Consider the following 72,089-nt stretch of genomic DNA (forward strand, 5'->3'; position numbering starts at 1 on the left):
GTTATTTTCATATTTGAGTCAATAAATAGTAACATGTTTGGAGCTTGAAAATCCAACTCAATGGATGGTATTTTTGCAAAAATGAACAAAGGATGCAAGCCCAAGTATTATATCTCTAGTCAAGACAATGGATTCAAATCCAATATTTGATTCCACTTTGTCGTGGCTTTCTACGTGCTCAATATATGTATATAATGTGCTCAATATATGGACTAGATCATAAAAGATGAAAGACTCTACACTTGGCTTCAAGTATTCAGTTGGTCCAAACGAAGAAATAGCAATGATCTCACTATCTCACATGCGCCCAACTGTTTACATATTTCACCACTCCTCACAACAAGTGTCTATCACGTCTCCCATCTCCTCAGTTTTTCAAGCCACTTTTTCCATTATACTATGCACCAAAATTCCATCTTTATGAACAATATTTTCTCTATAAATAGAGAACAAAATCAGTGTAAAAATGATTAGATTTTATTAGTAGTTATTATACCAAAATTTTGTCTTTTTTTTTTTCCTTCTTCTTTATTTTACTTTATTAATTTTGGTGTAAAGACAATGTATTTTCTAGGCTAATTTTTTTTGGCAAGAATCAAGTGTAAGTTCATGCAATTTTTATTTTTCTAATATATTGATTCTCTTTGTTCTTTATTTCCATATTTATTATATTAAATTTATCTTCTTCTAATTTGCACTTTAAATTCAATAGTACCTTTTATATAAGTTCAGTCATACTTTTCTTACGTAAGTTAGGCTATTAATTATTGGACATTTTACAATTTTGTATACATTATTTTAATTAATTACAAAATATGTGCAAAAAAACTTATTATCATTTTCTCATACATTTTTATATATAACTAAAAACTTTTTTTCAATTTTTTTATAATTTATATATGGTAATAATTATTGATTATTATATATATGGTAATATTGGCTATATTTATTTTTATGTTTACAATTATAATAAATATACCAATAATAGAAAATATTTTATATATGTGTTTATTTTATTTTCTATTAACTAAACATACTAATTTAATAAACAAAATAATAATATTCACATAGGTTTATTGTATCACTCTATGTGTGTTATATTTATTTTCTAGTAATTTTTTAAAAAATAAATAATATATATATAAAAATTGTTTATCTTTTATCTTTTTCTTTGTTTATTGTGTCATGTTTATTTTTTCTAATTAAATAATTTTTGGACTTTATAAAGTTATGTTTGTTTATTTATTTTTTGATGTAAGAATTATATTTCAATAGAAAATTTGTTCACTAACTCATTAAAAAATAATCAATATATAGAAACAATAGAAAAAAAATATATACTTATTTTAGTATAGTATAATTTGGCTATGTCTATTTTTATGTTTACAATTATAATAAACATACTAATAATATAAAATACTTTGTATATTTGTTTGTTTTGTTTTCTATCTATTAAACATACTAATTTAATAAACAAAATAATCATATTCATATATGTTTATTATATCACTCTATGTGTCATGTTTATTTTTAGTAATTTTAAGTATTGATTTATATTTATATACATTAGTGTTTATAATTTTGATATTGTATTTTATTAAAAAAATTCTTATTAAATTATAATCATTCATACTAAAATAGATAATAAACATTTATCTTTTAATAAAAAAAAATTAATTTGTTTATTTTTATAAAACTGTTTAATTAATTTTACGAAATTGTTTATTTTGAGTTTTAATAAACATATTTTATTATTTAATGATTAAAATGTATAGTTTCATGTAATAAGTTTTCAAAATGTATAAGTTTTTAAAATAATTTTTTTTTGCACATTTTTTGTAATTATGTTGTTTTTGTTGTACATTTATGAAAAAAGCCCATTAATTATTAGGGTGTTTATTATATTATATGATTTTTACTGCATTTTGCCGGTGGTATTTTATCAATTTAAATTATATAATATCATAGTATTTTTAGAAGTAGCATTAATTTAATTAGAGAACATATTTTTCCAGTGAGCGTAATTATACACATTTTCCAACTATAATTAATTGTGTAGAATTGTAGTTAAGTTTAAAGAATCAATTTTATTAAGAAAAAATAATTGCATGTACAAAACTTGTGTCTTCCATAATCATTTTATGATCACTTTTCATTTTAATTACTTGTTCAATTTTCAAAAATTATTTTCTCATTATTCTCATCATATTCAAGGTTCTTATTTTATTCTCGTAAAATTACTAACAATCCTTTTAAGTGTATTTTTCCTCCATGTGGATACGATATATAGCCTGTTTATTACCGCGACCAGTGTGTAACTAATTAGGTGACATCAACCATGTGTTGGATATATTTTACCAGGATCTAGATTTACTAACAAGTATGTTTCATTAACATCCTAATATGAATTCTAAAACAATGAAATAAACACATATAAAGTTTAGGAAACCTTACATTGGGTGCAACGGAATATAATGACTCCTTCCGTTCAGGTCTCTAGCCCTTGATTCCTTTCTGTAGTAGAGCATCACCAAGATCTGAACCTGGATCTCTTTCTCTCCTTCCTTTGATGCTGAATCTCCTTCTTGTTGGTTCATTTTCCACAGTCTTACACACTATGATTGAGATACCACTTGATGTGTGTGGGCACTCACTCATTCACTCAAGGATTTCGAAATTTAGAGAAGAAAAGAAGAGAGAAGGTGGCGGCTAGAAATTTTTCTCTGAAGGAATGAGATGTATCATCTTTTTCTGAAGCCATCACTACCTATTTATAGGTAACCACCTAGGTTTAAGTTAGAATTATTTGGCATTAAAATAATGAAAAAATAAATGACAAAAGCCTACAATAGTGGACGGCCTGGGCTTTGGATAATGGGCCTCACTTATGCAATTTTGCTTTTTATCATTTCTGCATCTCATTTTCTCAAAAACGCCGATTTTCAAATTCAACCATTTAAATGTCAATTCTAATTATTTAATAACTAAAATTAATTATTAAATATATTGTCATTTAATATGTTTATTAATTAGACATATAAAGTCTCTTAATTAATAAATAAACCTAGAATCTCTTTTCTTTACAATTTTGCCCTTGCTTAGTGAAAATTCATAAACTAGACATAGTCTAACTTTAGAATTATAATTGATTAATCAAAATCAATTAACTGAGTCTTACAAGCAGTGTGGTCTCAACTAGTATGGGGACCATGAGTCTATATATCCGAGCTTCCAATAAGCAGATCAAGAATTTATATCTTAAATTCACTGACTTATTAATTCTTCGTTGAATCCACGCATAGAACTTAGAATTGCACTCTCAGTATATAGAATGCTCTATATGTTCCACGATATAGATACGTCATTAGTTATCCATTATTATAATCCTAATTTGATCAATGACCCTCTAATAGATGATCTACATTTAATAGGCACTAAGTTACCGTTACACCTTCAATGTATTTTATCCTTAAAACACTTAGCTCCGTATAAATGATATTTCAGCGAAGTGAAATGATATTTTAAAGGGTTGTATTTTCATTTGATACTTATTTTAATCTATTTGTTTTAATATATATTTATTTAATTAAAATTACTAATTTAGATAACTCTAAATATAAATTTTAATTTGATATTTCTAAAGTTATACCCTAGGAAGATCTAAAAAATAAAAATTTATTTTCCATCCTTAGTATTAATTTTTCAATAAATATTATGAAAATTACTTAATTTAAGTTGGTCCAAAATTAATTAAATAATTAATTTTCAACTCAAATTTAATTTTCTATAAATATATATAATTGAATTCGAAATCCAATGTATTTAGAAACAATACATTTTCGTAATTCACTCTAAAATGAAATAAAATAAAACTGCAAAAATTATTCTAATTTATGTTGGTCTAAAATTAAATAAATTAATTTTCAACATAAATATAATATTCCTATTTAATTAAATATCTTAAGAAAAATATCAAATATTTAAGTCTCTTAAATAAAATCAACTTTAATATTAATTTTCTAATTTAATTAAATATATATAGAAAAATACCAAAAAGTATACCTATAAAATATATATCTAGATAATTCATAAACTAATTACTTATTTTCTAATTAAAATATAATATATTTTAATTTATTTATTTTAATTAATCATTAATGAAAATTACTTGATTTAAGTTGATCTAAACTTGATTAACAAATTAATTTTCAACTTTAATCTAATTTTCAAAATATCCACATTTAAAATGTATTTCGAAATTTATGTGAGAAATGATTATTAAAATAAAATAAAATATATTTTGAAAATTATTCTAAGTTAAGTTAATCTGAAATTGAAAAAATTTCCAGCTTAAATATAATTTTCTATTTAATTAAATTCATTAAAATAGAAACAATTAAGTATCTAGAATAAAATCAACTTAATTATTAATTCTAATTTAATATCTAAAGAAAATAATTTAATTTAAGTTGGTCCAAAATTAATTAAAAATTAATTTTCAACTTAAATATATTTTCTAATTAATTAAATTTCTTGAAATAGAAATGAATGATTAAGTATCTTGAATAAACTTAACTTAATTATTTATTCTATTTAAGTTTTAAGAAAAATATCCTAATTTAACTTGGTCTAAAATTAATTAATAAAAATTAATTTTCAACTCAAATATATTTTTCTACTTAATTAAATACTAGAAAATATAAATTAGTTACAAGAAATCACTATCTAGAATATTTCATTAAACTAAGTGTATTTTTCTAAATTAATTTTAAAATAATCTAATGAAAATTTAATTTCATTTATTTCAAAATTAATTATGTTGCTAATTCAATTTTAATTAGGTTAGACTAGTATAATTAGCCTAATACAATTATTTAAATAAAGCAAATGGGCCTTCACAATTGGGATTGTTCATGTGAGGGAGGGCTGAGTTCAGTATGTGGTACCTACTACTAATGGCCTCCTAACTCTCACACAAGGACCAAAGGAGAGGAATTTAACCTTAATTAAATAATTGTTATTCATTGAATAAGCTCAATACTAATTGGGCTTAAATAAAACTATCAAAAGTGATATTTCATTTTAGAACCTAGTCCATTTATCTATCTAGAAATAAACGGGCTTCCTATATGCATGTAAGTCTAAAAGCAAACATATAGGCTCACATAGGTCAAATTGATTTGGATGTGCCCTATCATGTTTCTAGGTTTACACAGATGAAATAAATACAAAATTTCCTTGCTACAAATTATTTATAAGATATATTGACAATTGGACTATGATTAAAATCAGATCATTAGATCTGTCAACAAGTTAATCATAGCAATTTAGATCAAATAAAAAATAAGTTTGTTAAATTTTTTTTTTTGAATTTTTTTTTTTTTTGAATAAACAATTAAATAAAACAAACACAATATCCATGTAACAAATTGTGAAGTAAGATATTTATATAATTAAATTATTATTTTAATTAACCAACTATTAAATTTAGGTTTGTTGAAAATAACCTTAAATATCTTTTCAAAAAGATAAAGTCAAACTAATTTTAAAATATCTAGGTTTATTTAAATTATTTTATCAAATTTAAATTAAATACCTAATAAGATAAATAATTTGAAAATAATCAAATAGATATTTTCAATATCATTTTCTAATCTTATAATTTAATAAAATTAAAATAACAAAATAAACCAATTATAAAATAGATATGGTTAGGCAATTATTATTTTAGGAGTAAAATAATAAACAAAGAATAATTATCCAAATTATATGTCAAAATATCTCAAATTAAGCCTTTTTTTTTTTTAAATTTTTACAAAAATATCTAGGTTATTTAAATATTTAAAATATTATTTATAAATGTCTCATAAGAAAAATGATTTCCAACTTATGATTTATAAACAATTAAACATTTCACAAAATAACCTATTTTTGAATTAGAAAATATTATGGTTAGAATATCTAGGTTAATTTTAAATTTATTAATTATTTAATTTATCATATAAATTAATTTTAATATTATATTTTAAATTAAAAGGGATAATGCTATCTTTTAATTTAAAACATATCTAATATTAAAATATCTAATATTATAATTAAATTATATATTAATATTAAGAAAATTAATAAATTTTAAAATCTGACCATAATCCAAAAATAAAATAATCAATTTTTAAATTTAAACCTCAAAATATTAAAAATTAATAATAATCTATTAAAAAAATATATTAATTTGCAAAATTGAAATTTAAGTTTAAATATAATAAAAAATAATATTTTATTTTTATTTTTAAGGTTTGAAATTGGAAAAATTCAAAATTTGTGGAAAAAATCTGCAAAAATTGCATTTTGGGGTGAAAACACGCTTGCTGTCGAGAAACAGGTTGGCAAGCAGCCTGTTTCGCGTGCGCAGGGTGATACTTGCAGGGTTAGCTGCTGAGAAAGCTCAGCGAATGCAGGGTCTGGACATGCACATGGGCGAGCTGTGCGTGTCTGAATGTGCAGCATCAACGAGTTTCAGACAAAAATTATCCCCTTTCCGCTCGCGTATTTAGTGTCTTGTCCGAGATGCTGGTGTGGGTAAGCACCCAATCTCGATACCATTGAACCCCGAAATTCAAACCTTCATAACTTTTTCATTTTTTTTATCGGAATCGAGTTCCGTAAAAACCAAAATTACTTATTTTTTCACAAGAAATCCAAACAAAATACTTTCAGAATGAAAATAAAATTATTTTCATGGAAAATTTTTGTAATTCACATAACATCATGAAACAACACATAAACCAACATGAACACATCAAAATCAACACAATTAATAATATTCATCGTTTAAAATCCATATTAAATGAAAATAAATCATTACCATGACTCTGAGACTAGTTGTTGGGAATATTTTACCATGATAGATTTACTAACAAGTATGTTGATTAACATCCTAAATATGAATATCTCTAAAATAATGAAATTAAACACATAAGAGTTTAAAAAACCTTACATTGGTTGCAGCAGAATATAATGACTCCTTCCGCTCAGATCTCTAACGCTTGTTCCTTTTTGTCGTAGAGTATCAAGATCTGAGCCTGGATCTCCTTCTCTCCTTCGGGTTTGGTTACCGCCGTCTTACTCACTATGATTGAGTACTTGACTTGCTATGTATGGGCATGACACTCTATCACTCAAGGTTCGAATATGGTGAAGAACAATGAAGGAGGGTTTGAATCACTATAGAAGGTGTCTCTCATCTACTAGTTTTTCGAGAGAGAAAACTAGATTTTTGGCATGTTGAAAATCAAGTGGATGAGTGAGAGCATCATATTCCTTTTATAGTGTTTCAACTAGGGCTTTGGACTGAGTTATATGGATTAAAAGAGAATAAAATATTGGAAAAAAATACACTTAAGGCCGACCACTTAAAAGGACCACTTTCTAGTTACAATTTTGCTACTTTATTTCAACCACTTATTCTTTTTTCAATAATACCATATTTTCTAATTCAATCTTGTAAATGCCAAAATTATTTATTTAATAATTATAATTAATTACTAAATGAAATTGCCATTTATATTATTTATTAATTAGACCATACAAAGTCTTTTAATTAATAAATTGATATCAAAATCTATTTTCTTCACAATTAAGCCCTTGCTTAGTGAAAATTCATAAAATAAGACATAATCTAATTTTAGAATTATAATTGATTACTTAAAATCAATTAACTGAGACTGCAAGCAGTATTATCTCAACTAGTGAGGGGACCATGTGCCTATATAACCGAGCTTTCAATAAGTAAATCTAGAATTCACCAAGTAAATTCTCTAACTTATTAATTCCGCCTTGCGCCACTATAGATTTGGAATTGAAAAGCACTCTCAATTATATAAAATGCTCTATATGTGCCATGATATAGATACACTATGATTATTTATTGTTACAATCCTAATAGTCAAAGATCCTCTATAGATGATCTACACTGAATAGGGACAAATTTACCGTTCTACCCTTTGATGTATTTTATCCTTAAAACACTTAGCTACCTATAAATGATACTTTAGTAAACTAATATAATTACTGAAATGAGGCCTCAGTCATTTATCTCTATTCAGCCAAGCTCGAAGGAAATCATTGTTTCACTTCTAAATACTTATAGAAATTATAGATTCCATATCTATGATGAGCGCTCCCACTCAATTGAACTACCATGTTCCCAAGATGTAAATATCTGCAAGAACCATAGGTTAGTATCCACAAACAACTTAAAGAACATAAATAATACAACTAAGTTGAACCTAACTATATTAGGATTAAGATCCATAAACGTAAGATCAACCATTGATATTGACTTAGTTAGATATAACGGTAAGTTTATGATATCTTATCTAAAATCAATATTGGCCCCTTCTAATGTATACTCCATACATCAGATACTGGTAAACTTCGCTAAAACCTTGGAAAGGACATAACACTTATCCAAGGTGTATCCAAAAGTGTATGATTTTTCTTTCAAAAAATTTACCCATTTGAACCCAGAGAAGTCATCAACACACACCATGACATATCTTTTTCTAGCTATACTTTCAGTTTGCATAGGCCCCATTAAGTCTACATGAATGAGTTCAAGCACTCGAGATGTCAAAAGTGCATTAATAGGAGGATGGTAGGATCAAGTTTGTTTCCCTTGTTGACAGGGTCCACAAAGTCTATCTCTTCTCATTGTTAACTCAAGAATCTTATGAACAGTCTTCAACTTGACAATTCGTTTTAGATCCCTGAAGTTTAGATGTCCCAATCTATAGTGCCACAGGTCAAGTTTATCCAAAAAAAAGTGCGATGGCGTCTCATCTGACTGCCGAGAGCATAACAGTGATCAGCATCATATAACTCCTTGTTGAGATCTTGAAATTCCTTAACCCTCTTGGCCATATAACTCCATTGAGCAAACATCTCTTCATAGGCTCTATTTTTCTCGGCCCCATCCGAATCTGAATCAGAGACAGATTCCTCAGGTTCTAATACTCCTGAAGAACATTCTTTAGCCATGAATGCAATCATGGACTTATCATCTTGGGAGCCATCACTTGCCTCTTCCTCATCACTATCACTCCATGTCACTACAAGGGCCTTCTTCTTTTTTAAGGTGCTAGCACACTCAGCCTGTATATGACCAAAACCTTCACATTCACGACATTGAATACCTCTGTCCTTTTTCTCACTTGATTGAGGAGCTTTGTTGAAATTGGGCTGATTTTTGCTGTTAGCAATTTCTTTTCCAACAAATGAATTTTTCTTAAAGCTCTTCTTCAGGAATCTGGCACAGTTTTTTGCAAGTAAGGCAAAGTTTTCATCCACTGAGCACTCGGGTGATTTACTCAGTTTGTTGGTTTCCTCTTTATGAACAAATGCGACTCCCATTTCACTCTTGTCTTTTTTGGTATCCTTCTGTTTCTTGCCCTTAGACCATCTTTGTAATGTCATTTCATAGTTGTGAAGAGAACCAATGAGTCCATCAAGATCAAGGGCTTCAATGTCATGACTTTCCTCAATCGAGGTAACTTTGGACATGAATTTTTTCAGTAGAACTCCAAGAACCTTTCTCACAAGTTTCTTATTTGAGTACACCTTCCCCAGAGCATCAGACTCATTTGAGATATCGCACATCTTAGCATGAAATTCTGTAACTGACTCATCCTCTTCCATTGATAGATTTTCAAAGGATTTAGCTAGGGCTCTCAATCTGGCTTTCTTGACTGCCTTTGTACCTTCATTCATGATCCTTAGCTTCTCCCAAGCCTCCTTGGTGATTTCATAGTTTGAGATAACTTTTAACTGATTAGTCGAAACTGCATTAAAGAGAGCATGAAGAGCCTTTGAGTTAAAGTTTGCTCTTTCCATTTCGTCAATGCTCCAATCACTAGTTTTCTTTAGTTTTTCTTCCTCTTCATCAGTAACAGAAGGAAGGGACCATCCCTCAATGACAACCATCCATACTCTTTCATCATCCCTCAACGACAACCATCCCTCATCTTGGTTTTCCAGTACAAGTAATTGGTTCCTTTAAGCATGGGAGGGCGTGAGGTGGAACCTCCTTCCCGAAACATCTCCATTTCATGTTAACCTGCAATCACACAAACAAAAAGACCACAGGTGTAATACCTTGACACGCAACTCGAGGTCAGTTAGTTTTCTAGAAATATAAGAACAGAAAAGAACAATCTATGAGCACATAAAGAGACACAAATCAAGAAAACTGTAGAAACTAAAAAGAAATACACAACACACCAAGATCTCAATCTCAATCGTGAGAAAGATTAGCTCTGATACCAAATGAAAAACCTAACAGTGTCAATTTCTTCTTAGTTGATTTTAAAGACCCAATTCTTATCTTAGATTGCAGGAAATAAATCAAAAGACACACATATTTACAAGCTTCACTCGACCTTGGAAACTCATTCCAGGCGACTATTTCTTGGGTTCCCTTGAACCAGGGTAATAACCTTCACTATGAATTAATTGAAGTACAATATCCAGTCTTGATTATAATTTTTCAAAATTAATCTAACATCAACTCATACAAGGGTTACCCTACTGATTTGATCACTATCAAATCCCAAAACAGTCTAAGACTCCTTAGACTTCAAAAGTCAAGATCCCTTTGCTTCCTCGTAGCTAAAATCCCTTCAGCAACGTGATCTGAACTCCCTTCAGACAAAAATAGATCACTGATTCTCCTTTGGCCCTTAAAGATCCAATCAACAATGACCTGTAAATTAACCAAGAAAAACAAAGAAAAGATTTTCCCTAGCAGAGCAAAAATATCCAATCAAAGAAGAAGAGTTAGTTAGAAAATTGGTAGTCCCTGATTATATACTAACAACTCAATAACAACGAACTTAACAACTCAGTACAGAAAGAATGATAGTTTTCCAATGTTTTGCTAAACCCACTAAGCTGACCTGTCAAGATGAAATAATAAAAACCAATATTATGCTAAAACGACAAGATGAAACTAGCCAATATATAGATGACCAGAACAACACAATTTGCCACACATAACAACTGAATCTTATAGAAAACAACCTGGAAAAGGCTTTGACATAGCAACGATGATCACACTACTACAATTACGTAGTACTGCACCAAAGGCAAATGTTTGTGTCACTGTGTTAGCAGTAGCATCGGTATTTAATTCCAGTCTACTCGATGGAGGATTCATCCATTGAGGAGTCAATGGGACATCTCTTGTTGTGGAAGATGGTTGAACAGAAACATCATTAGATGTATTTCTAGTAGAATGATACTATTCTAAATAAGACATCGCAAAATATAATAGGATATCAAAAGGCTTTGGCTTTAACTTGGATCCATGTCGTTCTTTGTTCTGCTCATTCCAAATGCCCCAAAGAATACATGCAAACTGCTCAAGTTGGAGAGAAGTCTAATCAGTAGAAACATGCAATAATAATTCTTTGAGACTCATTTGGTTTGACAAAAATTCATTAAGGAAGAATGAAGATGCCCTCCAAACACGTTTGGACCTTTTGCAATGAAAAAGAGCATGGAGAATGGCATTGATTTTAATAAAAAAATATATGCAATGGTCTTAAGTTCCAAATTTAGTAAAAATAACTTAAAAATATTACAACATTTTGTTTGGTCTTTTTTTTGCAACATTTCTAATTTTTTAATTTTTTATGGTATATGATTTGTCATATTTTTAAAACACTTAATTTAAAAGTTTAAATTTAAATTTATAAATTTTGAGTACCCTACATCTTTAAATTTGCATTTCTTATTATCTTTTATTATTTTTTCACTTTTTTTATTATTTTAATTATTTATTAATTTATTTTAATTCATTCACCTTATTTTTCTATTAATTTTCCATCATTTTTATTTTATTACTTTTTATTTTTTTTCAATCTACTTTTATTTCTCTCATTTTTTTACTTCATTTTTTCAATCTTTGCGTTTTTTTATTTTTTTTCTTTATCTTTTTCTACTTATTATTTATCATTCTATTATATATATAGTTTGCTTGCTTTATTATTTTTGTTTTCTTTTTCCCCCATTTTTTATATATATTTTTTCGTTTTTTTTTTTTATAATTTTAATTCTTTTCTGTTTGTTCTTTTTTTCCTTCTTTTTTGGTTTCAAGTAATTTTTTTTTCCTTTATCTTCCAAATATATATATAAAGTTACATAATTAAATTTAAAATATCGAGAATGAGAGGGTAGAGAGAGAGAGCCAAGCTTGTTGAGAGAGTTTAGTTAATCGCTTGAAATGACCACATTAGCTATCCACCACCAAAATATAAAATTTCAAACTTTCACCTACTGACAGTTCAATATTTTAACATCCATTCAGGCAATATCTCATATATATATAAAAATAAAATCATGAGTGTTAATCTCGCTTCTAGCTAAAGATATTGAGTCTTAATTAAAGCGATTAGATTAAATAAATAATAGGATGCAAAGAACAATAAGTAAAAAAAAAGACCAAAATTTCTAGAGGTTTGGCCCCGTGATAGTGGTAATAGCCTACTCCTCTTTTTATTATATTGACTTGTAAGACAAAGAATAAAATATTTCTCCTTAAAAGCTCTTACAAAAGATCTCTGATTAATTCTCTCTTAGTCACTATTTCTCTCTGATTCAATCCGTCTCCCTCAATAGTGAGATGAAACCACTAATCTATAGAGGTTAATTATATAGGTATAGTTTCTCTTAATATATAAGAAATAAAATAGGAAATTAATATGTTTCTATAATTACATTAAAGGAATTGGAAAAATCCAGGTTGATTACCTTTATTCTCTAGAGGTACTAATCAATCCCATAGAAGAAGGGATTACTCCGTGTTATGCAAGTTTGAAGATACTATCGATCACTACTGAAATTTACAACTCACATCCCCTAGCCGGTGCATGCAAGTTGATCACATAATCAAGTTGGTCAAATGTCCATTGATGACTCTGTTCGGACATCCTGCTATGTATGTACAACCTAGAGCTTCATATCAATCCTTCTGGGGTGCTAGGAGTAAATCTATCTGTCCAGGTTAAGGAATGTAAGTTTTAACCCAGCAATGAGTGCTTCATACTCTACTTCGTGGTTGTAGGCTTTAGATCCAAATTTAATTGCTCCATGAAAAGGTTGCCCCCAGGTGTGATGAGAGCAATTCCCACACCGGATAACTGATCAGTGGCTGATCCGTCAACAAGCAACTTCTAGATAAGTTTGTCTTTTTCAATTTCTTCTAGTGGGGATGCTTTTTTTTTTGGTCTTTAGTCTGGCTCAGGATTGTCTTTTGAACTGTCTGATTCTTTGCCCGTGCATTCAGCCACAAAATCAACCTAACCTTGCCCTTTTATTATTGTACGGGGCTGGTAAGTTATTTCGTACTGACCAAACTCTATAGCCCATTTGAGTAGCCATCAAAAAGCATCGGGCTTTTGAAAAATTTAGCATAAAGGTTGGTCGGTCTACACATAAACAGGATGAGCTTGGAAATAGGGTCTTAACTTTCTTGTGGCTAAGATCAGATAGTAATTTAGTTTTTCAATTAGGAGGTACCGGCCCTCTACCTTAACTAGTCTTTTGCTGCTGTAGTAAACTAGATATTGAACATTGTTCTCTTCTCTTATCAGCACGAAACTTACAACGTATTCAGTGACTGCTAGGTATATCCCTAATTCTTCTTTGTCCAAAGGTTTTGAGAGTACGGGGGTTCTGGAAATTGCTTTTTTAATTTTTGACAAGCATTCTTACATTCCTCTGCCCGTTCAAACTTCTTGTTACCTCGAAGGATGTTGAAGAAGGGAACACACTTCTCTGTTAATTTTGAAATGAATTTGCTGAGTGCAGCTATCCGAGAAGTTAGGCTTTGTAATTCCTTCAATTTTGTTAGCGACTTCATATCCAGGAGGGCTTGAATCTTCTCTAGATTAGCTTCTATTCCACGTGCATTAATAATAAATCTAAGAAACTTACCCAAGCTGACCCTGAAGGAACACTTTAATTGATTAAGTTTCATGTTGTATTTTCTGAGGATTTTGAAGCAATCCCTATGTGCCCCCCAGCCTTCCTAGATTTGACGAGCATGACATCCTCACACACTTCTATGTTTCATCCAATCTAGTCTTTGAACATCTTGTTGACTAACCTTTGGTAGGTAGCTCTAGCATTCTTGAGACCAAATGGTATGACTTTATAGTAGTATAGACCAATGTCTATTTGGAAGCTTGTGTGTTCTTGGTCAGGTTGATGTATTCTTATCTGATTGTACTATGAATACGTATCCATACAACTTAAGATTTCATGCCTGGCTGTTGCATCCACAAGTTGATCTATTCTTGGAAGTGAAAAATAGTCTTTTAGACACACTTTATTAAGGTCGGTGAAGTCAATACATACTCACCATTTGTTGTTTGGCTTGGGCACCATTACGGGGTTAGCCACCCAAGCTGGGTAGAAAGCTTCAATAATAAATTTGTTTATGCGGAGCCTTTCTACCTATTCTTTTAGTGCTTGTGCACATTTTCTAGATGAAACGAAAGTCTGGATCAATATTTAGGGCATGAGACATGACAGTTGGATCAATCCCGACCATATCCTGATGTGACCAGGCAAAAATTTCTAGGTTTGCTCTTAGGAATTTTATTAAGGCTAATTTTATTTCAAGCAACAAACCTTTACGAATTTAGAGTTTCCTGGTTGGCACGGTTGGATCAGTCTCCACTTCTTCTAGTTCATCCATTGGCCTAAAATTTGTGTTTGTTTCCCTAAATTGGGGATCCATATCTTCGTCCCTGCCTTCGGTGAATTCCTATTGGGCAATGCATTTTCCCTTCTCTGAACTCTAGCTGTAAGTATCTTCTTTCTTGGCCTTAGATAGAGCAAGGTTATAACATTCATCTACAGTCCTCTGGTTTCTTTTTAGACAGCCTATTCCACTCCTTGTTAGAAACTTAATGCACATGTGAAAGACTGATGTGACCACTCTTAAGTCATATAGGGTTGGTCGGCCCAACATGACGTTAAAAGCTGAAGGGACATCAATCACTAAGAACTGTGCCATTACTATTGTGCTCGTAGGAGATTGTCCTACTGTGAGTGGTAGGGAAATCTGTTCAAGTGGTGCAACGTTTTGGCCAGAGAATTCGTAGACTAAATGAGTGCAAGGAATCAAACTTTAAGTTGAAGCCCCATTTTCTCATATATTTTTTTGAATAGAATATTTGAGGGAGCTTCATTATCCACCATTGTCCCAACCACCATTTTATTTGCAATTCGCACTTCAACAACCAATGGGTCGTTATGCAAAAAAATGACGTGGCTAGAATCTACTTCACTGAACGCTATGATTGGTTCTTCAACACACGGTTGTCTAGGCTTTCTTTTCTCTACGGCCAGGACTGCATCCTTTTGTTCATATTGCAAGGCTCGAGCATACTTTTCTCTAGCTTTTCCCAAATCTCCAGCGATGTGGGGGCCTTCAATGATTACTTGAAGACATTTATCCACTAGTGGGGGCATCAACTGGTTCTAGTTAGTACCTACTTGAGCGACCCTTTGTTCTTGGTCGACCTTGACATATTTTTGCAAGTACAGTTTGTTTTTTCTGATGAGAAATTTAATTTCCCGCTTTAAGTTGTTGCATTCATTTGTGTCATGGCCGTAGTCTGTATGAAAACAACAGAACTTGGTGGTGTCCCGTTTGCTCATATCCTTTTTCATGGGATAGGGTTTCTTATATGGAACCATAAACTGGGTAGTTGATAGATTGTCTCTATGTCTTCTGTTAGGATTGTGAATGCAGTGAATTTTGAGGCATTATCACGAGGATGTTTTTCGGAGTTGCCATTGAACTTGCCTTTCTTCCCATTACCCTGTCTGTTGCCATCGTGTGACCTTTATCCACCATGATTAGAACTACTAAGATTTTGTGAATTCTAGTCTAGTTGGAAAGATGTATTGACTGCAGTGATGTGTTGTTGAGTTTTCTTTTGTCCAACTGTATCTACACATCGTACTTCTTCTTCGAGCTTGATAAATATATTTGCTCGATCCAAGAATTCTGCCATTGATCCCACAATTAGTCTTTTTATATCATTCCATAACACTCCTAGAGATCTCCAAACTCTTCATTTTTGGGAGTGATGGAAATAAGAAATGAAAAGTTGCGAATTTGATTTCTCTAACTTTATAGATCATTGTATTTATGAAAAACTAGATGCACAGTCGAAACAGGATCAGCAAGTGATAAGCAGAACCCAGCGCATCAGGCCATTTGTTGACTTAGGCACTGGGCCCTTTCATCTAAGCTCTTAGGATTCTATTTTTGATACTTCCCAAACTTGAGGATGGGGTCTCCTCCCCTGTTTATGACCATGCTTAATTCAATGGTCACATTAGATTTGGCATTTGAGCAATTAAAGGAAGCATCTCAGGATGATTGTCAACTTAGGCGCTAGGCCCTACTTCTAGGGACTCGAGTTTGTGATTTTCTCTCCAAGTTTACTTGAATCTTCATTATTTCTAATGACATAAAAAAGCTCGAAATACTTTTTGTTGAATTGGATCAGAAACAACCCATGTTGATAAAATGTCAACTTGGGCAGTGGACCCAATTTTGCCCCTTCGAAAATTTCGTTTGGTTCTTCAAAAGAGTTGAATCTCAATATTTTATAAAGATGGAGAATATTCTCAAAAGAATTCTTGAAAAACTCCATTTTAAATGGCCTAGGTTGATAAAATGTCAGCTTGGGCGCAAGGCCAGCCCCAAGTGTCAACCTGGGTGTTGGGCCCTATTATTTGTGCCCAGGAATTGTTGTTTTTCCTCTAAAAGGACCTATTTCCCTGTTTTTGATGAAGATGAATTTGATGCAAAAGTTAGATCTCCAATTGGAGACTTAGAAGGTGCCTAGATTGATAGATTGTCAACCTGCGCAATGGGTGCTCGAGGCCTCGGTGCCCCAAGTGCTCAAAAATAAACTTGCTCTGATTCTAATTTTGATGCCTCAAATATGTTCATGGAATGTATAATTGATGTCCCAATGTAAGTTTTGAACAATTTTTACTAAGTTGGTCCTAAAAACTGAAACTGTAATGACCGCTTTAGTAATTGGGATTTTTTGATGAAATAGTAATTGGGATTAGTAAACGCAATTAGCACTAATTTCTGACATTTTTATAATTATTTATGAATTTAATTATCTGCGGACCCCATTGTTAGAAATGGGCATTGGAATTATAATTTCTCAATTCCGAAGATTTTATTAAACTCTAAGAGTATTATTTGACTTATATGTGAAATATGTTATTTTTGTAATTTTTGCTCGGCGACAACGGAAAATGTGATAGATGGGTAGTTTGATCACATGGGTAAGTTTAGAATCTTATTTCTTAGTGGGAAATATTTTGGAGAAAATAAAATACCGGGATTTCGCGGGGTTATGGTTTTTGACCATTTTACCCCTAGCCTTAAAAATGCTTAAGTTGTAGGTTAAAGGGCATTTTGGTCTTTTATTTAAATGGAGAGTTAGGTGGCTGCCTAGACATGTGACACCTAGCAATTAAAATATTCAGCAAGGTTAATTCATTTAACCTTAGTTTTATTTTAGAAAAAAAAAATATAAGGAAATTGAGGAAAAAATCAAAAGAAACCCTTGCTCCTTCTCCCTTTCTCTTCGAGCAGCACCAAACCAAGGAGAAACCATCTGATATTTAGCTATTTTTTTTGGAAATTCAATAGATATTCAAGGGTTCTTGAAGCCAAGGTAAGCCCTAGTACCACCCTCCTTTAGTTTTTGAATTTTATGGTTGATTGAGTATGTGATTTTGTTAATTGGTGGTTGTTAGGTTTAAAAATGTTTAGGGTTTGAATTTTAAGGTTCATTTGAGTTGGTTTAAGCTTCTTGTAGCTGGTTCGGTTTTATGGAATTAGATTTATGCAAGTTTGGGTTTGAAAACCTAAACTTTGATCTTTAATGGCATGTTTTGATTCAGTGGATTTTTCTGTGGTTTATTGGCTGGAATATGTTGTGTATACCCTAATTAGGTACTCTGGAAGGTTTGGTTATGTTTGGTGGAGTTTTGAGCAAGAAATGAGATTTTTTGGGTGAACTGGTGCAAACCGGGTAACCGGTTTTACACGTACTTGTAAAACCGGTTAGCCGGTTTTGGCAGGGTTCCCCGAGTCTCTCATTTCCTCAATTTTCATCCAATTCGTGCCATAGTTGGGTGATTCCCTACTTCCTGAGTTAGAATAATCCATAGAGAGTATAACAGAACCTAGGGTTGTGGGTTCGGGTTTCCCGAATTAGGGTTTTTGATCATGTGATTTACCCGATTTCATTATGTGATTAGGGCATCCATCTAGCACGAGACTTTCTGTTCAGGTCGGCCAGCACACTTGAATCTGGAAAGAAGGTAAGAACTGTATATAATGTGTGGTATTAATATCTGAGTGTATGTATATGTTATGTGTATATGCATGCTTAAAATGTTAGTTGCACTACCAACACTTGTACAAAATGGTACAGAGTGCATCGGTATAGTGAATATTGTGTATAAAAGCTTTTAAACGAGATCCCGATACTTGTAAATAGTTTTGTAAATTATAAAGTTTATTAATTAATATAAAAGTTTTAATTTGACACGTTTTTCAAGGAAATTCTTTGATTAGCAAAGACAGCACTGTAATTGAAAAAGCACTGTAGCGTGCCTTAGCATTAGGGCGTTACAGAAACCCTAGTTGAGGATGTCAACTTGGGCGCCGAGTGAAACCCTAGGTGCCTAGATTGGTTTCTGGGTTGCAGGTTCGTGTAATTTCTGGGCTTGGATTAGGTTGCTCCATGACTTCATGGTACAAAATACTAAAAGATATTGGGTTGGATTCAAATTATTGAAGTCTGAACTTCTATCCGGAGATTTCGGAGTCAACTTGGGCACAAGGCTAGGGTCCCCTCCAAGGTTGAGTGCCATGACTCAGGTATACTCAACTCCGTGATGTCATCCTTCATGCCACATGTCAAACATTGATGTCCATGTCACCAGGAAATTTTTTCAAGTTAACAATACAATTAAGTTAGAACCTAACCACTCAAAATTAAGATTAATTGACCTAAGATCAACTAATTTACATTGACTTAGAAAAGACATAACGGTAAGTTTATAATATTTTTTCCACTGTCAATATCGGTACAATCTGATATATAGCTGATACATCTGATACAAGTTTACTTTGGTAATGTCCTGGAAAGAACATTCCACTTATACAAGTATAAGTAAACCACATCGTTGATTATCATATCAATGTAAATCTTGAACACTGATAAATCGTGGGACTAAATAGTTTGAAGCAATAATCATGATTAGTTTTCACTATTTTGACAATATTATAATCATGAGTAACAATATATTTGGGATTTAATAGAATTATATATCAAACATATAATCATGAAAGTAATATGTGAACCAAACAACATAGAATGATTTTTCTTTTATTAATTAGTAAATAAAATTATATTGAGATGGATTTTATTTAGGACATAAAATCTCAACATTTGCGTCTTAATGTCTATCAAATCATTAGGCTCGATTGGTCTTTGGTAAGATGGCGAGAATTGGTCATAGAATCCTCTTTCAAATGCCTCCCAAGAATCAATAGATCCCAAGGAGAGCTTAAGATACCACTGCTGTGTTGTTTCTAATAACGTGGCTGGAAAGATCTGGCCCTGAGAATCATCTAGGATACCTTGTAGGTCTGTCTGTACTTCAAAATTTTGGATATGAGAGAAAGGGTTTCCCTTACGAGTGTACATATCTCATTTTGGCATCTTGAATTTCAGTGGAATGACTAATGCCATGACCCTTTTCAAAAGTGGAAAGATTTTGTGTCTATCGAGACTCATGTCTTCGAAACCTCCACAAGCAACATGGTCTTTCACCATCTTGAGTAGGCTATCTAGTTGCGCTCGTGTGACCGTTTGAGGGTCCACAACTGACTACCCTGCTTCAATAGACAGTTGATGTTTATTGCCTCAATCACTACGAGGTGGAATGGAATCTCTTAGTCCACACGAGTCTTGATGATTTTTAGAAGCATACCATCTGTTTTGAATATATGACCCATCATAATTATTAAATAAATCCCCCTGCATCTCTTATGAGGATCAAGGTTTTTGAGGGTCATCGAGTGGTGCACCCACATTGCTTTGATGTGATGCATCTCTAATTTCCTGAGAAATGTGTGCCCTTTTACCTTCGCTTTCAGCCATGCAAGTTTCAAGGGCCTTCAAGTGTTCAACGAACCATCCCTCGAACTCCTCGTGCTGTTGCAGGAGGGCTTGCTGGATAGCATCTTTCATTCCAGCAAGTTAACACTGTATTTGAGCAACAATCTCTTTCAATTGTTCAACCTCAGAGTTAAGGTCTCTTTTGTTTTCCTAGTTAACACGAGACCCGTATTCTAGAATTTGTTCACTAGTAGCAGTACCAGTGGTAGTAGGGCGGCTCAAAGGCAACCTCGTTCCAAGAGCAACCCTAGTACCACTCTACGTGTGGATGACTCGTTTGCTAAAATTGGTTAGTGGCCCAACTCTAAACATGGCACATCTTTGGTCCTCTACAACTAGTTGTTGAATGTTGATGTTTGTTCTTTATTGTTTTATTATTTATATTTATTTTAATTAAATTCGTTGTTGGAAAAACCGATAGTATGACTAAATTAATTCCGCAATCTCTTTCTTCTGGGTAATTTTGTAAATTAAAAACACTACCTATTCTTTAATCACTCTTTCCTTCTGTTCCATCAAAATAAAAAATAAAAAATAAAAAAAATCACTCTTTCCTTCTTTCTTTCTGTTTTTTTTTTCCCTCTTTTCTCACCATTGTTTATTTCTGTTTGTCCACACAATCTGTCAAAACGTCGCTCTTTCTCTCTTATTGCTCACTAGTTTCGGTTTTCTCACCTCTTTCTTCTCTCAAGAAAGAGAAACCAAGAGTAAAGAGTTTCGATCATTTTTTTTATCAAATTACTGGGGTTCAGTCCTTTGATTTCTTCATAGTTTCCAGATAGATCAGTAACTTCAACTGGGTATGTAAGTTTCCTGGGTTTATTCACTTTTGTTGTTTTTTTTGCGATCGGTTGGTGGTAAGATTGAGTTTGAAGTTACGTTATTATTATTTTTTTTTTCAATTTATCATTTTATTATGCTCTGTTAATCTTCTGAACTTTAACATATTCAGAAATTTGGTGATGAATTTTGCTCTAGTTTTCTTTTCGTAAATCACAGTTCTACGGACACATGTTTGCTGTCCGTTTCTTAAAAATAAGTTGTATTGCTTGGCTTTTATTTTTCAATCATTTTCTATGTGACTACATATTAGGTTAAGGCCATATGAAACTTTAGTTATATAAGTCGTTCACTCCATCTTTTGATTTGTATTTCTACCCGGAAACCGTTTCCATGTGATTTTTTTTCCTGGTTTATAGATTATCCGTTTCGAAGCTCATACTCCATCTTTGTAATGGTGGATAACCACTTCTTTTTATTTGAATTTTGTTCCCTTGTAATGGTGGATGGTGGAGTTTTACTCTGCTGCTCGTGATTCCAATTTACCGTATGTTTGGTTAGAACACAAGGGGATTTTCCTTTGGGAGAATTAAATTTCATTTTCCTTGGTTTATTTGGCGTTTGAATTAGATTGCTGTAACTCTTATAATTTGTGTATTCTCAGGGGAAGTGTTTTTTAAGCTCTTTGATGGATTAAAATTCTAATCCTGTACTCACGTTCCTGTTTTTTTTTTTCATCAGATCTGCTCCTGATTGCAGATTGTATGTGGTGAAATTCTTTCTGAATTGTTTGGTGTTTTACAAGCAATCTTTTTAGCTGTAATGCAAGGGCAAAGGGGTACTATCGGTTCTCTGCCTGAAACGCTTGACTTCGAGCTTGGAGCTACATCAAATAATGCTACTATAGATCAGCAGATATGCTGGAACAGTATGCGTAATCCCCCGGAGAGCCATATTCAAGACTATTTATTACCACCCAGTGATATGAATATGGCTTTTGTCAATTCTATGAACCTTGATGGACATAACATGAGCAGGTGGTGCTCACACGAAGCTAGTTCTAGCAATACACAGACTGAAATTGGTACTAATGAGCGTAAAATTGAACTTGGGTGGCCACCCTCAAGTCCTTGTGCTGTATCTAGTGCCAGGTTAGAAGAGCGGCGCCATGAACCCTCTAGTTACGCTTCAGCTGACACTAATTTGAACCCTATATTTGCACAAAGTTCTCATTCCGAGGTGGGAATTCCTTCAAATGTTAACTTAAATGCAGCAAGTTTTGTGGGTCGTGGTGGCACTAGGAGCCAAGTCTTGGAATTTCCTAATGCATACAAAGTTAGTGGATCTGATATGGAGCAGAATCGATCTATTAGTGTTTCTGATCCTTTTCTTCTTCCTTCTAGGAGAGCTGGATTTTCAGTGGAGGAAAATGATGGCAGGCAAAGTTCATTGGAAGGTCGCCGGATATCTTGTAAAAGAAAGGCTATCGAGGGACATGCTGGACAATCTTCTACAAGTGCAAGTTGTAGCTACTTTCAGCCTGCAGAAAGTATTGGAAGGCTTGGAGGTCCTGCTCAAAATAATGTAGCTCCCAGCAGTCTCAGCCTATATGCTTCTGAACAGGGGAACCCCAGACTTGGATTAGGTGGAAGAACAATAACTTCTGACAACTTTCTTGATTCAAATGTTCCGGAAAGCTCTCGCAGAAGCTTCCGTGCTAGGACAACTTCGTTGAATCAACCTAATGCTGCTGCCCCGGTATTCTCAACAGGGACAGGGAGGACTGTTAGGCGTTCTAGTATGTCTGCATCCCAATCGAGTCTTACTCCAGTTGATCATAGTCTGGACTTAAGGCCAACCTCAGTAGTAGATACTATTCATAACCAAAGCCAGCCTGCTATGATGGATGTTCCTCCTTTGCCACAAAATGTACAATCTTTAAGATGGAATGGAGGTTCTAGTTCAAGACATGGCAGTTCATCACGCTCGGCTGCATTTGGAGATAGAGACATACAACAACTTGATGATTTAAACCATAGAAGTTTGCCAAGAAACATGTTGGATCATCCTATATTTGTACCTGCAACTGAATTGAGAAATTCGGTTCGACATCCAGCAAATAGAAGTTTAGCTGGGCCAAGTTTATCAATTCCGGGAAATGTTGTTTCTACACCAAGGGCTGGTTCAAGCGCGAATGTTCATCCGTCATCTGCTCCTGTGTGGGCTTCCCATCACAATTCTACTCCACAGCATCCTCGTAGATTTTCTGAGTATCTCCGCCGATCCTTGTTCTCTTCTGTTGGTACTGAGCCTGGTGGGCAAAGAAGTAATTATCTGCCACTACGTCCTGGTCAACTTGCTTCTTCACCGGAGGTTGTTTTTCCGCCTGGAGCTAGTTACGATGGTCATCATTTGCACCCAAGGTCAGCATCATGGATGGAGAGACACAATGATAATGGGTTGGGACTTCACTACTCTCTTCGAAGTTTGGGTGCTGGTGCTGATGGAAATAACAGCAGGCTTGTATCCGAGGTGTGCTCCATTAAAACTTTTTTTTTTTACGTTAATGCAATTAGTTTGTTCTTCTAATAGTCGTGCAAAAGTGATACTGTAGTGTGCAATAATTTCTCACGATATAATGTTAATCCCACATTGGTTTCTTACAAAATATTTGGTGATTGCTGGATTGATCAGTGTTTGGTATAGGATTGATTGCTAAGTATTTTTTTCCCCGATGCACTCAGACTAATCCATGTATGCACACATTTTTATATGGAAGTGCCAAGTATCTTGGTGTGGTACTTGGACACATTTGTGACATGTCTTCAATTGTATATGTTTATGTAAGAAGTAAATGAAGAATTCTTTTCCATTATGTTACTTCTGTTTTAGTAAGGAGCTCACTGTATTCTCTCTTTTGTTTATCCTTATTTTAGCAGATTCGCAATGTCCTTGGTCTCATGCAGAGGGACGAGAGTTTGCTATTTGAGGTTAGATTGAAATCTCTACTAATTAGAACGCATAACATGGCTAAGAATTTTTTTGTTTCTGCATCAAGACTTATCTTATTGTAGAACAGATGGTTCTGGCTAAATTGACTGAATGCATTGTTAGCAATTAAGAGCTTGAATGTGTTCTAATTCTCTATCAGCCCAGAGATGGATAGACATTCTGTTACCTAATTCCTATATTATCCTATGATGTTTGTTGCCGTTGATAAGTGGTTTACACTTTGCATTCCATCTGAGTGGAGTGTTAAAATCTTGAGAAATTGATCATTTTAAAACAGGCCCAACAACTTTTGACATCTTAACAACCACCTTGGCTTTAGACCAGAGATACATCTTCCTCCGTAAGGCAGGCTTGTAGATGTTGGCAGCAATTGGTACTCGTATATTTTAAAAGCCTTTTGGATTAGAAAGTCAATAGGCAGTATTCAGAAGGGGCTTAGAGAGCAGGGAGCATATTGGACTTCACATTTTTCACCACATCAGCTCCGAAGAGAATTGGATCTTTCTCTTTCGTGGGTTAAACGAGTACACAATTCTTTACCTTTTATTGCCACAGTCAAAGCACCTAAGGATGACTTTTAAAAAGCTATTAAATTTTACTTCTTGCACACTCTTGACAAATTTGTGATCTGAAAATGGACAATGCTTTGCTTTTTGGTCAGGACGTTATGATACTTGACCCCTCTGTTTTTATGGGAGTGGCTGATATACATGATCGTCATAGGGATATGCGACTAGATGTGGATAACATGTCTTATGAGGTAAGCTAAAATGTGAACAGAATTTTAATTCATACTCATTTATGTTTACACTTGTTTCACTAATGTAATCATGGTGTAATTATAGGAACTGCTTGCTCTTGAAGAGCGAATCGGAAATGTGAGCACCGGATTAAGCGAAGAAAAGATACTTACTCAATTGAAGCAAAAGAAGTATCTTATAGCAGAAAAGTATCAATCAGAGGCCGAACCATGTTGTGTGTGTCAGGTAATGATCTTCAAATATTAATAGTGTTTCTTGCTTTCCATGATCCTCAAATATTGTTAAGAGGCTAATTTCAATATATATATATTTATTTTAATTTTATTGGTTGGTTGAATTATATACTACTATATATGCAGGAGGAATATAAAGAAGGAGATCATATTGGAACACTTGAATGCGGCCACGATTTCCATAGCCATTGCATAAAACAATGGTTGACGCACAAAAACTTGTGCCCCATTTGTAAAACGACAGCGTTGGCAACGTGAGAAGGAAGACACATTATCCCTTCCAGTCTTTCTTTCAGTTGGAACCTTCAATCTTAGTTCTTCACAAACCACACCTCACCACAGTGCTAAGAGTCGCTAGAACTCACATTTTTTACATGTTCAATATATTTTTAAAGACAATAGTTTGGAGTCCAACCCGAAATTTCGAGTTGAAGAAACCAACTTAGAAACAAATGGACTGGTTTATCTTATCAAATTTACCAGGGCACTCTTTTCATTTTCCTTTTGTCCTATTTAGGGATGGATGGATGTGGAATATGAAAATTACTATTTAAAAATTTGAGAATTTATTTTTTGAAATGATTATGATTATTCTTTTTTAATATTGTTATTTATTTTAAACCAGTCAAGTATCACGTGCTTCACGTGTTAGTATATACATTGTATTAAATTATATTTATCTTTAGGTAACGTTAATAGTTGTAGGTAATGAAATAGAATGAAATAAATAAAAATAATTTATTCTATTCTCTCTATTTGATTGCATTTTTAAAGTATTTAAATATTATTTTTATTTTTATTCTTATTGTTAGAATATTAGTTGTATATTAGTTGTAAAAATTAGGGTAACTTGTATTTAGTAGTTTCTTATTTTGTAATTAGTAGTTTTCCATTTAGTTTCCTAGCTTTGTATATAATATATATTATTTTATGGAATACAATACATAATTCTTTCACCATTCTCTACATGGTATCAGAGCATTAGAGTTAGAATTATAATTTGAAATTTGAAACTAGGGTTCATAAAAAAAAAAAAGAGATTAGGGTTTGAGTTTAGGGTTGTTTTTCAGAAACCATATTTGGAGTGAAAAAATTTTCTCACCGCCCACATAGAAGGACTGCCCAGCCATCGCACTGCCAAACCCAAAATTTCAGCGTCCAGATTCATCGTGTTGGGCCCCACGCGCTGCCGTTTGCAGTTGCCCAGCATCCCATGCGCCGGCGTGTGAGGGCGCGTCTGGCATCGTCTCCAGTGACGGTCGACACCCGTCACACTCCTGCCGTCCTTCTTGCATCGGTCTTCGACGGTTCTTGGCATTTTGTGGTTTGATACTTTTGCCTTCTTTGTGTTTGGGTATCTATTCTTTTGAGTTTGCTCTCTTCCTTTTCTCTTTCAATTGTTTTTGCTTTCGAGATTATGGCAGAGATAAAATCAGATTCGAAATAAATTGTTGTTTCTGATGTGGTTCCCGTGATGTCTAAAATCACGAACCATAAATTGATTGGTTCGAATTATTTGGAATGGAGTAAGACTATTCGACTGTATCTGAGGAGTATTGACAAAGATGATCACTTGACTGATGATCCTCTCAAAGAAAAAGACAATTCAAGAAAAGTATGGCTTCGTGAGGATGCTTGCTTGTTTCTTCAAATTCGAAATTCTATCGATAATGAGGTAATTAGTTTAATTAATCATTATGAATTGGTTAAAGATAACATATCTCGCATATATGATGTTTGCAAAGCGTTTTATCGTGCGGAGAGACAAGATAAGTCTTTTATGAGTTACTTTATGACATTTAAAAAAATATATGAAGAGCTTAATGTGTTATTGGCATTTAGTCCTAATGTGAAAGTTCAACAGCGCCAACGAGAGCAGATGGCTATTATGAGTTTTCTTGCAAGACTCTCATCTGAATTTGACTCTGCAAAGTCACAAGTTCTCTCTGGTTCTAATGTCTCCTCTTTACAAGATGTGTTTACTCGTGTTCTTCGCACAGAAACTATCTCTTCAGCTCCTCTTAATAGTGCCTTAGTGAGTTGTAACAATTCTGCACCGGGAAAAAACTCTACTCCAAGTGGATACAAAGGAGGTAATTCACAAGGACCTGATAATCGAACACCAAATTCTGGAAGCATCATGTGCAACTATTGTAAGAAATCAGGTCACACCAAGTTTGAGTGTAGGAAGTTACAGTTCAAAAATCGACAACAACACTCTACTAATATTGTAAGCACTAGTGATGCATCTAACAAATCGGTCCTTATTTCTGTTGATTAATTTGCCAAGTTCTCAAGGTATCAGGAAACACTTAAGTCTTCATCTCCTTCTGTCGCTGCGATTGCCGATTCAGGTAACTCTAGTGCATGCCTTCTTTCTAAATCTCAAAATGGGTCATTGATTCTGGTGCCACAAATCATATGACAGGTAATTCCAGTCTCTTTTCAACTATTTCAGCCTCATAGTCCCACTTCTATTGTTACCTTAGCTGATGGATCACCACCTTCTGTTCTTAGATTTGGCACTATTATTCCTACATCTCTACTCACTTTGTCATCAGTCTTACATTTACCTAATTTGTCTTTTAATTTGCTTTATGTTAGTCAACTCACTCGTCATCTAAATTGTTGCATTTCATTCTTTCCTGATCATTGTGTGTTTCAGGATCTTATGACGAAGAAGATTATTCGTAAATGACATGAATCTGGTGGCTTGTATGTTCTTAACCCACTTCCACCAACCTCTATTGCTTGTTCGAGTGTTGCTTCCGCTTTTGAGGCTCATTGTTGTTTGGGTCATCCATCTCTTCCTTTGCTCAAGAAACTTTGTCCCCAATATAGTAAGTTGTCTTCATTATATTGTGAGTCATGTCAGTTTGCCAAACATCATCGTGTTAGTTTGAGTGCTCGAGTCAATAAACGTGCTAATGTTCCTTTTGAGTTAGTTCATTCTGATGTTTGGGGTCCTTCTCCTATTTTGTCTCAACCTGGATTCAGGTATTTTGTTACTTTTGTGGATGATTATTCTCGTGTAGCTTGGTTATATTTAATGAAAAATCGTTCTGAGTTGTTTTTCTATATTTTGTTCTTTTTGTGCTGAGATTTAAAATCAATTTAATGTATCTGTTCGTACTTTGAGAAGAGATGAATGCTTTAGTTGCAAATGGTACTTGGGTCTTGGTTAATTTACCTTAAGGAAAACAGGTCATAGGGTGCAAATGGGTGTTTACAGTTAAATTCAATCAAGATGGAACAATTGCTCGCTTAAAGGCCTGTCTTGTTGCCAAGGGTTATGCTCAAACCTATGGAGTGGACTATTGTGATACTTTTTCTCCTGTTGCTAAACTCGCATCTATTCGACTGTTCCTTTCCATGGCAGCTACTCATCATTGGCCTTTGCATCACCTTGATATTAAAAATGCTTTTCTTCATGGAGATCTTGAGGAAGAAGTGTATATGGAGCAATCTCCTGGGTTCGTTGCTCAGGGAGAGTTAGGGCAAGTTTGTCATCTTCGCAAATCTTTATATGGATTAAAACAAAGCCCTCGTGCTTGGTTTGGTAAATTTAGTCAGGCTGTTGAGAAATTTGGTTTGTTGAAAAGTAAGTCAGATCATTCTGTTTTCTATAAAAGATCAACTGCTGGCATCATTTTGTTAGTAGTGTATGTTGATGACATTGTTATTACTGGAAATGATACTGAAGGCATCTTATCCCTTAAGTCTTTTATTCATACCCAGTTTCACACGAAGAATTTAGGGGAGCATAAGTACTTCTTGGGTATTGAAGTTACTTAAAGTAAATAAGGTATTTTTCTGTCTCAAAGGAAGTATGTACTTGATTTGTTAACTGAGACAGGAAAATTAGGAGCAAAACCTTGTAATGCTCCAATGAATCCAGCTGTGCATCTTACACGTGACAGAGAACCATTTGAAGATCCCGAGAAATATCGCAAATTGGTTCGAAAGTTGAATTATCTAACTGTGACTTGTCCAGATATTGCATTCCCAGTTAGTGTCATTAGTCAGTTTATGTCTTCTCCAACAATTCACCATTGGGCGACACTAGAGCAAATTTTATGTTATTTGAAAGGAGCACCAGGACGAGGTATTATTTACAAGGATCATGGACATACCCGGATAGAGTGTTTCTCTGATTCAGATTGGGCAGCCTCCAAGGCAGACAGACGATCCACTTCAGGATATTGTGTATTTGTTGGGGGCAATCTGATCTCTTGGAAGAGTAAGAAACAAAGTGCTGTGTCTAGATCCAGTGCTGAATCAGAATATAGGGCTATGGCACAATCTGTGTGTGAGGTAATATGGATTTATCAGCTTTTGACTGAATTCGTATTTAAGACTTCTATTCTAGCAAATTGTGGTGTCATAATCAAGCTGCACTTCATATTGCCTCAAATCCCGTGTTCCACGAGCGAACTAAGCACATTGAGATTGATTATCATTTTGTTCGTGAGAAAATTCAACAAGGTCTGATCGCCACAGATTATGTGAAGACCGGAGAACAGATAGGAGATATTTTTACAAAGGCTTTGAATGGGGTGCGGGTTGATTATCTTTGTAACTAGTTGGGCATGATTTGTTGGAATTTATTTTACCAGGATCTTAGATCTACTCACAAGTATGTTATTTAACACCCTAAATATGAACTTTCTAAAACGATAATTAAACACATATAAAGTTAAGAAAACCTTACATTGGTTGCAGTGGAATAATGTCTCCTTCCACTCAGATCTCTAACCCTTGTATCCTTTCTGTCGCAGAGTATTATCAAGATCTGAGCCCGAATGTCCTTCTCTTTGTGTGTGATCCTTCACAGTCTTCCAATCTATGATTGAGGTACCACTTGCTGTGTGTGGGCATTACTCTATCACTAAGGTTCGAAATTATGAAGAGGAGAAGAGAGAGGTATAGGGTCGGCTATAGAGAGAGAAGTGGAAGGCTCAGTTTTTCTGAAAAAAGCAATTTTCTGATTGTCTGACCAAAAAGCATCTTTTTGACTGAGCTATCACTTTCTATTTATAGGCAACTACTAGGTTTAGGTTAGTAATTATTTGGCATTAAAATAATGAAAATATCAATTTGAAAAAACCTGCTTAAGTGGCCGGCCAAGGTGTTTATTGGGCCCCACTTGGTTTTTGCAGTTTTCACAATTTTTATTTCTATTTTCTCAAAAACGCCAATTTTCCAATTCTAACCTTTTAAATGCCAAAACTAATTATTTAATAACTAAAATAGATTATTAAATAATATTTTCATTTAATTTAATTATTAATTAGACATATAAAGTCTCTTAATTAATAAATAAACCTAGAATCTATTTTCTTTACAATTTCACCCCTGCTTAGTGAAAATTCACAAATTAGACATAGTCTAACTTTAGAATTATAATTGATTAATCACAAATCAATTATTGAGTCTTACAAGCAGTATAGTCTCAACTAGAATGGGGACCATGGATCTATATGCTGAGCTTCCAATAAGTGAACCGAATTTACTAAGTAAATCCCTACTTATTAATTCCTCGTTGAATCCACTCTTAGAACTTAGAATTGCACTCTCAGACTTATATAGAGCATATTATATGTTCCACGATATAGATATGCTATCTCATTTAACCATTGTTATAATCTTATTGTGATCAAAGATCCTCTATATAGATGATTTACATCGAGATGGGATAATTTTACCGTTTTCACCCCTCAACGTATTTTGCCCCTTAAAACACTTAGCTACCTGTAAATGATATTTAGTGATCTAAGAATTAGTCACTTAAACAAGAGCTCATCCATTTACTTCTATTTAGCTAAGCTCGAAGGGAATCATCACTTGACTTTTATACACCAGTAGAAGCTATAGATTCCATATTTATGTTCAGCACTCCCACTCAATCATACTATCATGTTCCCAAAATATACGTATCACCCTGACCCAAAAGTAGGCTTAACTAATAAATCAAAGAACATGAATAGTACTCCTGAGTTGAGCCTAAGCATATCAGGATTTAGATTCTTTTAATCTTAATATCAACTACTAATATTGACTTAGAAAGATATAACGGTAAGTTTATAATATCTTAACTAAGTTCAATATCGGTCTAGTCCAATGTATACTCCATACATTCGAAACTAGTATACTTTACCAATGTCGTGGAAAGAACATAACACTTACTCCAGGTGTAAGTACACATCATCGCTGATTATCACATCAGTGTAAATCCAAAACACTGATGAAACAGGGACTTAGTCTTTTGATTCATATAATCACAATCACATTCCACTGTGTTGACAATATTGTAATTGTGAATAAACATATGATCTGGACTTAACAGATTTTGTGTGTAAATGTAATAAACATATTAAACCATTAGCATGTAAAATTCATGCGAACATAAATCACTTCAAATTTCTTATATTGATAACTAATCAGATTGTAAAGGGTTTTATTTAGGGCACAAAACCCAACAAACTCCCACTTGCACTAACATAAAACAAACTGTGCAAATAAATCAATATGATGTCTTGATCATGAGATCAAGTGTAGTATATTTGAATCCAACCAAACTTCTGGAAACAAGTTCATAAATAAAATTATGAAACATCCTTTACTATATGCTTTACTCATCAAGGGATACTGAAATCCTTACTGTTTTAAAGTACATCTGAATAAACAGAAGACATATCTCTCATATTTTAAAATATGGAATTGAGATAATACAGTGTAGACTTTTCTTCAGTAAAATAACTTTCTAGTAATTTCGAATTTACAAAGTTATAAATCTTCTCTGGTAGAGCTTGAATTATTATAGAATAACTCCTCCACCCCCAGAGTAACCACCGTCTCAAAATTTTGAATGAGTTGGGGTAGATATAAGGATAACTGATAAACAGTTCCTTAATATCTAACATATAGATCACTTTCATAAATCTTTCTTGAATATCTTCTAACGTTCCTTATTTGATTACATCTCAGATAGCTCCCACTCAATAGCAGATGTCTGGTTAAATAATTCTTTTAACCTCTTATTGTTTGGAGAGTTATCTAGTTGTGACTTATTGTATTAGTCTGAAACTTTAAGTTTCTTTTAAGACTAAATCATCAACATAGCAGACTAGTATTTGAAGTGAAAAATACTTGCTAGAGATTAAGTAATCAAAATTAAGATACCATAAAATGTTATGAGGATTAAGAAATCTTGGCTCAAGTCATTCGAATAGACTGAACTAGAATTCTTTTATCTTATTCGCACAATTTTGATAAGTTATATCTATCCACATGAATGGTTAGATTTGCTTTTCAGTAGTGTTCTTAAGTTCCTATCACAAGTGTCAACCTAATGAAGATGGGTAAAGAATTTTAAAATTCTCCCACTCAATTAAGGTAGTGTGATACATTATCAAAGAACTTTTATAGGTATCATTATTTACTACAACAGTAAAACTAAATTGGAACATACAATCAAGATCAAGGATTTATATTAATAAAAGCTAATTCATTATATTACTTCCATGTTTAAAGCTAAGTATATAGAGATTATGATCCACCCCTAAAGGTTATAAAGATCATGATTCTCTAAGTGTTATAGAGTTTATGTGGAGTTGAATACAATCCAAAGTTCATTAGATATAAAAGATCGTTGAACTGCATAGTTTTCTTAACTTTTCTCCACTCCTATCAGATCAAAAGATCCTTTTATTAAACAAATTCTCAATAATTGTATTAGAATTAACAATTATTAACAAACATAGAAATAATTTCTAGTGTTTATTTAATATAACTCTATGAAGAGTTGTAAATATTATAGAATTTGTATCAATAATAAAAACACTTACACATACAAACATATAAATATAATGTGGTAATTGTGGTTTAAAATGAAGTAAATGAAGCTCAATCTCATAAATTGCAATTTGTTTGAATAGAAAATAAAATATTATTAATAAAAAAAACGTATTGCAACAATATGAGAAAACAAGGATAAAAATCCCAAACTAAAATTCGAAATCCAAATTGTCTTTAAACTAAAACAATTAATTCAAAAATAGATAAATGAGCTTCATCTTCATCTTAGACGATCTTCACCCTTTTGTCCAGCTTTCCGATCCAACTCATTAAGATAGCATCTGAGTTCAAGTAGCTTGGCCTATAAGAAGAAGAAACAAATAAACAAAGTTAGTCTAGAATCAATAATCCAATTGGATAATAATTCACTAAAACTCTTAAAGTTTATAGAAAGAAATACCTTGTTTCTTTGCAAGAAGTTTAGGACATTGGGGTTTCCAATGACCTTTCTCATTGCAGTAGAAACACAATCCAATTGGATAATAATTCACTAAAACTCTTAAAGTTTATAGAAAGAAATACCTTGTTTCTTTGCAAGAAGTTTAGGACATTGGGGTTTCCAATGACCTTTCTCATTGCAGTAGAAGCACTTTCCTTTTAGTGCATCACCAGAAGCAGCAGCCTTTTTGTTTTTCATGGCTTTGGCACGCTTCTTGGTGTTTCTCCACTTCTTCTTAGATTTGGGTTTTGAAGCAGAGGCAACATTTGCCTCAGGTTTGACCGTCCCATTACCATTGCCAGAATTTTGAGGTTTACCCCCTTTCTTCTTGGGGCCTCCAATCAAATTTTCATATGTCTGAAGGTCATTGACTAACTCATGAAAGTCTATGTCCTTTTTATTCATGACATAATTTGATATATAGGGCAGAAATGATGGAGTCAGACTATTCAAGATAAGGCTTACTTGAGTAGTGTGATCCATTTTAGCACCATGATCATGGGCTTCTTGGAAATAACTTGCCATTAGGAGAACATGATCACGCACATTCTGATGGGGTTCCATTCATGCATTGATGTATTTCTTAGTCGCGTCAAAGCGAGACTGAAGAGATGCCCTACCGAATAGTTCAGTTAACTTCGTCATAACTTCAGCAGCCTTTACGGTTTTAGAAAACCTAGTTTTAAGGGTGTCAACCATGCTGGAAAGCATGAAGTATAGAGCTTTATTGTTAGCATTCTGCCAACGCTCATACTTTTCTTTAACAGCTTTGGTTGCATTGTCCCCCGGCACTTCAGGAGACGACTCAGTTAACACAAACAAGGCACTTTCTCCTATGAGAGCAATATTAATGTTCTCATTCCATTTTGGAAAGTTAGATCCATTTAGCTTATTTTCGGTCAAGAGTGATAACATGGGATATATCATGGTTATACAGGATACTACAAAATAATAAATAGAAATCAATAATGGTTTAACACAAAATCTAATTCATAAATTATAAGCACATAGCATGTAGGAATGATAAGAGAAAATACTAAAAAAATACAATCGTAAATAATTTCTAAGGTTTTCAACAAACTGATATCAGTGTCCCGTTTAGGCGAGAGTCAAAGCTACCATCCATTGAATAGAGTTGTCAGCTTGTCTAAAATGTTAAATATTCTAGCAACCTTTTATTCGATCAAGATTGGAATTCAGTGTTGTCCCGTTTAGGAGAGAGTCAAGGCTATTCTATCTTATGAGCTTCTACCATTGTTTCATATTTTGTAAGTCAAATACAGTCGCCACCATTAGGGTGATCCATACCATATAAAACACTTACAAAGCTACTTATCTTCTGAGATTAAACGGTGCTAACTTGCTAATGAACGTTCCTCCATCAGGGAGGATTACTCACTAAAACAAAAGCTATGTAAAACCAACAATGGAGATCGAATATCTTAATAATAATAAAGCTCATTATTTAAAATGTATTTTCTTTATTATTTATAATAAAATATATTCATTAAATATCGAATTTAGAATTAAAATTCTAAATTAGAATTTAATTTAATATTTATAAAATTATACTTAGATGGTGATTGAAATAAATTGAATTATTTCCATCTTAGTAGTAATTTTTATATATAAATATTAAGAAAATTAATTTAAGTTGTATTAATTTAAATTAATTTGCAACTCAAATTAAATTTCCATGAGAATATATTTATTGTATTTTGAAAAAGAAAAGATAAAAACTTTACTATTTTCGATAAAAACTTTACTATTTTCGAAATACTTAAATAATAATTACTTAGAAAAAATACTTCAAGCAAAAATATCACCTATCTAGATTTTTCTTTGACTAATTAATTCAATTTCTAATAATATACTTTAATTCATTTATTTTAAATTAATCAATAAATGAAAAAATCATTGATTTAAGTTGCTCCAAGAATTAATTAAAAAAATAATTAATTTACAACTTAATCTATTTCTCAAGATAAATTCAAAAACATCTAGCATAATTAAATGCAATTTCGAAATTGATTAATAAAATAAAGAAAATATATTTTGAAAATTATTTGAATTTAAGTTGAAAAAATAAATTTCAACTAAAAATAATTTTTCTATTTAATTAAGTGTCATGAAAAAGAAATATTTAAGTATCATGATGAAAATCAACTTAAATATTTAATTTTTCAATTTAATTAAATGTATTAAATTCAAGAAATAAATAATTAAGTGTAGAGAATACTTAATTATTAACCTCTAGTTTAATACTAGGAAAAATATACTTAAATTGAATTGTACCAAAATTAATTATTTAAATAATTAATTTCACAATGTATAATATTTTCCTATTTAATGTTAGAAATAATAAGTAGTCTAGAAATAACTATCTAGAAAATATCTTATTTTACTAAGTATCTTTTCCACAAAAATTTGAAAAAATATCTAATTTAAGTTGTTATAGAAAAAATCTAGAACGTAAATATTTTCAAATTTCAATTTAATTAAATATCAAAAATTAAGTTGTAACCACTTAATTTGATAAATATTTTATTTTAAGTTTAAAACTAACTTAAAAAATATCTGAAGAATCTTTAATAACTAATGCCTAGAATTCCTCAACTTAATTTTAAAATAAAATATTCAAATTTAAGTTAGATAAAAAAAACAGTTAATATAACTAATTTATAACTTAAATAGGAATATTTAATTAAATAAGCTTCAGAAAGAATCTAGTTAGTTAAAATTTTTTATTTAATTAAATATAAGAAAAATACAAATAGTTTATCTAAAAATAATATCTAAAACTTAGATTGTTTTTCTTAAAAATTAAATTTTAAAATATTAAAATGAAAATAAATTTCATATATTTTAAAAAGTTAATTATGTGGCTAATCAATTTTATTAAGTTAAACTAATTTCATTAACCTAGCACAGTTATTCAAATCAGGCAAATGGGCCTTCACAATTGGGGTAGTTCATGTGAGAGGGAGCTGGGTTCAGTATGTCGTACCCACTTCTAATGGCCCCCAACTCTCACACAAGGCCCAAAAGAGAGGAATTTAACCTTAAAATAAATAACTGTTATTAATTGAATAGGTCCAAAAACTAAATGGACCTAAATAAAATCTATCATGGTGTGACATTTTATTTAGCAACAACCTATATGCATCTATATAATAAAATAAACATATAGGCTCACACAGGCACACATTTGGATGGATCCTATCATGTTGCTAGGTCATACACAGATGAAAGAAGATTGTAAAATTTACCTGTTACAAATTATTTACTTGACTTATTGAACCATGGGTTAAAATCAGATCATTGGATCTATCAACAAGTTAACCATGGCAATATAGATCAAGCAATAATAGGTTTTATAAAACTTACACATAAGCTAAAACACATACTCCTGCAACAAGGTTAACTGGATAGTTGGATGTAGGATTTATTTAATTTTAAATAATTAAATTTGGAAAAAATAATTAAATAATAAAAATATATATTTTTTCGAAATTAATAAAATAATAAATAAAATAATATTTAAAATTAAACCTGCAATTTTGAAAAAATTAGGTTTCAACTAACCTAAATATCATTTGAAAAAATTTGCTAACTACTTTTTTTAAAAAAATTGTTATATTATAAATTAAATATTTAATAAAAATAAAAAGATAAATAAATATCTTTTTCAGATTTTATGATTTAATTTAAATAAATAAAATAACAAAATTTAAAAGTTAGCAAAATATCTTACTTCTATTCAAAATATCATGATTATAGTTATCTTATTTTAAATTTAAATAAGGTCAAATTATTTAGAAAAATTTTTAATTTAAAAAATTTAATATCTGACCATAAATTTAAAAATAAGATAAGATATAATCAAATTTAAAAATAAGATAAAAATCAAGCAAAAAGATAGATATTTACTTGTTTTCAAATTCAAATTACACTAATATCTAAGATTAATTTTAAAAAATTCAAATTAATTTATTTATGATATTAGATTTGAAAATTGAAAAATAAAAATCTAAATACAAAACTATACAAAAAATCGGAAGTTAAATCCATGAAATAGCATGAAAAATCGAAAAAAAACGAAAAAATTACGAGCTGTACGCGAGCGCAAGGGAGGTGCACTGCCGAGAAAAATCGGCTCAGGGGGAAAGCTGCAGCATGTCCGCGCGTGAAGGAGGGGTTTCAGACACCCCTTGGCGTGTTGCTCGAACAAAATCTTGTCCGAACACGCGCCTGACCGAGGATCACTCGGTTCCGCGCGCGTGGGTGAGTGCAACATCCCGATATTTTTTCAAAACTTCAAAAAAGCATAACTAATTCAAATTAAATCGAAATTGAGTTCTGTAAAAAGGTAAATTGCTTAATTTTTTCCATACTATCATACAAAAATAATTCCAGAAATATAATTTCAATTATTTTTCACGAAAATTCACAAACATCAATCAATCATCATATAACACAACACAACATGAAACCATCCCAAACACAAACAATCGTTTTAAAGTCCAAATTTCTTGCAAGAAAATCAATTACCATGGCTCTGATACCAGTTGTTGGAATTTATTTTACCAGGATCTTAGATCTACTCACAAGTACGTTATTTAACACCCTAAATATGAACTTTCTAAAACGATAATGAAACACATATAAAGTTAAGAAAACCTTACATTGGTTGCAGCGGAATAATGTCTCCTTCCACTCAGATCTCTAACCCTTGTATCCTTTCTGTCACAGAGTATTATCAAGATCCGAGCCCGAATGTCCTTCTCTTTGTGTGTGATCCTTCATAGTCTTCCAATCTATGATTGAGGTACCACTTGCTGTGTGTGGGCATTACTCTATCACTAAGGTTCGAAATTATGAAGAGGAAAAGAGAGAGGTATAGGGTCGGCAATAGAGAGAGAAGTGGAAGGCTCAGTTTTTCTGAAAAAAGCAATTTTCTGATTGTCTGACCAAAAAGCATCTTTTTGACTGAGCTATCACTTTCTATTTATAGGCAACTACTAGGTTTAGGTTAGTAATTATTTGGCATTAAAATAATGAAAATATCAATTTGAAAAAACCTGCTTAAGTGGCCGGCCAAGGTGTTTATTGGGCCCCACTTGGTTTTTGAAGTTTTCACAATTTTTATTTCTATTTTCTCAAAAACGCCAATTTTCCAATTCTAACCTTTTAAATGCCAAAACTAATTATTTAATAACTAAAATAGATTATTAAATAATATTGTTATTTAATTTAATTATTAATTAGACATATAAAGTCTCTTAATTAATAAATAAAACTAGAATCTCTTTTCTTTACAATTTCACCCCTGCTTAGTGAAAATTCACAAATTAGACATAGTCTAACTTTAGAATTATAATTGATTAATCACAAATCAATTATTGAGTCTTACAAGCAGTATAGTCTCAACTAGAATGGGGACCATGGATCTATATGCTGAGCTTCCAATAAGTGAACCGAATTTACTAAGTAAATCCCTACTTATTAATTCCTCGTTGAATCCACTCTTAGAACTTAGAATTGCACTCTCAGACTTATATAGAGCATATTATATGTTCCACGATATAGATATGCTATCTCATTTAACCATTGTTATAATCTTATTGTGATCAAAGATCCTCTATATAGATGATTTACATCGATATGGGATAATTTTAGCGTTTTCACCCCTCAACGTATTTTGCCCCTTAAAACACTTAGCTACCTGTAAATGATATTTAGTGATCTAAGAATTAGTCACTTAAACAAGAGCTCATCCATTTACATCTATTTAGCTAAGCTCGAAGGGAATCATCACTTGACTTCTATACACCAGTAGAAGCTATAGATTCCATATTTATGTTCAGCACTCCCACTCAATCATACTATCATGTTCCCAAAATATACGTATCACCCTGACCCAAAAGTAGGTTTAACTAATAAATTAAAGAACATGAATAGTACTCCTGAGTTAAGCCTAAGCATATCAGGATTTAGATTTTTTTAATCTTAAGATCAACTACTGATATTGACTTGGAAAGATATAATGGTAAGTTTATAATATCTTAACTAAGTTCAATATCGGTCTAGTCCAATGTATACTCCATACATTCGAAACTAGTATACTTTACCAATGTCCTGGAAAGAACATAACACTTACTCCAAATGTAAGTACACATCATCGCTGATTATCACATCAGTGTAAATCCAAAACACTGATGAAACAGGGACTTAGTCTTTTGATTCATATAATTACAATCACATTCTACTGTGTTGACAATACTATAATTGTGAATAAACATATGATCTGGACTTAATAGATTTTGTGTGTAAATGTAATAAACATATTAAACCATTAGCATGTAAAATTCATGCAAACATAAATCACTTCAAATTTCTTATATTGATAACTAATCAGATTGTAAAGGGTTTTATTTAGGGCACAAAACCCAACATGATTAACATCTATGCTGCACCTTGAGGGAGAGTGTTAGAATATTAAATGTATATTAGTTGTAAAAGTTAGGGTAACTTTTATTTAGTAGTTTCCCATTTAGTCTCACAGCTTTGTATATAAATATATACTATTTTATAGAATACAATACATAATTCTATTTACCATTCTCTACACTTATGTTTTTATTTTTGTTAATCGATACTATTGTAGTGATTTTATAAGATTTTTTTTACAAAACTTAAAACTTAAATAAATCATTTTTTTTTGAAAATTTTAAAAAGTATAATGTATGTATTTATATTTTTATTGAGAATAAACATAACTGTCTTTTAAACTTAGTTTATTACTTTGTAATTTTTTTCTTATTTTTTTGTAAGATTATTTATGTAATAGAATATGTGAAATATTTAAATATATTTATTTTGAAAGCAAATATTAAAATATTATTAGTAAACCTATAATGTAGTATATTCTTTTCTTTAGTTATAAATTTTTTGTAATATTAAATATAAAAAATTATTCTTAACTAATTACTCTATTGATTTTTAATTTTGATTTCAATCACTGCTTTTCGAATTATACTAAATAATAATAACTTCTAAATTTATTACGAAGAAATATTAGGATAGTGTAGTATATCATATCAGACTTCAATATATATATAAATATATATACAAGTTATATATTAATTTAAGAGTATGTGTAATTCAATGAAAAACAAAAATTCCCAAATATTGTCCCTTGGATGTAATTTATTTATGATACCTTATACATCTTCTAAGAGGATATATATGTAATTCAATAACAAAAAGTCCAAAACATTGTGATTTTTAATTAAGTTATAAATAATAAAGTAATACCACTTCTTTTATTCCTTTCTATTTTACTAAACAAAATTAAGAGTAAATTGCGGTAAAATTCTTAAAATTTTCACTTTACTAGCAATTAACTCTCACTTAAATTTTAGCAGCAAAACAATCAAAACTCATATTCTCTTAGCAGTGTGTCATTTTTATTTATTTTAAGTGTTAAGTTCCATGCTTGACTGTCCATGTGTACATATTGTACTGTCCATATAGACACAACGTACACATGAGACAATTAAATTAGACTAAATAAATAAATATTTTTAAATAAATTAACTTAAAATAAAATTAAATCATTTTATTTTTTTTTTTACGAAATCTTTATTAAAATATGAAAATAAAAATTAAACCTAATACACTACACTAAATTAAAACATATATAAATAAATATTGATGGTAAGAGCTCGTCAACTAACTTTGTGGCCAAAAAAATCTAAACAAAACTCGGAAAAAAGATGATGATGAAGATAAACATGAAAAGAAATATAAGTTTTTATGAATAAGAGATTTCTTGAGTAAGAGAATGAGTTCTTTCTATTGCATTCAATATGTGAGTTACACCATTGATTTTCCAACCCCCTCCTCACACTTGAGAATAAGGTATTTATAGGCTCTAATAGCCTGAGTTACATAGTGGTCCCAAATAGACAAGATGTTGCTTTCAGGTTGCAAACTGCAGGTGCAGGAGGTGCTCTTGCTTCTCGTACCTTTGTCTGGTGTCAGGTGGTCCTCGATCGTAGAGGTGGTCCCCGATCGCATGGGTGATGGCTGCAGTGTGCCCTTGGTCGGGTCCCCAGACATTGCAGGTGCGTTCCCTCCACTACTCGTACCTTCTTACTCTCAGAGCTTATAGGAGGTATGATGGTACGCTTTTCTCTGGCACTCCTCATCCTTTGATTCCTCCTCCAACGACATTCTCTTTAATGCGTATTTGAATTTCACCTTACATCCACAACACACGTACACTGCACAACTCACTTGATGCAATACAACACACTCCCGCACGCAACACTCGTACACACACCCATGCATGCACCTCTCGCGTGCTAGCCCCCCACATGCGCTCACACATGAGCCCCCAACTCACGCTCATAACACACACATGCACACTTACACACACACACACCACAGCTCTCATGCAAGACCCCACACACGCACACATTCATGCAACACCCTCACACACCCGCATGCATGCACGACTTACATGCGAGCCCCCACATGGGCTCGCATGTGAGACCCCAACACACACACACCCTGCATGCATGCATGACTTGGATGCGAGACCCCCACATGGGCTCACGCACGAGCCCCAACACACACACACACACACAAAAAACACATGCATGAATCACACACACACCTGCATGTATGCAGGACTCGCATATGAGCCCCAACACACACACACAACACACACCTCGACGCACTCGCAAACAATTCATGCAAGGCTCGCATGCGAGCCCCCGACCCGCACACACACATGCAAACATAACTCACGGGATTGGCCTAGATCCACTTGGACATATCTTGAGGTCTGCAAGTACTACTGGTGACTTTGAGAAATGCACGTCAAGTAAGTAGGTGAATCGAATTCGCCCTCATTAATCCTTGGGTGATGAGGTGACTAATCTTGAAAGTTATCAGAGCTAATTTTTGGGGTTGACACTTATCTCCCAGTCTTCAAGAATTCTTTTAAGTGTTCTTATCGACTGAGTGAATTGGGGAATTTTCCTTACTGCGGTGTGAGTCTTATCTTCTTTGCATTCTTTGAGGATGTGCCCATTGTATATAGGGGGCTTCCCTTGCTTGAATTTCACTTCATAACAACACCTTAGTGTAGTGGCAAATTCTCCTCACCTGGTTTAACCCTTTTTTTTCTATATATTTTTTACGACCTAGTGACCTTAGACACCATGCGGTTGAGTGAAATTTTTAACTGATGTTGGCCGAGTGACTCTGAGACTTACTCTTTGGCCAAGTGACTTTCTCCACTGTGGTAAGCAAGTTTTCATTTGAGAGAGTATTACTCTTTGAGTGATCTCATCCTCTTATTATTTATTCATCCTTTTACTCAGATGTGAGGGGCTTATTGTAGTTGACTGCATCCCCTCTTCACTTGTGAGTGTTTGCTAACGTTTGAGAGGCGTCCATCTCGTTTCAGCATTGGGCCATGAGCATCCTTCAAGACCTCTTTTGGTTGGGCGACTTTCACTTGGAAAAACGTATTTCTTTTGTTAAACAAGGGTAGCTAGTCCTTGTCGACTTAGATTTTTTTTTTTACTTTCTCTCCATTGCGTCCCAAGTATGCAACATAACTAATGGTGATGTACACTTGAGTTTTGTGCATAGCTCATTTCTTATATTTTCCTCCCTTATTATTATTTTTTGAAGGAGGAAAGATATTACTTTGACTACCTATGATAAGGTATGATTGACTGATCTCAATGCAATATTTATATATTCTAAGGAAGAATTTGTTTGTTTCATTAAACTTGTAGTGCTGCCTCACATGCCGTCTCCTTGATTTCAAAAACTCAAATAACTAAAGAGTACTTCTGACTCACCTTTTCAACAATTGTACTTCTTCAAGCGTGCTGCGTTCCACGCTCTTGGTATTACTGTATCATTCATGCGGGCCAACTTGCAGGTTCCTGGTGGGATGACCTTGGCAATCTGATAGGGGCCTTCCCAGTTGACTCCCTACACTCCTGCTCCTAGATCCCTGATGTTTGGGAGGACTTTCCTTAGCACCAAAGCTCCGACCTTGAAGGCAACTCTTGAATTATAGTATCGTGCCACCCTTTATTGATACACTGCCAATTTCATTTGGGCCGCATCTCTTCTCTCCTCCAAGAGATCCAAATTTTTTTCCATAACTTTTTCATTTTCTTCTTCAATGAAATTCTTCACTCAAAACGAGTTTAGCTTCATCTTGATGGGGAGTAAAACTTCACACTCATATGCCAGGGAGAAAGTAGTCTCACATGTGGTGGAGTAGGGCGTGGTCCTGTACACCCAGAGTACATTTGGCTGTTCATCCAACCAAAAGTTATTCTGATCCTAAGTGCAAAGACATTGAATTTTATGTAGGAGAACATGTTTCCCTGCGAGTTTCAACAATGAAGGGTCTAGGCGCTTTGAAAAGTGGGGGAAGTTAAGCCCTAGGTTCATAGGGCCATTTGAAATACTCAAGAAGGTCAAGCAAGTAGCGTATTGGCTAGCCTTACCACCAACATTATTGACTATACATAATGTATTGCATATTTTAATGTTAAGAAAATATGTATCAGACCCGACTCATGTCTTGAGTTACGAAGCCTTAGAACTAAAGTTGGATATATCATATGAGGAACAACCATTTCAAATCCTAGATAGGAAGGAAAAGGTTCTTTGGAACAAGACCACAGCGTTGCTCAAGGTACTCTAGAAGAATAGTAAGGTGGAGGAAGCCACCTGGTAACTAGAGTTCGACATGAGGACTCAATATCAAGAGTTGTTTAGGTTAGATTTCGAGGACAAAATACTTTTAATGGGTGAATAATTGTAATGACTGCATGATTAGATTATGGATTAGTAGGACAATTAGCATTAATTATTGATATCAGGGACTTATCGATGAAGGATACAACTTGCTTAGCAATGATGCTGACCAAGGCCTCCCCCTCTACCCATTTGGTGTAATAGTCTATTGCCACCACAACTTATTTTGCCCCGACTATACTTGTTGGTAAAGTCCCAATTAAATCGATTCCCCACATGGAAAAGAGCCGCAGGCTAGTCACGCTTGTGAGTTCGGCTAGAGGGCACTTGCTGTAGATGGCGCGTCTTTGACATTTGTCATATTTTTTTTTGTGAATGCCGTTGCATCTTTCTCCAAACTAGGCCAGTGCTATCCTTATTTGAAAACATTCTCGACATCGAATAACCCCCTACATGGTTCCCACATTTTCCTTTGTGTATTTCAGATAACACTTACTGCGCTTCACTTTCCTTTATACAACGCAGAAGTGGTGTAACACACTAATGCTTAGGCACGCTACAATGACTTTCAAATTACAGTGCACACCTTCGCTAATCAAATGGTTTTCTCGAAAAACGTGAAAAATTGAAACTTTTGATTTATCTTTAAACTTTTATAAATATATACATATACCCATACAAAAAGTTGGGATCCCACTTTAAACTTATATTCATTTTCAAAATAAACTTTACAAACATGTTGCACAGTGACTACAAAATGAAGCCAAAGTCGTTCCGAGACTGAACTCTCCAGATCGCACCATCTTGACATGTACAATCATCCCCGAGCTTTGGACTCACTGCTGTTCAGCCTTAGCCTTTCCCTTACATACGCATGAAAACAATATCTTTGAGTCAACAGACTTGGTAAGAAAAGTATATAACATATAATATATTACCGACTTGTATTTAGGCCCCCATACACCTATCCACAAGGCTAAATAGATGATCAAGAATGTTCTTAATAGAAGTACGACCTCTGTACCACATGCACTAAGTACTCATCTCGTATTAGTGTTGGTAGGGCTGAATCGTACCCCGAGTTCTACTGAGTGTTGTAGCACTTGCACTATGTACTAAACTGTACTAGTATTGGTAACACCGTATCGTACCCTTTAAACATTATATACTGTACCAATGCACTTAGTACCACTACCGTACTAGTATTAGTAGTATATGAATCACAATAACAACATGCATAATACACATACACATATATATATATTCTATGCTAGTCTTACCTCGTTTCCAAACTCAAGTGTGCCTGTTGACTTGAATGGAAAATCACACGTTGAATGAAGGTCCTATGTCACAATCTTATAAATAGGTAAATAGCTTGCTAAAACCCTTTTCGGGGACCTAAACTAAAAACTAGAAGTTTTCCTATTAATAAATAACGTGGCAATACCCTAAATATTGAGGAAACATCAAAGCTAAGGCTTTAGAAACTACCCAAACTAGTAAACTGGATTCCCTAAATGGAAAACTGGTTCCTCGGGTCCTGCCTGGATAAACGGTTAACCAGTTCTATAAAACTAGCAGAATTGGTTAACCAGTTCTTTGTAGAAAACCCTAGAAACCTCGCATCTCTCTCAAGACATTCTGAAACTCAACTAAACTTTCCATAATACCTATAATGACACCAAACAACAATAATCAAGTAATAACAACATCAAATATACATAGAAACTTAAACCACCATTGTTGGACCAAGCTTGAGTTTTCAAACTCAAACTTGCTCAACTTCTCATCAAACCAACAAAACTAGCTGAGAATAAACAACAACTATTTCTCTTTTATGCATGATTCAACCTAGCTACAACTTTCTAAAAACAAAGGGAACTAGGGCTAGAGCTTACCTTTGGATCTTCACCCCTTCAATTTAGCTAGAATTGACAAAAAATTGATGAAGAACACCCTGATTTCCCTTGGTTTTGCTTCATCCAAAGTAAGAAAGAGTGAAAGGTCAAGAGGTATGATTTGTCTTTTCTTTCTAATTGTTTATTGTCTTAATTTTTCCTTAACACAAAAGATAATACCAGGTTTATCTCAATATTAGTGGCCAGGTTTAGAAGGTAATTGAATAATCCACTTCTTTCCAAAGTAAAAAGAAAAAATTACCCTTTCCTTAAGCTTAAGTAAGTAAATGGCTTAGGGGTAAATTAGTCTAATACCATACCCCGCCTAATCCTTTATTTTAACATCAAATGCACGGTTGTCCCCCTAAATCAAAGGTTTTAAGCTAACCCATGTGACTTTAACGGTTCTCCATCGCATTTTCTATCGTTACTGAGCAAAAATCATAAAAATTATAAACTTCACATTTAGCAGAAATAATACACCTAAAGAAATTATAACTCTAATCCCTATTTTCTAAAAATGGGACGCACAATAAATATAATTATGCATAATCCTAAAATATCAATAATTAATGCTAATTGTCCTACTAATCCATAATCTAATCATGCGGTCATTACAATTATCCCCCCATTAAAAGGATTTTGTCCTTAAAATCTAACCTAAACAACTCTTGATATTGAGTCCTCATGCCGAATTCTAGTTACTAGGTGGCTTCCTCCACCTTACTATTCTTCTAGAGTACCTTGAGCAACGCTATGGTCTTGTTCCAAAGAACCTTTTCTTTCCTATCTAGGATTTGAAATGGTTGTTCCTCATATGATACATCCAACTTTAGTTCTAGGGCTTCGTAACTCAAGACATGAGTCGAGTCCGATACATATTTTCTTAACATTGAAATATGCAATACATTATGTATAGTCAATAATGTTGGTGGTAAGGCTAGCCAATACGCTACTTGCCTGACCTTCTTGAGTATTTCAAATGGCCCTATGAACCTAGGGCTTAACTTCCCCCTCTTTTCAAAGCGCCTTACACCCTTCATTGTTGAAAATCGCAGGAAAACATGTTCTATTACATAAAATTCAATGTCTTTGCACTTAGGATCAGAATAACTTTTTTGTTGGCTTTGGCAAGCAAGCATCCGAGCCTTGATCTTACTTATTTCATCGTTGGTCCTTTGAATTAATTTAGGAGACAAATGTTTCCTTTCCCTGATCTCGTCCCAATGAATTAGTGATCGATATTTCCTACCATACATCATTTTGTAGGGAGTCGTCCCTATTGTACTCTGGTAGCTGTTGTTGTAGGAAAATTTTATTAGAGACAAATACTTACTCCATGAACCATCAAGTTCCATATCACAGGCTCGTAGTAAATATTCTAGTATCTGAATCATCCTCTCAGATTGTCCATCAGTTTGAGGGTGAAAAGCTGTACTAGACTTCAGCTTTGTAACCATAGCCTTCTGATTACTTATCCAAAACATCAATGTAAACTTCAGATATCTATCCGAAATAATGGATTTCGGAGCTCTATGAAGATGAATTATCTCTTTTAGATATAACTCCGCATACTGGTCCATTGTGTAAGTTGTCCTTACAAGCAAAAAGTGTGTTGACTCTGTGAAACGGTCCACTATGACCCATACCAAATCATACATTCCCGTGGTTCTACGTAAACCAACCACAAAGTTAATTTTAACATCCTCCCACTTCCACTCAAGAAGCGTTAATAATGGTTGAAGTAACCCTGCTGGTTTTTGATGTTCTGCCTTAATCTGTTGACATGTCAGACACTTAAACACATATTCCACTAAATCTTTCTTCATTTCACACCACCAATAATAACGTTTCCGATCTTGGTATTTTGATGGTACCCGGGTGCAATGAATAAGGTGTAGTAAGAGCTCATCAAGTATTTTTTTCTTGAGCTCATCACTACTTGGAACACAAACTCTGGCTTTGTAAATTAAAATTCCAGTATTCAAGATTGAGAAATCCTTATCCTGACTAGCTAATACCTCCACTCAAATTTTAACTAACTCAGAGTATTCTACTTGTGCCACTCTGTTTCTTTCTAATAAGTTTGACTGAAGTGTCAAATTATGCAGTTTCCCTACCACGAACTAAATACTAGCCCTAACCATATCAGTAGCCAACTGAGGTGAAATTATTATAGTACTAAAAATCTATTTGGGAACTTTTTTGCTCAAAGCATCTGCTAATACACTGGCTTTCTCAAGATGATATTGTTTACTGAGAGTTTTGGAAACTAAATAAACAGAGCTTCAAAAATAAATAAAATAGTAAATAATAGACAAGTGATTTTTATGTGGTTAGGGCGTTAATAATCCCTACTCCCTGAGTCAATTGTATTGTCCCTTTGGGCAAGTGTTTTAATAATACAATAATGTGTACAGTATAAAGCACTCCCTTTGTTTCTCTCTTGAAGAAGAAAGCTTGCAGGAGTTTTTGCAGAGGTTTGTGTTGGAATTTATTTTACCAGGATCTTAGATCTACTCACAAGTATGTTGTTTAACACCCTAAATATGAACTTTCTAAAACGATAATTAAACACATATAAAGTTAAGAAAACCTTACATTGGTTGCAGCGGAATAATGTCTCCTTCCACTCAGATCTCTAACCCTTGTATCCTTTCTGTCGCAGAGTATTATCACGATCTGAGCCCGAATGTCCTTCTCTTTGTGTGTGATCCTTCACAATCTTCCAATCTATGATTGAGGTACCACTTGCTGTGTGTGGGCACTACTCTATCACTAAGGTTTCGAAATTGAGAAGAGGAAAAGAGAGAGGGATAGGGTCGGCTATAGAGAGAGAAGTGGAAGGCTCAGTTTTTCTGAAAAAGCAATTTCTGATTTTCTGACAAAAAGCTTGAAAAACTTGTTATTTGACTGAGCCATCACTTTCTATTTATAAGCAACTACTAGATTTAGGTTAGTATTTATTTGGCATTAAAATAATGAAAATATCAATTGGAAAACCTCACCCAAGTGGCCGGCCATAGGTGTTAATGGGCCTTACTTGGATTTTGCAGTTTTCACAATTTTTATTTCTATTTTCTCAAAAACGCCAATTTTCCAATTCTAACCTTTTAAATGCCAAAACTAATTATTCAATAACTAAAATATATTATTAAATAATATTTTCATTTAATTTAATTATTAATTAGACATATAGAGTCTCTTAATTAATAAATAAACCTAGAATCTCTTTTCTTTACAATTTCACCCCTGCTTAGTGAAAATTCACAAATTAGACATAGTCTAACTTTAGAATTATAATTGATTAATCACAAATCAATTATTGAGTCTTACAAGAAGTATAGTCTCAACTAGAATGGGGACCATGGATCTATATGCTGAGCTTCCAATAAGTGAACTGAATTTACTAAGTAAATCCCTACTTATTAATTCCTCGTTGAATCCACTCTTAGAACTTAGAATTGCATTCTCAGACTTATATAGAGCATATTATATGTTCCACGATATAGATATGCTATCTCATTTAACCATTGTTATGATCTTATTGTGATCAAAGATCCTCTATATAGATGATTTACATCGAGCTGGGATAACTTTACCGTTTTCACCCCTCAACGTATTTGGCCCCTTAAAACACTTAGCTACCTGTAAATGATGTTTAGTGATCTAAGAATTAGTCACTTAAACAAGAGCTCATCCATTTACATCTATTTAGCTAAGCTCGAAGGGAATCATCACTTAACTTCTATACACCAGTAGATACTATAGATTCCATATTTATGTTCAACACTCCCACTCAATCATACTATCATGTTCCCAAAATATAAGTATCACCCTGACCTAAAAGTAGGCTTAACTAATAAATCAAAGAACATTAATAGCACTCATGAGTTGAGCCTAAGCATATCAGGATTTAGATTCTTTTAATCTTAAGATCAACTACTGATATTGACTTGGAAAGATACAACAGTAAGTTTATAATATCTTATCTAAGTTCAATATGGGTCCAGTCCAATGTATACTCCATACATTCGAAACTAGTGTACTTTACCAATGTCCTTGAAAGAACATAACACTTACTCCAAGTGTAAGTACACATCATCGCTGATTATCACATCAGTGTAAATCCAAAACACTGATGAAACAGGGACTTAGTCTTTTGATTCATATAATCACAATCACATTCCACTGTGTTGGCAATACTGTAATTGTGAATAAACATATGATCTGGACTTAACAGATTTTGTGTATAAATATACTAAACATATTAAACCATAAGCATGTAAAATTCATGCAAACATAAATCACTTCAAATTTCTTATATTGATAACTAATCAGATTGTAAAGGGTTTTATTTAGGGCACAATACCCAACAATTTGGCTAGTATAAAATTTGTTCACCGTTTGTACTTAAAAAGTGGTGGTATTTATAGGCTTACATGTGGGTAAGGGCATTCCCTTTACCCACCAAGGGTTTTGTACCACAACCTATTGCAAGGGTAGGAAAATACAACTTCAAGCGCCTGGCCTTGAAGAACCTTCTTGATCGTCCAGTGCACATGAATGGTAAGTAGTACCATCTGGATTAGGGCACATGTTGCCTAAAAGTTTCTCCTTTATAAATTACTCTGTAGACAAGACGTCAGGCAAAAAGGTGTGTCCCTAGGTACGTATGCACCCTACCATGGCCTGGCACAAGGGATAAGATCTAATTTTGTATCAGAAAAAGGAATAACTGTTTGTACGTCGATTTCTATATAAATCTGATGTGGCAATTCACATTCGTGTAGGAGTTATCGTTCGTGACCAGTTCAGAAAGTCCTCACTTGGCCTTCATGTAGTCAGACTGTTGTTCCAGGATTTCTTGGAGTTTAGGGATGAGTAGAGTCCTTCTGCGTCCCACAGATGCTAACTGGGCCAAAGATAGCTCTTTGCTTCAAGCATTCATTAAACCCCTCCCAAATTAACGCGACATCTCTGGGAGGAATCATGATGGTCATCTTTGTTAATCCAGGAGGTTGATAAATCTTTTCCTCTAATTATGCCACGTGTCTCTTGTTTAAAAACTCGTATAACATTTATCCCAAGCTTTCGGGACTCCGCGAGTTTGGGAGCTTACAACCTTTTCCTAGGATGCATCTTTTTTGTGAGCTGTAATCAGTCATGGGCAAATGGATCGTTAGGGCCTGCTAGCATGGCGGTCATGCAACATATTAAATGCCCTTGTTAGTTCACTACGCACGTGCTGGGGTGCGTCTAACAGAGAAAGTGAAGCTGATTGAAGGGTAATTTGAAAATGCTTTCAACCATTTCAACTCCCTAGACGTTGGATCTAATGATACTTAATGAAGGACATCTGGACCATCAATTTCAAAAAGACTTGATTTCCTCTTGAAGTATAAATTAACCTCAACGCTTTTTTTTTTTTTTTTACTTTTCCACACATCTACCAAACTCCAAATTCCCTCTGCAAACTTCTCCTTCCTCGCTTTTCCTTCGCCGATGGATGGAAGAAGACTTCAAACATTTAATCCAATAGTTGTTAAATCTTCATTTGAGGCTATTTCTGGATATCAAACCCCTTCAAATCAACCTACTAAACCCCCTGCCGGATGGAGGTTTTGACTTCCAGACCAGTTGTGACCGTTTAATCGACTGGGTTTGAAGACTTCAAGCAAGATTCTGCAACAACACCCCGTCTCCTCTTCACTCAACACATAAGTACTCTAATTCCTAGTTGAACTTTTTATTATTTTTTGTTTAGGATAGAAATTTTTTGTTCAAGCTAGGGTTAGACCTGTTTGCATGTTGAACAGTGAAGTAGGTTGTGTGAATTTTTTTTTTCTAATTTTGGGATGGACCTGTCTGAGAAATGATTCGCTATGAAAGGGAGGTTAGAACTGTCTATATAATTTTTTCTAGCTATTTGAGTTTCATAGGTCTATGCATTTATATAGATCTTTGGGGTTGGTTGATTGGAATGAAACTCTGACAAGTTTTTATTCTGGGTTCTTAGTTTGTTACTTCAAGTAGCTTGGTTTCCCTTTGTGTTTGTGTTGGTATAGATGGATCTGAACAAGGATTTTCACCTGGGCACCGTGGAAATCATCGAAGGTGCACCTCCTGACCTCGTAGAAGACATGCTCGTGGAAGGAGCCCAAGCCAAGGTTCTTACTGAAGTATCCCATCCAGAGATGGTTCTTGGAACTATCTTAGAGGACAAACATATCATGAAGGATGAACCCTCCGTGAAGGCTAAAGGGAAAAGGAGGGCCAAGACCCCTCTTGCTGCACAAGTTTTCAATGACTCCATCAGGAAGATGGATCAAAAGGTAAATTTCTTCTATTCCTACGGAATGTTGACAGAATGTGCCGATGGTGCCAGAATTTGCAATTGAGTCTTTGCATCCACGAGCATGGAGGGATTCAATGCGTGGAGTTGGTCCCATATTTCTAATGGAGTGCATATTTCATTGAGGTCTTACTTTGCAAATCTAATGGCCAAGATTGGGATAGAACCTTTTCAAATGATCCCCTTCTCTTACATGCTTTTGGCTGGGTGGTACGTTTTTTTATAAGATGAACAACTTGGAAGTGCCTTTCCTAAAGGAGATCTTGTACTTTTATAGTGTGAAGACCAACCCAATGAGGTCAAACAAGAAGAATTTTAGCTTCTATAGATCAGATAAGCATGCTAATTCTTACTGTCTCGTTAGACATACTGACCGTACTCACGACCTCCAGGAATACTAGTTCTTTTCTCCGTGTTCCCCGTAAAAAAGGTGCCTTCACTCCAGATGAACTTCCAATTGTTAGGTATTGTTGACGCATAACCTTAGTTTCCTCACTTCTCAAATCTCCTTTGCCTTGGTTTATTTAGTGATAACATTTTTGCATACTTTTGACTTTTTGCCAAGACTCTTATCCTAAAGCGTCGAAACTATCGAAATAACCAAGAAAGAGGACAAGTATAGAGCCTTCACTGAGGAGCAGTTAAGAGTTTAGGAGTTGGTCATGACTGAGTTACTTTGTAGGTCTGGCCTGATTGTAAAATTCTAGGGTATCGACCCTGCTATCCTCTGGGGTAGCTCCAGGCTCTAAGAGAGTTGAAGGAAGTTATAGCTACCGACTTAGCTGTTGTAATAAATGGGGTAGCTAAAGAGGACAAGCTCCTAGAACCTGATTGGCGAGCCCATCATCCAAAACCCTTAACTAAAGAAGAAGAGATTTCAAAGAGGTTTGCCACAGCATACCCGAACGTGGGGACTTCAGGAGCTAGTACTTTGGGAAGATGTAATAGACCCTTTTGCGTCTTTCGTACCCCTAACCTCTACTGCAGGTCCTGGGTGGATCAAGGGGGATTCGATAAATAGTTTTGAGCTTAGACCGTCACAGATACCCCATGAAAGACTATAGTTTTGAGCTTATCCTCAAGCACTGTTAGGGTGGATCCTTTTATGACCATGTCATTGTCTTACTTTAGGGAATATGGCAGCTTCATTGGTCAAAGAAACATAATTTCTCCACGTGGCTTCACTTTTTCAATTTTGTACCTCTCATACTTTGGGTCCAATCATCGACGAAGGTCTACGGTGGACCACCTATCTTTAGTGTGCGCCTCAATCATCCTTCCGTCTTGATTGATAGAATTACTAGGGCAATTTTTTTGCCCCTTGGGTTTAGGTAGTTTTGTACTTTGCCCTTTTGGCATAGTTTTGCCTCTAGGAGCAGAAGGGCGTCCAGGCTCAAAAGCAACGGTGGCCTTCTGCATCTTAAAGGGTTGGCTGGCTAAATTTGTGTCCTTTCGAGGAGGTTTAGGAACAGACTTTTGTGCAGGTTCTCCTACCTTACCTTTACCTTTATCCTAGCGTGGATATGAGGTTTTAGTTTTGGTTTTCTTAAATCACGCTCTTTAGACACAACCTCCATTGAGGGATCATCGTCAGATTGTGCCAGATCCTCAAACTTGTCCTGGAGATGAGCCATCATTTTCTTCATTTTTTCAGTATGTTTTTCCTGCTCAGCTAACTTCATCTAAGTACCTTCTAACTCTTTAGTCACTCGAAGCAGGTTTGGGTAGTGGTCATAATAATAACCATCCTTGTAGTATTTATCTTTCACATAACCATCGTCGTCATCCTCCTCTTCGCTATCTTTAGGATTTTGGAAATTGTCAACACCATCATGCATGTTTTTAGCATCTTCTCCTCAGTTTTCAAAATTACAATACCTCCTTCTCTTGCACCACCTAAATGGAGACCAGGCGCAAGGGAGTCCATCTCCTCCATAACAGTATCTTGAGGAGCTTTCTTACCTACATCTTTTTGAGTGAACACCATGGTTGAGGTGGTTCAGCAGCTATCAAGCTTTCTTCAGCTCTCAATGAAAGAATCAAAATGTTTACCGAAATTTTTGGAAACTAAATAAACAGAGCTTCAAAAATAAATAAAATAGTAAATAATAGACAAGTGATTTTTATGTGGGTTAGGCGTTAATCCTTAGTCCATGAGTTAGTTGTATTGGCCCTTTGGCTAAGTGTTTGAATAATACAATATGTGTGTACAGTATAAACCTTAACTCTACACTCCTTTTGTTTCTCTTAAAGAAGAATAAAACTTTTAGGAGTTTTTGTAGAGGTTCAGCTAGTGTAAAATTTGTTAACCCTTTGTACATAAAAAGTGGGGGTATTTATAGGCTTACATGACGGTAAGGGCATTCCCTTTACCCAGCTAGGGTTTTGTATTATAGCCCATTGCAAGGGCATGAAAATAAAAATTTGAATCTGACCATCTGGTCTTGAAGAACCTTCTTAATCGAGCGATGCATAGGAAATGTAAGTAGTACCGCCTGGATCAGGGACATGTGTTGCCCAAAGGTTTCTCCTTCATAAATTACTCTCTGGACAAGCAGTTAGGTGAAAAGGTGTGTCCAGAGGTACATACGTGCACTACAATGGCCTTGCATGTGGGACAAGATCTATTTCTATGTCAGAAAAAGGAATAACCGTCTATAGGTTGATTTCCATATTAAACTGATGGGGCCATCCACATTCGCGTAGGAATCATCATCTGCGACAAGTTTAGAAAGTCCTTACCTAGACGTTAGGTAGTCAGACTGTTGTTCTAGGACTTCTTGGAGTTAAGGGACGAGTATGGTCCTTCCATGTCCTAGAGACGCTAACTGGGCTTGAGATAGCTCTCTGCATTAAGCATTCATTAAACCCCTCCTGGATTAACGGGGCATCTCTGCGAGGAATCATGATGGTCGTCTTTGTTAATCCAAGAGGTTAATAGATCTTGGCCTCTAATTATGCCATGTATCTACTGCTTAAAAACACGAATCATATATAAAATCTCACAGTCATAATCCTTGACTAGTTCAAACCACAGTCTTTGTATCATATTTAAGTTAATTTGATCGAAGAAGTACTTAAGACTCTTCTGGTATGTATAGATCTCACACTTCTCCCTGTACAAGTAATGTTGCCAAATCTTTAGGGCAAACACAACAGCAACAAGTTCTAAATCATGTTTCAGGAATGTTGCTCATACTCTTTCAACTATCGAGAAGCATAAGCAATGACCTTGTCAGCTTGCATCAAAACGCACCCTAGACCCTATTTGGATGCATCACAATATACTACAAACCTTTCCTGATCTGAAGGCATTGCTAACACTGGTGCCATTATCAATTGCTGCTTCAACTCTTGAAAGCTTGTTTCACACTTATCAGACCATACGAACCGTTGATTCTTTTTTGTCAACTTTGTCAGTGGCATTGAAATCTTAGAAAATCCTTCCATGAAATGCCGCCAATACCCTACTAATTTGAGAAAACTTTGGACTTCAGTAATTGTCTTTGGCCTCGGCCAATTCTTAACTAAATCAATTTTCCAAATCAGCCATAATTCCATCCTTTTTGATAATATGCCCTAAGAAGGACACTTGTGATAACTAGAACTCACACTTTTTGAACTTTGTAAACAGCTTATGATCTCTAAGCCATTGTAAAACCATTCAGAGATGTTGTTCATGCTCCACTTTTGTCTAAGAGTATATAAGGATGTCACTCATAAATACTATAACACAGTTATCCAAGAAATCCTTGAACACCCTATTCAAAAGATCCATAAAGGCCACTGGAGCATTTGTTAACCCGAACGACATCATTAAGAACACATATTCGCCATATCTGGTTCGAAATGATATCTTTGAAATGTCTTCCTCCGGAATTCTCAACTGATGATACCCTAAACATAAGTCAATCTTGGAGAAAAAAGTCTTACCCTAAAGTTGATAGAATGAGTCACCAATCCTAGGTAGTGGATACTTATTCTTGTTCATCATCTTGTTCAGTTCTCAGTAATCAATACACATCCAAAAGTATCCATCCTTCTTTTCCACAAGAAAAATTGAAGCTCCCTAGGGCAACACACTGGGTCAGGTAAACCCTAGATCCAGCATCCCGTGAAGTTGTATTTGCAGCTCCTTGAGTTCTACTGGGGCCATTCGATAAGGTGTGTTTGACACAGGCTCTGCTCCAAGTGCCAAGTCAATTATGAAATCTATTTCTCGTTGTTGTGGTCATTTAGGTAGATCCTCGAGAAATACATTTAAAAATTCTTTTACAACTATGACATACTCAGGCACAAATGTTTGGGTTTGCTAGAGTCAATCACAATTGCTAAAAATCCTACACATCCACTGTGCAGTAAATCTTTAGCTTTCAAAACTGAAATGATTAGAATACGAGAACCTTGAATGTGTTGGGTTTTGTGCCCTAAATAAAACCCATTTCAATATAATCAAATTTACTTATTAATAAAGATCAGAAATAACATTTTATGTTGCATGGCTCACATGATTTATTTCATGATTATATATATAATGTATGAATTCTATTTAAGTCCAGAACATATGAATTTGTTAATGATTATAGTGTTGTCAGCACAGTGGAATATAATCTTAATTATATGTTCGAAAGTTTATTCCCTGATTTGTCAGAACACTGGATTTAGACTGACATGGTATAATCAGCGATAGGTATTCTTACACCTTGGAAAAGTGTTATGTCCTTTCCAGGACATTGGCAAAGTTTACCAGTATCGGATGTATGAAGTATACATCGGGACCGATATTGAACTTTGATTAGATATATTAGAATTTACCGTAATATCTATTCAATTCAATATCACCTGTTGATCCTAGATCAAATGATCTTAATCCTGATAAGATTAGGTTCAATCTCAAGAGTGTTACTCGTGTTCTTTGATTTGTTAGTTAAGCCTACTTTTGGGTCAGGGTGATACGTACATTTTGGGAACACGGTAGTGCAATTGAGTGGGAGCGCTAACATAAATATGGAATCTATAGCTTCTATCTGGCGAATAGAAAAAAAAGGATGATTTCCTTCGGGCTTAACCAAACGAAAATAAATGATGGAGTACTCATTTTACTTAGCTAAAATATCATTTATACAGGGTTAAGTGTTTTAAGGATAAAATACATTGTAGGGTGTTACGGTAATTTAATCCCTTTACAGTGTAGATCATCTATATAGAGGATCATTGATCACATTAGGATTATAACAATGGATAACTAATGACGTGTTTATATCATGGAACATATAGAGCGTTCTATATGACTGAGAGTGCAATTCCAAGTTCTAAGAGTGGATTCAATAAGGAATTAATAAGTTAGGAAATTTACTTGGTAAATTCGGTTCGACTTATTGGAAGCTCGGTTATATAGACCCATGGTCCCCATACTAGTTGAGACCATGCTGCTTGTAAGACTCAGTTAATTGATTTTAATTAATTAATTATAATTCTAAAGTTAGACTATGTCTACTTTATGAATTTTCACTAAGCAAGGGCGAAATTGTAAAGAAAAGAGATTCTAGGTTTATTTATTAATTAAGAGACTTTATATGTCTAAATTAATAAATGTATTAAATGGCAATATTATTTAATAATTATTTTTAAGTTATTAAATAATTAAAATTGGCATTTAAAAGGTTAAATTGGAAAATTGACATTTTTGAGAAAATAGGAATGAGAAATAACAAAATGGGAAAGTTGCAAAGTGAGGCCCAATTCCATTTGTATGGCCGGCCACATTGCAAGACTTTACCATTTTATTTTTTCATTATTTTAATGCCATACAATTCTAACCTAAACCTAGAGGGCATTCTATAAAAAGAAAGTGTAGGCTTCAGGAAACTCATAACTTTGAACATTGGTTTCTTTTAGAAAAGCCACACGCCCCTCTCTCTCTCTTTTCTTCTCTTCAATATTTCGAAATCCTTGAGTGAAGGAGTAGTGCCCACACACATCAAGTGGTACCTCAATCATAGTATGTAAGACTATGGAAAATCAGCATCAAAGAAGGAGAGAAGGAGATCCAGATTCAGATCTTGATTATGCTCTGCTACAGAAAGGAATCAAGGGCTAGAGATCTGAATGGAAGGAGTCATAATATTCTGCTGCACCCAATGTAAGGTTTTCTTAAACTCTTATGTGTTTATTTTCATTGTTTTAGAATTCATATTAGGATGTTAATCAAACATACTTGTTAGTAAATCTAGATCCTGGTAAAATATTTCCAACAGAATGATCCAAACATAAACAAATGGTTCCTCACCCTCTCGCTGAAAGGTTACTATTTTTTGTTTACACTCAATACTAGCCGAATACTTGGATAAGAAGTCCATAACCAATTGTTTGCTAGGTAGTAGAGTTCCAACCCGATCTCAATAAAATCACAGGACCTACCCAAATTATGGATTGCTCTCGATGCCACATATGAATGTGTAGCCCTAAAGTTAAACACTATAATAAAAATGGAGTCGTCGATAAGAAGTTGACTTGTTACCACCAAAGGACTGGTTGTAGCATTTGCTTGTGTAATGGCAAACACCTGAGCAGGTACGGGTTTTGCCTCTTGTTTCTATTCTGCCTTTTTCAACTGGGGCCAGTCTTTCTTAAAATGCCCAACCATGCCACACTGAAAGCATTCTTTTCGATTACATTCTCTGGGATTATGTTTATCACAATAAGGTCACTCAGGATAAGAATAACCCTGACGTCCACCTCTTCCTTGGTTCCCATAGAACCTCTTACTATGTCCTGAACACCCTGATGTTGAAAAATTCTTCCTCTTCTATTGGACTTTGGTATCACCACCAAGCCTACCATAACCAGAAGTAGGAAGGGCAGTGGTTCCACCAACACTAAGGGTCCCTTATGGCTCCCAAAGAAATTCCACTATGCCCTTATCTCAAAGGGCCTTTTCAACCATCTTAGCATAGGTTGTTGTGTCATTTGTTGTAATAACCAGATCGTGTCTAATCCTGGCATTCAAAACCGTCAATTATTTTTCCTTTCTGTTGAAGTCTGTGGGCACTATACCTGAAGCCAGCTTGGCAAGTTGATCAAACTTTATAGTGTATTCTGTTACTGACATATTTTCACCCTAAAACAAATCAGTAAATTCTTTCCCCTTAGCATTGCAGACTGCCTCATTGTAATATTTAACATTGAAAAGATGATGAAATTCTTCCCAAGTAATTATAGTGGAATCTCGGGTGAGGGACACAAACTCCCACCACACGAGAGCGTCCTCCCAAAACTGAAATGTGGCACAGGTTGCCCAATCATTCTCAGTGACACTCATAAAGTTTAGGATTCTCTCGACCATTTTTAGCCACTAGTCGGCCTTTATAACATCTGGACCTCCCAAAAAAGCTAGGCGCTTATTTACGAAAATCTCTCATACAAAGGCTCCATACAGTGGCCAGCAACAAGTTGTTCTACTAGCACTGCCAGAACCAAAGCGGTTGGGACATGTTGTGGAGGCACTGCAGACATACCATACTCTCTCAACCTCAGAATATCTTCATCTTGCCGGTTAATTTGGGCTTTCATTTATGCAAACCTTTGCTCCTAATCCTTAGAAGCCTGTGGTGGATTTGTATGACCACCCTCTTGAAACCTTCCACAGCCTCAACTGCGCCCACAAGGATTTGGAGGATTATGACCTCCCCAACAACCTCTAGTCTTGACTATATTACCATGACTTCTCGTGTTTCACTGGGCGTCCATATTGTAGGACATATCATATGAACCCATAAGTCAGGTAGGTTAGACATCGATCACATAAAATTTAAATACCACATTCTTGGATTTTTAAGCAACACAATTAAACAAATAACATATTACTAACATGCTTCCTGTAATGATTTTCTAGTCACATAACTTACTGAACAAGTAAAGGCTTACTGAATAGTTATTGAGCTTATCTCTGATGATGATTGTACATGTCTTGACAGTCTTAGATAAACAACCTAGCAGCTCTGATACCGAAATTGGAACGCCCTAATGCTTAGACATGCTATAGTGACTTTCTAATTACAATGCTCACGTTTGCTACAAAGACTTTTCTCAAAAATTGTGACATATTTAAACATTTAATTTAACTTTAAACTTTTATAAATATATACATATACCCATACAAAAAGCTAGGATCCCCCTTTAAACTTATTGTAATGACCGTATGATTAGAATATGCAAAAGTAAAGGCGATTGGCATTAATTATCGATATTTTATGATTATACATGATTTTATATGTTGTGGGTCCCATTTTTAGGAAATAAAGCATTAGAATTATAATTTCACAATTCTAGAGATTTTATTAAACTTTAAGTGCATTATTTATGTTATATGTGAAATTTACAATTTTTATGATTTTTACTTATCAATGGTGGAAAATGCGACAGATGGCTGGTATAGTCACATGGGAAAGTTTAGAATCTTTTATTTAGTGGGGTATTCATATGTTGATATTTGGAGTATCGGGGTTAGGCGGGGTTGTGGTTTTGGACCACTTTTCCCCTAGACCTATAAGTTGCTTAAGTACAAATGCAAGGGGAAAAATTGGATTTTACCATTTATGGATTGGAGAAACTCCCAACCTTTGTTTTATATTGATTGTATAATTTAATTCATTAAGAAATATAAAAAGGGAAGTTTAGAGAAAAACCAAAGCTATCTCATTCTCTTTCTCTCTCTCCTTCACCTTCGGCCCTAGAAGAACCAAGGAGAAACCAAGGTTAGGCTTCCATAGGCAAGCCAATTTTAGCAAGACTTGAGGGGAAACCTTAAGCCAAGATCAAAGGTAAGCCCTAGAAACTTTATTCCTTGCTATTTTTGAAGTTTTAAGCTTGGTTCTCTTTTGTGATTTTTTGGAATTTGGTGATTTAGTTTTATTTGAGCTTGAATTGTGTTAGAAACTATTTTAATGCTTGATTTTAGTTGTTTATGGCTTGTTTTTAGAAGTAGTAGTATATGTAGTGGATTTGAGGAAGTTTGAGTTTTGTGAACTGAAGCTTTGCTCATCCATGGTTAATTTCATTGCTTGTTGTTTTAGATGCTTTTGAGTTTTGGGTTATGTTTAGATTAGCCCAAATTCATTTTCTAGAAATTTGGGTCACTTTTGGTTAGGTTGGGAGCTAGGTTTGGGGGCCAAAAAATTTGGAATTTTTGAGCCTTTGCTGCCTTGGAAAAAGCTTCCGTGATCTGAGAACCTTCCATGATCGGAGGAGCTTCCGTGACCAGAGGAGCTTTCGTGATTAGAGGAGCTTCCATGATTGGATGAGCTTCCATGATTGGAGGAGCCTCCATGATCGGAGAAGCTTCCATGATTTGAGCAGCTTCCATGATTGGAGGAGCTTCCATGATCGGAGGAGCTTCCATGATTAGAGGAGCTTCCATGATCGGAGAGCTTCCAAGATTGGAGGAGTTTCCATGGAGCTTCCATGATCATAGGAGCTTCCAAAATGGGACTTTACCATGGAAATCAGTTTTTGTATTTTGGCCATAAATTTTCACTTGGATGTCCATTTTGGACGTTCTATATACCGTTTTAAAGCTTGTGACAAACTCTACCATATGGAATATAAGTTAGAGCCGAAATATGTATTTTTCTAAGGGTGTTTTCACTTTATAGTTTGGTAGAAAAATCCTAGGTTATTTTCAGGATTAGAGAAGTGTTGTAGAGTAAATACTTATCCATTTTACATTGTGACATAGGGCCTCCGTTCAGCATGTGAATTTCCATTCAAGTTGACTGACACACTTGAATAAGGAAAGGGGATAAGACTAGCATAGAATGTATATGTATATGTGTATTATATGCATGTTATTTATATGATTCATATGCTATCAACACTATTATGGTAGTTGTATTGAGAGCTTTAATACAATATATGATGTTTAAGAGTACAATTCGGTGTTACCAACACTAGTACAATTAGGTACGTAGTGCGTGTGGTACAACACTCAGTGGTACTCAAGGTATGGCTTAAACCCTACCAACTCTAGTACAGTATCAGTACATAGTGCATGTGGTACAGAGGTCGTACCTTTGTTTAGAATGTTCTTAATCATCTGTTAAACCTTTTGGATAGGTGTATGGGTGCTTAAATACAAGTCAGTGATATATTGTATGCTATAAGCTTTTATTATTAAGTTTATCGACTCACAATTATTACTTGCATGTGTAGGTAAGGGAAAGGATAAGGCTGAGCAACAATGAGCTAACAGCTCGAGGATGATTGTACATGGCAAGATGGTACGACCTAGAGAGTTCAGTCTCAGGACGACTTAGGCTTATTTTTTAGTCGATGTGCGACAAGATTGTAAGGTTTAATTTGATTGTGAAAATAAGTTTAAAAATGAGATCCCGACCTTTTTGTATAATTATATATTTATAGTTATAAAAGTTGTTAATCAAAATTTTAAATTTATCACGAATTTTGAGGTAACCCTTTGATTAGCAAAGGAGTGCATAGTAATTGAAAGATCACTGTAGCGTGCCTAATCCTTAGGTTATTACAATTTTGGTATCAGAGCTGCCAGGTTATCGAACAAAGATCGTCAAGACATGTACAATCATCGTTAGAGAAAATCTTAACTCACTGTTTAGTAAGCCTTTACTTGTTTAGTAAGTTTTGTGATTATTTATTTGAATGCATTGCCTAAAAATCTGTAAGTGCAGTACTTAGAGAAATATGATGACTGTCTGACCTACCTGACTTATGGGTTTGTAAGATAAGTCCTATAGTATGGATGCCAGTGAAACACGAGAAGTCGTGGTAATTTGGTCGAGGTCAGGGCGGTCGGGGAGGTCAAAAAACACTAAATTCAAGTGGACCCGGCAGAGGCCTTGGAAGATTTCAAGGAGGTGGTCATGAAAATCCACCATAAGTCCCTCATGATTGGGAGCAAAGGTTGGTAGAAATGCAAGCCCATATTAATCAGCAAGAGGAGGAAATTCAGAGGCTGAGACAGTAGGGACCTCCTACAGTGCCTCCACTGTAAGTGTCAGCTGCTTTGGTTCCAGCGGTGCCAACATAACAACCTATTGTTGGGAATAGTATGGAACCTATGTATGAAAGATTTCACAAGTAGGCCCCTCTAGTTTTTTAGGACGTCCATATTTCATGAAAGTCAAGCACTGGATCACAGTAATTCAAAGAATTCGAAATTTCATGGGTGTTATCGGGTATGACCGAGTGACTTGTACCACCTTCCAATTTTAGGAAGATGCACTTGTGTGGTGGGAGATGGTATCCCTCACCCGGGAAGTGATCACTATGATGACTTGGGAAGAATTTTGGGATTTATTTAATGCTAAGTATTATAATGAGGTTGTTTGCAGCTCAAAAAGAAAAAGGTTCACTAAATTTGTTCAGGGAGAGACCATGTCAGTGACAGATTACACAACAAAGTTCAATCGACTTACTAAGCTTGCTTTGGGCATAATGCCTACAAACTTTAGCAAGAAGGAAAAATACTTAGTAGGATTGAATGCCAAGTTTAGACATGATTTGGTGATTACAACGAATGACACAACCACCTACACTGAGATGATTCAAAAGGCTCTCCAAGCCCAGGTCACAGTAGAATTTCATCAGGAGACTCGAGGGACTCCAAGTGTTGTTGGGACTACCACCTTTCTTACTTCTGGTTATGGTAGGGATGGTGGTGTTACCCATGTTGATCAGAAGAGAAAGAGCTTTCCAACATCTGGTGGTTTAGAGCAGAACAAGAGTGTGGGAACCACGGTAAAGGTGGACGTCAAGGTTATTCTTATCATGAGTGCCCACGTTGTAAGAAAAATCCATCTTTGAGAATGTACTCGAAAGGCATGCTTTCACTGTGTCGTGGTCGGGCATTACAAAAAAGACTGCCCTCAGACAAAAAAGGAAGAGCCAAAATAAGATGTGAAACTTGTATCTACTCAAGTGTTTTCTATTACGCAAGCAGATGCTGCAGTCAGTCCTTCAGTGGTAATAGGTAAAATTCTTGTCAACAACTCCTACTATACAATATTGTTTGACTCTAAGGCTACACATTCATATGTGGCGTGAAAGGTAATTAATAATTTGGGTTAGCCTTGTGATTTTATTGAGATAGGGTTTATCTACTTCTTTCTTCAGAGCGTTGGCCTTCACTGGGTCTAGCGGGCGTCTATTTTGTTGTAGTAGAGGCATATCTGGGTTGACGTTAAGGACATTGATGATTACGTGGGTGCTTACCCCAATCATATCTCCATGGCACCAGGCAAAGACGTCTGTAGCTGCCTTTATAGTGTCTATGATCTTACTCTGCTCCTCCAGTTCTAGATTAAACGGATAACCTTAGATGTGTCGAGGTCGCATACTCTCACTTCCTCGATGTCTTCCATAGGTTCTAAAGTCACTTCTGACCCAATACGGGGGTCCAATTCGTCCTGTTCTTCTGCCAAAGGCTCTACACCCCCTTGCACCATTTAGAATCGATCGATGTATTATGTCGTTGTAACATTGCCTTGCTTCTCCTTGGTTCCTCCTCACTGTTCCTACTCCAGCCTCTCAGGTAGGGAAATTAAGGCACTGATCTCGAATGGAGGTAATTGCTCCAAAGTTGACTAGCGCCGACCTGCTGAGGATGACGTCGTAGGCTGTAGGGCACCACCACGAAAGTGCAGTATTTAAAGGTGCTTTGTGGGGTGTCAGGAGACAAGGTGACTAGGAGTCTCACCTTTCCCATCGGGATGAGAGTTGTCCCGTTGAACCCTGTGAGTTGTGAACCACTGGGAGAAAGGTCCCTGTCAGTGAGCCCGATGGTCGTGAAAGCATCTTTAAACAGCAAATTAACGGAGCTTCCATTATCCACTAATATCCTGGCCACAACCTTATTGGTGATGGGAGTCTCTATGACCAGGGGTTCATGGTGAGGGAAACACACTGGCTTTGCGTCTTCCTCCGTGAAAGTGATGGGCTGATCAATGAGTCTAGGCCTCTAAGGAGGGAGTTGAATGACCTCCCATACCTCTTCGTCATGCTTTAGGGCTCCAACGTAGCGCTTTAGCTCGTTCCTAGGGGTTCCTCCAATATGAGGCCCCTCTGAGATCATAGCGACTCTCATGTTTGGCCGGGGTGGCAGTCCGGTCGTCTTATGAGAGGGCACCCTTCCGGGAGATACCTGACCCTCGAGTGTAATCTCGGTTCCTTCTTGAGGTAAGGGACCTCCGGCTTGGGCCGAATTTAAATGTGTTAGCCTATTTTTGATCCACTCGCACAAGTGGCCCAATCGGATTATGTTTTTAATTTCATCCTTCAGATTTTTACACTCGTTTGTGGTGTGACCGATGTCGTTGTGATAGTCGTATCTTTTGTTGGGGTCCCTTTAGGAGCTATCCCTAAGGGTGGAGGCTTCCGATAATGCGTATTTTGTCGGATGGCAAAGTACACACGTTCTTGAGAATCTGTGAGCTCAATGTACTACGTGTATTGGGGAGTATACCCCCTTCGTTGCCTTTTCTCCTCAGTCCGCGTGCTACCTTTAGAAGATCTCTTGCTCTAGGAACTTTGCTGAGCTCGTGCCATACTAGTGGCTGGTGTGGATAGGGACGAAAGTTGGACGCTCACCCAAGAGGGATTGCTTACAGGCGCCCCAAAGTGCGACAGTGCTGGGGTTAAGGCAAGGTTCTGGTTGTATCTTAGAGTAGCAGAGAACTGTATTCTGCTTGTTTGGGGAGCATTAGGGGTGGAGCTTCTTGAAGTTGTGCTCCTAGTGTATATCCCGACACTCCCGTTGAGTAATACCCTCCGTAAGCAACTATTTGGACTTCTTCCAGATTAATGTATTTCTAAACTCTCTTTTGAAAGTCCTGGAGGCTAGCCGCTCCTTCCTGTGGCAACTCATTCCAAAAAGGGGATCTTGTACAGATCCCGGCTTGGAGCAGGGTCAGCTGTTGTCCGTCGTCCACCTTCTTGATTTTTGAGGCCTCCTCCTTGAATCTCTTTATGAAGTTCTTTAGGGTTTCCACGGGTAGTTGTTTTGTGTTTGTTAGGGCAATGACCTCAAGGTTGATCTTCCTTGTCGCCACACACTACCGCCAAAAACTTACTTGAAACTTGTTCCAACAGTCCACTGATCCTGGCTCCAGTTTCTTGAACCATTCTTCGGCAGATCCGCTCAGCGTCAGTGGAAAGCATAGACACTTTGCATCATTACTAACCCTCATGACGGTCATTACTCTGTTAAACCGAGACAGATGGTCACTGAGGTCTGAGTCTCCTGTGTACGTCGCCATTTCGGGTATTTTGAAAGTTTTGGGGAGTTCCGCCTCTAGGATGTTTCGAGCGCAAGGTTCCCGGTTCTCGCAATTGGAGTCTGAGTCATCCCCCTTTTGTCTCGGGGATACTCTAGCGATGTCTTTTTCGAGGATTGCCAATACAGCTAAGATTCCCTCATTCAAAGCGTCCCTTGACACCGGTATCACATGCTTATTCTTTTCGAGGTGGTTTCTTAAGTCACCATGTTTTTTTCGATAATTTTTTGTCTTAAATCAACTAGGGGGTGCCTTCGACCTTTCCTCCCTCTTTCCCTGAGCTCTTAGTGCACAGACACGCTCTTTCGATCCTCTTAGTCCTGAGAGCCAAGACTCTCTCGAGGGAGCTTGCCCTTCTGCGAACCTTTCCCTTTCAGGAAATCAGAGCGGATCTTGGGCCTTTTTGTTTCTCTCGGGGATTGAAGTGGGATTTTTCTTATGGTTTTCCTCGAAAGGATATCGTATGGGACTTGGCTCTCTAGTTTTAGGTCTTTGGGTACTTGGCGAGGACTCTTCTTGTGTAACCTATAGTCCTGCAGGCACGGTTTGGGGATGCACATGAATTCTTATTGTTTCCATGGCCTTTTGTATGGCAACCATTATTTCTTGAATCCTTCTATTTTGTTCTTTTTGGCGGCCAGTTTGGCCTTGTGATTAGCGATTTTTTTTCCTTAGGACCAGTAACTTAGTGTAGCTACCGTCATCATAAGCATCGTATCGTTTGAGATTTTCTTTGTACTCCTCATCGTTTCACCCGCCTCGTTCCTCAGAGCCCACATTTACTCGTGAAGCTGCCTCTTCACCCTCTGGGTCCTGAAGATCCTTGGGGGGACGGGGTTGGCATGTATGGTTCCGAGTTTCCACCATTGTAGCTTTGATTCTTCATTGTCGTTTCTCAAACAACGCTTCCCACAACTCTCAATGAAAGCACCAAAATATTGACTGAGGTTTTCGATAACCAATTAAATAAGATAATAATTAGAGCTTTAGAATAATTAATATAGGTGACTTTTGTTGGAAATATTTTACAAGGATCTAAATTTACTACCATGTATGTTTCATTAACATCCTAAAATGAATTCTAAAACAATGAAATAAACACATATAAAGTTTAGGAAACCTTACATTGGGTGCAGCGAAATATAATGAATCCTTTCGTTCAGATCTCTAGCCCTTGATTCCTTTCTGTAGCAGAGCATCACCAAGATCTGAACCTGGATCTCTTTCTCTCCTTCCTTTGATGCTGATTCTCCTTCTTGTTGATTGGAAACTCCTACAGTCTTACAAACTATGATTGAGATACCACTTGATGTGTGTGGGCACTACTCTATCACTCAAGGATTTCGAAATTGAAGAAGAAAAGAAGAGGGAAAGTGGTTCGGCTATAGGGAAAAGAATAGGAGGCTCAAATTTCATCTGACAAAGTTAAGTGTGAATGAGAGCCATCACTATCTATTTATAGGTAACCACCTAGGTTTAAGTTAGAATTATTTGACATTAAAATAATAGAAAAATAAATGGTAAATGCTTAGTGTGGTCGGCCATATGATGTTGGATTGGGCCACTTTGCAATTTTGCCATTTTGTCATTTTTCCATCCCAATTTCTCAAAAACGCAAATTTTTCAATTTAACCACTTAAATGTCAATTCTAATTATTTAATAACTAAAAATTAATTATTAAATAATATTGTCATTTAATATATTTATTAATTAGACATATAAAGTCTCTTAATTAATAAATAAACCTAGAATCTCTTTTCTTTACAATTTCGCCCTTGCTTAGTGAAAATTCACAAAGTAGACATAGTCTAACTTTAGAATTATAATTGATTAATCAAAATCAATTAACTGAATCTTACAAGCAGTATGGTCTCAACTAGTATGGGGACCATGGGCCTATAGAAACCGAGCTTCCAGTAAGTCGAACCGAATTTACCAAGTAAATTCCCTAACTTATTAATTCCTTATTGAATCCACACTTAGAACTTGGAATTGCACTCTCAGTCATATAGAACACTCTATATGTTCCACGATATAGATACGTCATTAGTTATCCATTGTTATAATCCTAATTTGATCAATGACCCTCTAATAGATGATCTACATTGAATAGGCACTAAATTACCGTTACACCTTCAATGTATTTTATCCTTAAAACACTTAGCTCCGTATAAATGATATTTCAGCGAAGTGAAATGAGATCTCCACCATTTATCTCTATTTAGCCAAGCTCGAAGGAGATCATCGTTTCAATTCTAAATTCCTATAGAAGTTATAGACTCCATATTTATGTTAGCGCTCCCACTCAATTATACTATCATGTTCCCAAAATGTACGTATCACCCTGACCCAAAAGTAGGCTTAACTAACAAATCAAAGAACATGTATAATACTCTTGAGATCGAACTTAACCATATGAGGATTAAGATCATTTGATCTAGGATCAACGGGTGATATTGAATTGAATAGATATTACGGTAAATTTTAATAAATCTAATCAAAGTTCAATATCGGTCCCTTCCGATGTATACTTAATACATCCGATACTGGTAAACTTTGCCAATGCCCTTGAAAGGACATCACACTTATCTAAGGTGTAAGAATACCTATCGCTGATTATCATGTCAGTCTAAATCCAGTGAACTGACAAATCAGGGAATAAACTTTCGAACATATAATTAAGATTATATTCCACTGTGCTGACAACACTATAATCATTAACAAATTCATATGTTTTGGACTTAAATAGAATTCATACATTATATATATAATTATGAAATAAATCATGTGAACCATGCAACATAAAATGTTATTTCTGATCTTTATTAATAAGTAATTTTGATTATATTGAAATGAGTTTTATTTAGGGCATAAAACCCAACAAACTCCCACTTCACTAATATAAAACAAAATGTGCATTTCAAATAATCTCAACACCTTGATATACAAATCAAGTGTAGTAGTAGTAAACTCCTCGTAATAGGATCTGACAGGTTGAATTAAACACAACCTCTTCTCCACCATTACTCTTCCTCAATCACAAAATCCTTGATAATGTGAAATTCCTCTCTATATGTCTACTCTCTTGGGATACTGGATTCTATACTTTTGGCAACTACTTTTTGGTTATTCAGGAAGTAACACTAGTACTTAAGACAAGTTGGAACAGTGCCACAAATGTATAGAACTTTCCTTGGACTGAATAAGTACCTTTCCTGCAACTTTAACATTCAGTCTCTCTCTGGTAGACTAAGAGACTTGAGATAGGTTTTTACACATCTCCAAAATCACTACTCCACCCCCAGAGTAATCACCATCTTATTAGCAGACTTTCTAGCACAAAGGAAAGTCTCGAACTGATGTGGTGTAGTCTAACAGTTTTAAACTCACCCTTATCGACTAACATATAGTTCCTCTTCTTAATCTTAAGATTTACTTGATTGTCTTCCAATGTTCCTCTCCTGGATTAATCTGATACCTACTCATTACTCAGTCTCAACAGCAGGTGTTTGCTCTAAGGCATACTAAAGCATACCTGAGACCTCTCACTGTTGATTTAAAGAATTCTTTCATGGCTTTATCTTTTCTGGAATAGTTGAGACTTTTCCTTAGATAAATAAAATCTATGCCTAGAAGTCGAGAAGCTTCTATAGATTGCCATCAGAAAGAAAATGCTTCAGCATCTTACTAAAGTAAGTTGCTTGCATTAGAGTAAGTAATTACCAGGTATACCACAAGCCATAGGTTTAGATAAACTCAAACCTATAATACTAGGAACAGGAAGTCTTGTTCAGTCCATTGAATAGGGTTATACACGAAAATTTCCTTTCTTGTCCTTGTAATAGAAAACTTTAGGTTACTCCATGTGAATGGATCAAACCATAGTTCTCTTGGCTTTTCTTCTTAGTTTCTTATCTTGACAATCCATTACTTGCTTAAACTCACAATGGATTTTAATCACTAGTGTCTTCCAAGTCATAAGAGGAGTGAGTTCCTTGAAACTCTCCCACTACGACAATGTACCGTAAATTATGTCTAAGAAAACTAAATGGTATTGACCTCTTCGGTTGTGTTAAGACAACAGAGGCAGTGGGATCATCTTGTATCGAATAAGATGATAGAACACTTATGGAATCAAGAAAAAATATCTCCTTTATTTGCTACTTTATTTTCAAACTTAGTCATTTTCTTAGAAAAGTAGTATTTGTTTAAACAAACACTTTCTTATCTATTGACTATGGGATGTTCCACCCCTAATCACTTAGAATAGCTAACAAACATGCAAACCATGGTTAACGATTCTAGCTTTTCTTAAGATTTTGATTAGGTCATCCATGAATCTAGTAATGGTTTACACTAAGTACCCAACCATTGCATCATTCTGAAATTGTATTACCATAGAAGGCTTTAGGCAACGACTAGTAACTAATCATCAATATGCAAATCGAATTTCTGGGGAGGTAAGATTGGATATAATTCAAAAATCAATTTAATGATCTTTGAACTACATATCTACTAACTATTTCTCCACCCCTATCAGTTCGCAAGATCTTCAATCACTTACCTTAATGGTTTTTCACCATTGCTAGAAATTCAAGAAATTTTCAAACATTTCAAATTTCTTTGCATAAGGTAAAATCTAGAGTGATCGTTTTAAGAATATAATGAAAAAACTTGTTGGAAATTATTATACCAGGATCTTAGATCTACTCACAAGTATGTTGATTAATACCCTAAATATGAACTTTCTAAAACGATGAAATAAACACATATAAAGTTTAGGAAACCTTACATTGGGTGCAGCGGAATAATATGACTCCTTCCGTTCAGATATCTAGCCCTTGATTCCTTTCTGTAGCAGAGCATTATCAATATCTGAACCTGGATCTCTTTCTCTGAATCTTTGATGTTGAAACCTCCTTCTTGCTGAAAGTCTTTCTTCACGATCTTCCTCACTATGATTGAGGTATCACTTGCTGTGTGTGGGCACTACTCATACACTAAGAATTTCGAAATCTCAATGAGGAAGAGAGAGAGAGAGTGGGTTCGGCCAAAGATAGGGAGAGAGAAGGCTCAGTTTTTTCTGAATGAAAAAGTAGAAAATTTAAGTGTAATTTTCCTGAAGCCTTCACTATCTATTTATAGCATTCCACTAGGGTTAGGTTTGAATTATTTGGCATTAAAATAATGAAAATATCAGTTTAAAAATTCAAACCAAGTGGCCGGCCATGTACAGTAATGGGCCTTACTTGGATTTTGCAGTTTTCTCAATTCTGCATCTGATTTTCTCAAAAACGCCAATTTTCAAATTCAACCATTAACTGCCAATTCTAACTATTTAATAACT

At 34.6% G+C, this 72,089-nt stretch overlaps 1 protein-coding gene across 7 annotated transcripts; it reads left to right on the top strand.

The window, feature by feature from the left end:
• Positions 1-20,760: 20,760 nt before the first annotated feature.
• On the top strand, positions 20,761-25,665 carry LOC115712223 (probable E3 ubiquitin-protein ligase RHG1A). 7 transcript variants are annotated; one of them, XM_061107124.1, is made up of 6 exons: positions 20,761-21,100; positions 21,822-23,612; positions 24,020-24,070; positions 24,754-24,852; positions 24,938-25,078; positions 25,213-25,665. In XM_061107124.1, the coding sequence occupies exons 2-6, from the start codon at positions 21,903-21,905 to the stop codon at positions 25,342-25,344; spliced, it is 2,133 nt and encodes a 710-aa protein (XP_060963107.1). In that variant the 5' UTR covers positions 20,761-21,100; positions 21,822-21,902; the 3' UTR covers positions 25,345-25,665. The 7 variants fall into 7 exon arrangements, 6 of the variants coding, with proteins under 6 accessions (XP_060963107.1, XP_060963106.1, XP_060963109.1 ...); XR_009685358.1 differs by lacking the exon at positions 25,213-25,665 and adding an exon at positions 24,370-24,616 and having other exon boundaries at positions 20,766-21,100; positions 24,017-24,070; positions 24,938-24,953; XM_061107123.1 differs by having other exon boundaries at positions 20,766-21,100; positions 24,017-24,070.
• The last annotated feature ends 46,424 nt before the right edge of the window (positions 25,666-72,089 follow it).

Source organism: Cannabis sativa, chromosome X, assembly GCF_029168945.1.
Source record: "Cannabis sativa cultivar Pink pepper isolate KNU-18-1 chromosome X, ASM2916894v1, whole genome shotgun sequence".
Lineage (NCBI taxonomy): Eukaryota > Viridiplantae > Streptophyta > Magnoliopsida > Rosales > Cannabaceae > Cannabis > Cannabis sativa.

Excerpts from the sequence above, each read along its gene's own strand:
- LOC115712223 (XM_061107123.1), top strand. The coding sequence starts at position 21,903 with ATGCAAGGGCAAAGGGGTACTATCGGTTCTCTGCCTGAAACGCTTGAC. Across the intron at positions 23,613-24,016 it reads ACAGCAGGCTTGTATCCGAG|CAGATTCGCAATGTCCTTGG; the intron begins GTGTGCTCCATT and ends TCCTTATTTTAG. Across the intron at positions 25,079-25,212 it reads AACCATGTTGTGTGTGTCAG|GAGGAATATAAAGAAGGAGA; the intron begins GTAATGATCTTC and ends CTATATATGCAG.